Source organism: Ascaphus truei, chromosome 4 (genome assembly GCF_040206685.1).
Source record: "Ascaphus truei isolate aAscTru1 chromosome 4, aAscTru1.hap1, whole genome shotgun sequence".
In the NCBI taxonomy this organism is placed as follows: Eukaryota; Metazoa; Chordata; class Amphibia; order Anura; family Ascaphidae; genus Ascaphus; species Ascaphus truei.
This window is the reverse complement of record NC_134486.1, coordinates 108,276,130-108,348,218: the sequence shown is the minus strand read 5'-3', so window position 1 is coordinate 108,348,218 and position 72,089 is coordinate 108,276,130. Positions and strand designations below refer to the sequence as shown.

The 72,089-nt window shown below is 43.4% G+C and overlaps 1 protein-coding gene across 2 annotated transcripts; it reads right to left on the bottom strand.

Moving 5' to 3' along the window:
- Positions 1–13,797: 13,797 nt before the first annotated feature.
- On the bottom strand, positions 13,798–43,404 carry LOC142493009 (myelin and lymphocyte protein-like). 2 transcript variants are annotated; one of them, XR_012800964.1, is made up of 5 exons: positions 43,165–43,404; positions 34,402–34,575; positions 26,890–27,012; positions 18,927–19,049; positions 13,798–15,985 (listed from the first exon to the last, which is right to left on the bottom strand). XR_012800964.1 is itself a non-coding variant. In XM_075596374.1 (4 exons), exons 1-4 carry the CDS (start codon positions 43,267–43,269, stop codon positions 15,908–15,910), a joined length of 480 nt encoding a protein of 159 aa, XP_075452489.1. In that variant the 5' UTR covers positions 43,270–43,403; the 3' UTR covers positions 13,798–15,907. The 2 variants fall into 2 exon arrangements, 1 of the variants encoding a protein (XP_075452489.1); XM_075596374.1 differs by lacking the exon at positions 18,927–19,049 and having other exon boundaries at positions 43,165–43,403.
- Between the last annotated feature and the right edge of the window lie 28,685 nt (positions 43,405–72,089).

Here is a 72,089-nt window from a genome sequence, read left to right as displayed (position 1 = left end):
AAACTTCAATTTGTTCCGTCACAAAAGAAAATATTTACAAAATATTATTTCACTGGTACACTGGCGACACACTTTATTCGAGCTGGGCTAGTCCCACGAATTCGGGTAAACCCGGGTGTATTGAGGTTTGTGACTGTTTTCTGCCCGAGTGCATTGAGGTATTTTCCAAGCAGGGATTGAAGCATTTTATTCCCGCTGGCTGCAATACTGCACAGTATATATATATATACTGCATTACAATTCATGAATTTATGCCATCTGGTAGACACGCGAAGCATTGCAGCCAATTAAATCATAATCATTATCATTTAACAGATCAGCCGCCCGTCAGCCAGGCATGAACCCAGGCTGGGAAGGCAAACACAACGGGGCTTGTCAGAGGTGAGGAGCGGCGCATTCCAGGTATCTGCCAGGTACATACTGGGTATTTGCTCGAATAAAGTGTGTCGGTGCAGTACCTGACCCCGAGTAGACTGAGCCAAATCTACCCAGGCACCCCCGACAAATGCTGGAGGGGATGTGGTCAAAGGGGGGACATGTTCCACATTTGGTGGACATGCCCGGAGATCCAAAAATTCTGGACCCGGATCCAGGGCCTTCTGACCGAGACCCTGGATGTAGAGATACCCCTGGACCCCCTGACCTACGTGCTGGGAAAACCAGTCGACGACCTTCCCACCCCTATAGCTAGACTCACGGCAGCGATCCTAACGGCCGCCAGATGCTGCGTAGCAGCGGCTTGGAAGAAAATCAAAGCCCCTTCTAGAAGAACAGTAATCACTAGGATAGATGGAATTATGGGTATGGAAAGACTAACGGCAATGCTGAAACAAAAAATGCCGCAATTTTACTCAACCTGGGAACCCTGGCCCGGATCAGGCGCCCTGACTATCACATAAACTTTACCGCAGGACTAACCCCCAGACCTCCGAACCCCAAAGCTCCCCACCACCGCCCTCCCTCCCCCCCTCTCCCCTCTCTTCGTCCAAGTCGTTCCCAACTATCCACCCCTCCTTCGTCATCCCCTCTCTTTTTCACCACTGAAAATGGGAAAATAGACTATTGTGTGTCATCAACTCCTCCCATGCTATGTACATGTACCGCGCCGTATTCCTGTGTTAGCTCGTTTACCAATGTCAGTAACATGTACCAATGCGCTGTCTGACACCAATAAAGGAAAAATATTTACAAAAAAAATATATACCAACACCTATTGGCTATAAGCCATATATTAGTGAGAACAGATAGAAGAGAATCTGCGTAGATACAAGCATGGGCTGGAAAAACTCCAAAATCAGATGACAGCTGCTTTGCACATGATAATGTCTACATATTAGGGTGTAATGCCTCTATTATATCCTAGTCTAAACAATTCTCAGCTGATAATGAGTTCTATAGGGTGTAGTCATAGGAATAATGTGTCTATACCGATAGCATAAAGGCTAATACATAGTCATAAATTACATAACACATATATGGAAATACTGTGTACACATCAGGACACAAGTTTAAATGGCATACATAGATTATGTGTACATATGGATAACATCAATAGTATTGAATGTAATAAACACATGAACAAGATGTAGTAAATGTAATAGGTATATAATCCAAAAATCCCAAGCTTGTAGTAAATACCACCGTATTTGTAGCTGATCAGGCACACTCCAGCCATCTCACTCGTCAGTGCCACCGGCGTGACGTCACCACACCCCAACGAGCGTTTCTCGTGACAACGCACGCTTCTTTAGGGGGGGTGAGTTATTTATGTCTATTAGGATCGCCGATATAACCTCTAACATGGGTGCGACAAAAGATCTCGACCAATCCATGACACGGAGGCCAGCGGGAAAGACATCACTCAGGACTACTATATAGGTCAATCTGTGGTAATTAAACACATAGGGTAAGTATGTAAAGGAGTAATTGTATTGTGATCAAATGATCCCTAAATGAAGATACATATCAGTGGTAGAAACCACAGCAATGTGTAACAGTGTATTCATATAAATAAACCACTTTTCAATTGGACTAATTGTTTATACAGGACAAAAATGTGCTCATATATTAAGAAATTAATCATTAGTCCCTCAGAGGACATTGCTGTATGTGTATATATAATTATATATATATATATATATATATATATATATATATATATATATATATATATATAAAGAAAGAACATATTACCTTCCTTGCGTCCGGCAAATAAGAGACAGCACTCACTTCCAAATGGACAAAAAAAGTTTAGTGTTCAGGCATATTATAAACAGACAGCTGATCCCGACGTTTCGGCTCAGGAACGGAGCCTTTCTCAAGGGGAGTAAGCCTTGAGTAAGGCTCCGTTCCGGAGCCGAAACGTCGGGATCGGCTGTCTGTTTATAATATGCCTGAACACTAAACTTTTTTTGTCCATTTGGAAGTGAGTGCTGTCTCTTATTTGCCGGATGCAAGGAAGGTAATATGTTCTGTTTATTTTTATGGGACTAGCACCACTATTACTTTCTCTATACAGAGTGCCAGCTGCTTATATTTGTTATATATATAAATATATATATATATATAACAATAAAAAGAGAAAGAAAAGCGTCCCAACTCAGCACTCAAGTATACTCAGAACAAATATCAAAGAAAATTATGATTTATTTAACAGCACAAATAATCAAACATAAAATACAAAAATTATTAAATTATTAAAACAATCCCTGACATCCTCCTGTGATAGAATATGTATCAGACAAAGCGAGGTGAAACACGTGTTGGAGCATTTGTTTTTCCCTGACTCCCCTGCGGATGGACCCCTCAATTGGAAGATCTTTACCCTTTGGACATTTTACTATCACAGTGTGGCATGGATGGTCTCATGGACTATGGTAACTGATGTGTACTGTTAACCATTGTTGCACACCATACTAACAGTTTCTTTTTGGTACTGTGCCTGGTTTGCCTTGATTATACCAACTGCATTTACGGAGTATGTATATAATATATGTATTTGACATCAGCATGTATTAGGCAATTTGGTGCATGTGTTACCTATGCTTGCTGTGTGATTTTATATTTACTAAGGGTGAGGCCGGCCTTGTAGGTTCAAGGGGTTATTGTTAACCCCTTGTTCTACATATATTTTGTGCTTATAGGTTTTTTTCCCTTGCCTTGGGTATTAGGGGTCCATCAGTATCTTCATAGGGGATTCACCCTGTGTGATACATATTCTATCACAGGAGGATGTCAGGGTTTGTTTTAATAATTTTTGTATTTTATGTTTGATTATTTGTGCTGTTAAAAAAATCATAATTTTCTTTGATATTTGTTCTGAGTATACTTGAGTACTTAGTTGGGACGCTTTTCTTTCTCTTTTCATTGTTATATTACTTCTAGTCCCTAGCACCGTTAGTGGTTATTATATTACTAATTTAAGTACTCATTATTTGCTTAGTCTGTTGCAGGCAGTTTGTCTTGTTGTAATATATATATATATATATATTGTGACAAACGGCTTACTCCGGGGCTCCGCCGTCTGTCCGGGACTGTTAGAACATGGTCTTTTAGGGTAGGTTAAATGATGAGACGTCACGTACTGTTCCTTTAAACAAGCTATGCCTGGTTTATTTAGTCCCAGGCACTGAGACTGCCACAGTGAAAACAGTATAAACAAAGCCAAACAAAAAGCTGCTCATCTGAGCGATAACTTAAACTTAGATATTCCCTTGTCCACTTCCACCAACAAAATAAGTATCTTTGCAGTCTTAGATAAACGAATAGAATGATTGAACCTGTTTGGGGAAGAGGCTTCTTCCCCTCTGTAGTTCAGCAGCCTTCCAGCCTCCAGGCTCTTGGGGGAGGGGGAGAGGAAACAGGAAACAGGTCTTAAATACCTGATCTCTAATCAGCATGACAGGTGACAGAAAACAGGCAGCAGACAAACTGTGGAATGGAGTGCATGTACCACGAGGCTGCCCTTTTCAGCCTAGACAGGACAGAAACTGTTCAGAATCCTGGGAGCCCTGTATATGGAATTTATTACCATCCCCTGGTTTCTGTCACATATCCTCCCCCCCAGCTCAGACCTCGAGGGATGAGCGACCATGGATATTAGGGAGTGCATCCTTGACAACCCGTCGGCATTGCCATGTTTGTGCCCTGACCTGTGTTCCACAGAAAATTTAAAGGGTTGTAGGCTTAGGAACCACCTGGTCACTCTAGCATTCTTCTCTCTGTTTTGACACATCCATGTAAGGGGTGCATGATCTGTGACCAACCGGACTTTTCTCCCCAACAGATAGTATTTGAGCGTCTCTACAGCCCACTTTATTGCGAGACACTCTTTCTCGATTATGGAGTAATTTTTCTCCTGGGGATTTAGTTTCCTGCTTAAATAAAGGATGGGGTGCTCCTCCCCTTGAGACTCCTGGGAGAGTACCGCCCCCAGCCCTACCTCAGATGCGTCGGTTTGGACTACGAACTCTTTGGAGAAGTCAGGTGTGACCAACACTGGTTGGGCACAGAGAGCTTCTTTCAGGCTTCTAAAGGCCTGTTCGGTTTCGGGGGACCACTTTACCATTAGCGGTCCTCTTGCTTTTGTGAGGTCGGTTAGTGCAAAATTGGGAATAAACCTTCTATAGTAGCCAATTAACCCAAAAAAGGTCCTTACTTGTTTTTTTGTAACTGGCCTTGGCCAATTTTGTATCGCCTCTACTTTGAGTGTTTGGGGTTTGAGTAACCCTCTGCCAATAGAATACCCCAGATACTTGGCCTCCTCCAGACCAATAGTGCATTTAGCGGGGTTAGCAGTTAGTCCGGCAGACCGAACTGCGTTGAGCACAGCTTGGACCTTTGGAAGGTGGGATTGCCAATCTTCACTATGGATTACCACATCATCCAGGTAGGCGGCAGCATACCGAGCATGTGGCTTTAAAATTTTAGCCATCATTCTTTGGAATGTGGCGGGAGCTCCATGTAAGCCAAAAGGCAGCACCTTATACTGAAAGAGGCCGTCTGGGGTTGAGAAGGCTGTTTTTTCTTTTGCCCTTTCTGTGAGGGGAACCTGCCAGTACCCTTTTGTTAGGTTTAGGGTTGTGAGATATCAGGCTTTGCCCAGTCTCTCTACAAGTTCATCCACCCTGGGCATAGGATAAGTATCAAATTTTGACACCGCGTTTAGTTTCCGGTAGTCATTACAAAACCTTGTTGTACCGTCTGGCTTTGGGACTAAAACCATAGGGCTGTTCCACCCACTTTGGGATTCCTCAATTACGCCTAGTTTTAGCATTTTTTTAACCTCTAAACTTATAGCTTCTCTTTTGGCCTCTGGGATTCGGTACGGTTTAAGGTTAACTCGGACCCCCGGTTCAGAGACTAGGTCATGTTCAATTACGCTAGTTCTACCTGGCTGTGTAGAGAAGACTTCTTTGTTTCTTCTCACTAAATTCTGGACCTCTCGTTTCTGATGCACGGACAGGGTTTCAGCTATGCTAACCTCTGGGTCAGTTTCTTGATTCTCTGACGGACCTGGGGGTACTAGGGTTAACAAGACCTCTCTATCTTTCCAGGGCTTGAGTAGGTTTATATGGTAAATTTGCTCAGGTTTCCTCCTACCTGGCTGTCTTACCTTATAATTTACTTCTCCCACTCTTTCCAAGACCTCATATGGCCCATGCCATTTAGCAAGGAATTTACTCTCTACGGTGGGAACCAGAACAAGTACCCTATCACCTGGAAAAAAAATTCTGACCCTAGCACCCTTATTATGTGTATTCCTCTGTGCTTCTTGAGCTTTTTCCATGTGTTCCCTCACTATGGGTAGGACTGCAGCAATGCGGTCCTGCATCTGGGCAACATGCTCTATTACACTTCTGTAAAGGGTAACCTCGTGTTCCCAAGTCTCTTTGGCTATATCCAGTAAGCCCCTAGGGTGTCGGCCATACAATAGTTCAAACGGGGAGAAGCCTGTGGATGATTGGGGAACTTCCCTAATGGCAAATAACAGGTATGGTAACAAACAATCCCAGTTTTTCCCATCCTTATCGACCACCCGGCGTAACATGCTCTTTAAGGTTTTATTGAACCTTTCCACTAAACCATCTGTTTGTGGATGATAGACTGAGGTTCTGAGATGCTTGATTTTTAGGAGTTTACATAGCTCTTTTGTTACTTGGGACATAAATGGTGTTCCCTGGTCAGATAAGATCTCTTTAGGGATTCCGACCCGGGAAAACAGAACTACTAACTCTTTTGCTATGTTTTTAGCAGAGGTGCTACGTAGGGGAACTGCCTCCGGATATCGGGTGGCATAATCTAATATTACCAATATATGCTGATGTCCCTTAGCAGACTTTATTAGGGGTCCTACTAGATCCATAGCAATCCGGTCAAATGGTACATCTATTATGGGAAGGGGTACCAATGGGCTGCGGTACGCTTTGAACGGGGCGGTGATCTGACATTCTGGGCATGAGGAGCAATAGTTTGTAATTTCTGCCAGAACCCCAGGCCAATAGAAGCTTCGGAGAACCTTTTCTTTTGTCTTTTCCACCCCTAGGTCCCCCCCCAATGGATGACTATGTGCGAGGTGTAATACTACGTTACGGAATGTCCGTGGTACCAACAATTGTTTAGTTGTAGCTGATTTCCTTTTATCAACCCGATATACTAGGTCGTTCTCTACCTCGAAGTAGGGGTAGGTAAGTGACCTATCTGGTTGGCCAGGAGTACTATTCTGGTCCCGTATATTCCCCCTTGCTACCGCTAATGTGGGGTCCTCCCACTGGGCCTTCTTAAAACTCCCAGGACTGACCTCTAGGTCAGCGAGGGTCTTATCCGGTTCTGGGGTGGTAAGTGCCTGATCAACACCTTGATTTGGGGTATTCCCTACCAAAGTAGCGATGGGGAAGGGAATTTTACAGCACTCCTCCTTTTCCCCCTTCTTATTTGGGCCCTTGTCAACCTCTATTTCTGAAAAAGGGAAAGGATTTGTTTCTTCTGATACTTCGTTATGGTCCGCTATTGAACTCTGGGCGCTATTCTGAGCGGGGGACCACATTTTTAGAAAATGGGGAAAGTCGGTCCCTATTAACACATCATGTGCCAGTTTGGGTACAATACCCACCTTGAAATCTAAAGAACCAAATTCTGTTTAAAAAAAAACATCAACAGTGGAATATTCATGATTATCCCCATGTATACAACAAATTGCCACTCTTTGTGAACTGTTTACCTGTTTCTTCTTAATGGGCAACAGGTATTCGGACACTAGACCATGCTCCCAGAGTCAAGAAGTGCCCGAACCCTCTTACCATTAACCTTTACAAATGCCCACAGATGGTTATTCAAGGGGTCTTCTGGGCTAGGGCCCATACATTGGGACCACAGCGAATAAGGTTCCACGCTGTTGCATTGCATGGGTTCAGCATTTAGTGGGCAGATTTTTGCTGTGTGGCCCCTCTCATAACAATTTACACATTTAGGTACATAGTCTGTGTCCCACTTAGAGCCTTTTCCCGGCTCCCCATGTTGGCTATTGCCCTTAGTGTGTGAGCCACTGTTGCTGGTGCTGTGTGAAGGTGGTCATCGCTCTTCAGCCCCCCTTAACCCCGGTACCCTTTTACCGTCTCTGGAAGAGTCCTGGAACCTCGGGTAGTGGGGTTGCTCCATGACTGTGGGTTGCTGGTGCTCTTCTGCTGCATTGTACCTTTCTACAAGGGCCACAAGCTCATCCGCATTTTGGGGGTCAATCCGACTGACACAACGGCGTAAGGCAGAGGGAAGTTTCCTCAAGAACTGGTCCATGACCAACCGTTCCACGATGTGGCTTGCTGAGTTGATCTCAGGTTGTAGCCACTTCCGGGCGAGGTGGATGAGGTCATACATCTGGCTTCGGGTGGCTTTATCCATCGTGAAGGACCATGCGTGAAACCTTTGGGCACGAACAGCCGTGGTTATGCCGAGGCGGGTGAGGATCTCGAACTTCAATTTTACATAGACGTTAGCTTCGGCTGGCTCTAGATCAAAGTAAGCCTACTGGGGTTCGCCGCTTAGGAAGGGTGCGATTAGACCGGCCCACTCAGCTTCTGGCCATCCCTCTCTCTGTGCCGTGCGTTCAAACGTGAGAAGATAGGCTTCCACATCATCCGAGGGCCCCATCTTCTGAAGGTAGTGGCTTGCCCTGGCCATTTTCGGGACAGGGGCTGCCTCTGCCAGTGGAAGGTTACTGATAGTCTCCCTCAGGATCTCGAGTTCCTGCTGCAAGCCATGGGCGAACCGTTGTTGCTCCTCTCTCAGCAAGCGGTTTGTTTCTTGCTGGCTTGCATTAGTCTCTTGCTGGGCTATTAACAGCTGTTGGTGGTTTGCATTAGTCTCTTGCTGGATTTTATTCGCCTGTTGCAGGGCTTCATTCGCGTCTTTCTGGACAGCGACATTGCGTACCAGCGCACTCACCACGTCGTCCATCTTGTATGGAGAGGGTGAAAAAAAACTTTTTTTTTTCAAAGTTCTTTAACCCGCAGACCTTTTAGTGTTCTGCCCGCATTCTCCACCATATGTGACAAACGGCTTACTCCGGGGCTCTGCCGTCTGTCCGGGACTGTTAGAACACGGTCTTTTAGGGTAGGTTAAATGATGAGACGTTACGTACTGTTCCTTTAAACAGGCTATGCCTGGTTTATTTAGTCCCAGGCACTGAGACTGCCACAGTGCAAACAGTATAAACAAAGCCAAACAAAAAGCTGCTCACCTGAGCGATAACTTAAACTTAGATATTCCCTGACTCAGGGTTGGAAGTGGCTTGTCCACTTCCACCAACAAAATAAGTATCTTTGCAGTCTTAGATAAACGAAAAGAATGATTGAACCTGTTTGGGGAAGAGGCTTCCTCCCCTCTGTACTTCAGCAGCCTTCCAGCCTCCAGGCTCTTGGGGGAGGGGGAGAGGAAACAGGAAACAGGTCTTAAATACCTGATCTCTAATCAGCATGACAGGTGACAGAAAACAGGCAGGAGACAAACTGTGGAATGGAGTGCATGTACCACGAGGCTGCCCTTTTCAGCCTAGACAGGACAGAAACTGTTCAGAATCCTGGGAGCCCTGTATATGGAATTTATTACCATCCCCTGGTGGTTTCTGTCACAATATATATATATATATATATATCCAGTCCAAAATGAGGTAAATGACTCTGAATTATAGGGAATACATATAAGTATATGCAGGCATCTGCATGGACCAACACACACATGCAGGGCTGCCAACTGGGGGGGACAGAAGGGACAGGTGTCCTAGGCCCGGTGGCTGGGGGTGTGTGACCGGCATTGCATGTCGGCCCGACCTCTGTCTAGCCCTGGCTGTCGGTCCTCTCGCGGTCGGGCCCCGGCTCTCCCTCAGCTGCAGGCCTCTATCACTATATCCCACGTCGATGGCCTCTCAGTACACCAGAAGTAGGCTTAGCTCAGCTTCTGGCATGCGATGGCATGAGAGGGAGGCCCGTCGGAAGCTCAGCATGGGATAGAGGGATGGAGGCCTGCAGGCTGCAGCTGAGGGAGATCCGGGGCCCGGCTGTGAGAAGACCGGGCCCCCACAGCCACTAGACCCAGCCAGACCATCCACAATGTAAGCCTGTTTTTTATATGTTTTGGGGAGTGGGGGTCTTTTTTTATATGTGTTTGGGGGTGGGGGTATTTTTTTATTATGTATTGGGGGTGGGGGTCTTTTTAATATGCATTGGGGGTGTATTTTTTTAATATGCATTGGCGGTGGGTGTGTATTTTTTAATATGCATTGTGGGGTGGGGTTGTATTTTTTAATATGTATTGGGGGGTGTGGGTGTTTTTTTTAAAATATGTATTGTAGATAAGCACCTCTCAAAGATTATGTTATATCTAAAGCAAGAACATATCTAATTAGTTACATACCCATAGATGGCAAGAGTGTCATAATACTGACAGACTTAGGGACAATCTCTCCCAGACTTATGAATCAAGAATCCCATTATTTATTTATGATCCAGAAGATAAAACTCTGTTATCTACATTGTACCATAATGTTGAACAATTTTGACATCTTTCTTATGATTAAAGGTGACCAATTATAAAAAATAAACACTCAATAAATCCAGGTGTCAATAAAAAATCCTCAAAGGGTATAGAAATACCTCAATTACAATAAGATACCAGAAATAATTTCCAGCATTCAGTTGATTTTCAAAAATGGATAAAGGGGAATGTATCTCAAAATCTATAACAAAGCATATCTACAGTACAAGAAGATACTGCCAGGCCATCCACTGGACATCCTGATTGACAAGACACCAAGAGACATGACTCTACATGAGGCAGCAGGTAAGGAACAAGGAGAAAAAAACATCCTGGACAAGGGGGATTGACAGAGCAAAATGACGAATGTATATTCCTTCTTTAATGAGGATCAGAGAGAACAAATTAAGGTACGTGCCTAGAAACAGTTCCTGAATAAACTTCTGCCTATCCACAAATACTCTAAACAACTGCACTACCCCTCATAAGAAACAACTGAGGTCATATTCCTCATTTAACGCTTTGGGGGCAAGGGTCTGAAATGTATGGATTCAATGGAGTTCCCTTGGCTTGAGTCGGGTAAATCTATCGGCACCTCTCCTCAGTTGCGGGATATTCTCTATTATTTGGAAACATAATTGGCTTGGAAAAAAACGAAAGTGTTCTCAGCACTAAATAAAAAGAATAAATTCTCATGGGGATGCAAATAGACTTCTAGAAATAGGACAAAAAATTGCAATGAACAAGAAAAATATTTAATTAGCCAACGTATAAAAAAAATCACCATAGTGGAAAGTGCAACACATCCAGCAAAATGTTGTCTAAACAAACACTTAATGGTACAGTATAAGACAACCAAGCTGTAAATGATATAAAAATAAAACTTAAGGTACTTTATCTACTACTGGAACAGGCTTGGGTTATGTCCAGCCTCTGCGTAATGCCTAGATACTGGTAATAGCAAATTCTGTTTTATGCTTCATGATCCTCTTTTTGACTTCTCTGGTTGTCACCCAGTGTGAGGCTAACCAATGCTGATGAATGGATCACACATGCAGTACTGGTACCGCCTCCCCACCCCCATACAAACACAATAGTTAGCCAAGTAATATCTTTTAATTTATAATATACATGATGGAGGTTGAGGAGTTTGGTTGGAGGGTGTTTTTTTGTGTAATGCTTAAAAAGGAAATAAAAAATCAAGAACTGACACGCATGCGTAAACAACTTCAATCAGCTGTGACACGCATACATGCGATCCACATGGTAACACAATATGTAAAGTATGCAAAGAGCACATCTCCCAGGAACGGACAGACAGTAAAGTATGCGTTTCATATAAGAACAAGTGATATTTAAAACAAATAATTGTCATAGTAACATTGTTTCTAATTTTATTGTGTACAAAGGTTGTTACCATGTAACAGAATTTTTATTGATCTTGCTGTTGACCCTATAACAGACGCATAATGGAAATAATTGTGTGTACAAACATATTAATATGAAATTATTATTATTATTTGTACTGTAAAGTACTTGTGCCATTCAAAAGCCTCACTGCGGCCCTGGACAAAAATATTCACTATGACATCTGCCGGACACATACTGAAATTGTAATTAAAAGAAATAAAACCCACGTGTCATTTCAGTGGCTTGTTCACAATAAACAAAGTCTTCCCGCGGGAGTAATCTCACACCTTACTCTGGTACCATCAACAGCAAGTCTTGCAACATCTGTACTCTGACACAGGCTAATGTACTGCAATTGGCCGTAAAAAAATTATTTGAATGGGGAGTTAATCGATCGCAGTGCAATTAGCTGCTCTGGAGTATATTAAATTACCCCTAAAAACTATATTGGTAAAACTATAGTGTTTGCTTTGTTCAGTACTATTTATGACACACATTTAACCTATTTAAAGCAGCAATTTCGCCTACTTTTTTTTTCATTTTTACATTCTTTATCATACTACATTTATGTTAAACTTCTGTTTTCAACTTTCAGTAACCCACATCTTTGCAATAAAGCCACGTTTAGCTAGCAGTGAATTTCCTAACACATTCATGTTCTTAGTAAGTATGGGCCTTGATGCTTTATAGTCATCCCAGATCTGATTCATTTTATATGTCATCCTTTTGTAATGTTTTAAAATGTGAAGATTTGGGAAGAATGGCTGGACAAATGTCTGACATACCATACTGTAAATGTTCATTTTATAGATAACAAATCAATGACAGTGTTTTTTTTAACATTCTTTTCAAGGGTGCAACTATTTATTTTTCAAAATGATGAGACAGAGGCCCTTGCCAAGTACCTGCCAGGATTTTTACCTAATCTCTTTTGGAATAAGATGGTAAATCATGTATACAGACAAATTATTGATTCTCCCCCCCCCCCCCCCCTTATTTTGTGTGAAATAATTATGCTCCCAAAGCATACAGAGGAAGAGCAAACAGCTCGCGGTAAAAGTAGTGTTATGCGGAACTGAAGAAATTATTGCATTCTTATCACTGTGAGATTTGTCAGGGAGAGCTAAAGAGAAATATAAGATATTAGGCAATAGATAATATCAGTGTCAGTACATTTTAATATACTTATACTACAGTGTACGATAAGCAGACTAGGGGCCAAGGACTTTTTTGAATGAGTTTGACGGAAGATGGTTTGTTACACTTGAGGCAGGCCCATTCCAGGGGGGAGAGGTGTTGAAGAGCCCTGGAAGTTCAGGGACAACGCTGTTGGAAAGTCTCCTTCATCTACTGTCAGTGGCCCTGAGTATGTTTCAGCCGCTCAAACTCAAAGTGCATGATAACAAGCCTGACCTGCAAACATGACATACATAACAGATTTAATTATTGCATATCTAATATTCCTCTAGTAATAATTAAAATATATTATTTATTTTTTAAACATATTTTTATCTATTTATATTTTTGAAAAAGTTTATTATTTATTACCTACTTTATCTTTAACACTATGGAAACAATAAGTGCTCTACTTTTTCCATAAAGTGTATTTTTATCTAACAGGCTGGGTGGTAAATGTGTGAATTTCACTTTTTCTTGCATGCCAAAGTTATGGCACAACGAGCCATTTTTATAGTTTAGCTACTCGAGACACTGGACACATTTTAACAGGATTAACAACCTTATCAGGACTAGTCACCCTCAGGGTAACTTGCTTTAAGTACAAGGCTATAAAGTAGATTGCACATTAACAATATCTATTCTAATTACTGGGTTTGACTTTAATTAACTTAACTATGGTAGAAGGCGGTCAGTCTTCATACAACACAGCATGGAGCTGCTGAATCATATTTTACTAATACCGGTATATATTTGAAGACCCTCTTTACTTGCTATGACTATGCATGTAATGAGGAAATTGAAAGGTTCATATTGTACAGTATGAATAGGCTAAATTTCAAACATTAAACACCCCCGTAGGAAAATCAATGAGGAAGCCTAGATGCTTGCTTTCCTTGTACATAGGATGCACACTCCTGCTTTTTGCACTCTGGATAAAAAAAGCATCTACAGTTCTCTAATTACATTGCAAATGTGTAACTACTGAACGACTGTAAGTGAAGATAGTCACCACTAGAGGTCAGAGCACCTCTAATCAGAAAACTGGAGGAGACACATAGAGAAAAGTTCAATAACTCATTAAAGTAAAGTTATAGTAAGAAGTGAGCGCCATAATTGAATGAGGCCTGAGCGTAAAAGCTCAAACATTGATTTAAAAGTAAATAAAGATCATTACTGCAAAGGCATGTGGGGAAGTATTTATTTACTGAATTTACAGTGGTTCTTCATGGCAGATATGGTAAAGGTTAACACAGAAAATGCATGGAATAGACACAAGGGGATCAATTGGGGTCCGAGAACTTGCAGCAGGTAGGCAACTGGCAAACTAGCAAATACTGCAATAAAGTAACCTTAGGATCCCATAAATTCTCTCTGCACCTCCCTCTTAAAATCGGAATTCAGATCGCCATATTCAATAAATACTACAGCAGCAATGCACATTTTATATGGCAAGACAAAGCTCGTTTGCAAACAAAAATTTGCGAAGGGGGAAAAATTATACAGGAAAGTGCCAAAGGGCTCACGGTATTTTTTCCTCTTTCATTAAAGTGGTCGAAGTGTTTACCTTCAGTATAAAAGACGCATTGATATATAGATAAACAGTATGCAACTGACATAATAGATAGGGGAGGGATGTTGTGATGAATCCCTTAGTAACCGCGGTCCTCATAAAGCCTTGCCCCATGGATACATGAACTAGAAAGATGCCCTGCTCAACTTTATTCAATTCAAAATATATTTATAAAGGAGGGGTGCAAGTCAGGGAGTAATGAAGCAAGGAGAACAGAACCCTATGTAGTGCACTGCAAGGGGAGCCTCCAAAGTACTAACACAAAAATAATACATCTTCATTAAATCACAAACTTATTAAAACCAATTAAAAATGAACTGAGCGTGGACTCACTAATATGCCTAATGTCTATATAGCCCAGGTCTCTATAAAATAATTGCCCTTATTAGGAATATTAAATACTGTATTGTGTCTTAAAAAATGGCTTTTACATTAAATTATGAAGTATGTGCCATTGATTTAGTAATTCAGTCTTTTCATAGTAGATTGTTTTAAATATGAGTCTGAATCTCCAATAATTAACCATTGATTTCTTTATCTTTCCATTTTCAGTCTTATTTGTTCAGCGCAGTGAAAGCACAAACTTGGGGCAAATGAAAACAAAGGGATATGTCACATTAACATGTGACGAAAAACAGGAAAAGTGACCAGATATAGAAGTGAGAAAGGAGAGATACTCCCAATCAGTAGAATGATATAGTGAGAATATTGTGAGGGGTCCATGTATCAACCCAGAGAAAAGTGTTTTCATGCACTGCTCCTTTTTTTTTTTAGCAGAGTTGTATCATACTGTATGTAAGACCAGTTTCTTACTCTTACATCTAATGCAGCATGTTAGACTTACAGTGCATTACTCCAGATACTGTATGGCAAACTCCCCTTTAGGGCAAATGAAGGGGAAACGGATGATGCACAGACATTCAGCATGTGATACATCTCATAATCTGTGTGCTATTTAAATCCTGCCCAACTCCTCCTACTGACACTCCCCAAATCACAAGCTAGGGCAGACTGGGCAAAATTACAGCAAATAACTTTGATACAGGATGAAAATGCCCCATGTTTGTGCCAACATTGCCTGGATACATAGACCCATATGTCTTATCTGCGATTTCCATAATTTCATTATGGAGAAAAAATAAAATACGTCTTTCTCATATGATATGCGGGTTAATGACTTTGCTGCAAGACACACAGTGAAGGGGTTAAATACTAAACTAGAAAATATGCACTTCCCATTTTCAATGTGTGGCTTCAATTTAGCTTCTCAAAATAATAAACTTCTTTAACCTGTGTCAAATAAAACCAAAGATTTTGTAAGTTACTAAATGTTACAATGTGGCAGCAAAGAGCTCAGATTTGGATCATGTTTCAAATAATTAATTATATACATTTATTCATCTTTCCTTTTTTTGCCTAAAGTGTTTGATATATTGTACTAAATAAAGTACAGTATTTCAATACAAATATTAGCATTTTCACATATTGTAACTATGGTTTAACTATAAGTCTGGTGTCATTTTCAAAAATGTAGTAAAATGTATGGATCAACTAACTACAAAATAACATTAAGAAATCAATTTACCACTAACGTAATTATAATAACAAATATCTCAAATTTGTTTTGTAACAACTCTCTTAATATTTCCGTGAGTTGATACTGTACAGAACTCATTTGAAAAAGGTCTTCAAACTTCGGTGTGTCAGAGAGGTTTTTTGACATTAGGAAGATCTTTTCCATCTCAGTAGGGAGAACACTGCATGAATCACGTATGACACTGTGGTAAGATAAGCAAACACCTAAAAGAGACAAAATACAGACATTAAATACACCTATGAGACTCTCTCTCCTTATTATATAGTGGACTTGCATGAGGCAGCAGTTCTGAGGGGGTCCCCCAAACTTCTGCATCTATCCTAGACAAGGCCAGCCCTTCCTGGACTTTTTACTGCCCTGTGCTGCCAGAGTTCTACTCCAACCCAGCTGCACGTCATTTACCAAAGGGCATTTGCGGTTTGCTGTCGTTTGGCTGATCTTTGCTGTGGCCCATGCCATTGGATTGTGAACTATAACTCATGCTGAGCAAACCCCCTCACTACTTTTCGTGTCCACATTCATACAGCATTTGTTTTAGATTGTAAGCTTGTGAGGCAGGAATGTAATTTCCTATTGTGTCAGCTTACTTATATATACTATTTTTATTATTATGATATTATTGTCCTCTCTCTCACATTGTACTGTGCTAATGGAATATGTTGATATCATACAAATAAAAGATAATAATAATGAAATCAGTGCATTATTGTGTTATACAATCCTACCATTGCTGTGATATCTACTTGACTTCTTTCTTTTTAAGTAGTCTGCACTGTACTAAAAAAAACTCTACCCTAATGGCTTGGGAGAAATAGGTCATTAAAATGCTTTCCTGACGTGGAGGCTTCCAGAGTGAGCATGTTGTTAACATACATAAACATTTGAGATATTTATAAAATGTTTTACCAGGGAGTAATACATTGAGAGTTACCTCTCGTTTTGAAGTATGTCCTGGGCACAGAGTTATGATAACAATACATGGATAACAATTAAATGCACAAAGGTTATATATTGAAATTAGAGACATTTCATGGACAGTTAGAGGTATGATTATGGCATATATAACATTTGCAGACAAGATTCAATTGTGTTAGGAGAGGTAGGATAGGCTTGCAATGTGTTAGTAGAGGCCCTGCCTCAAGGAGCTTACAATCTACAGTATAAGGCCGGGTAAATTGAAACATTGGGTACAGGGGATAAAAGGGCTGGTGATTTTCAGATTTAAATAGAGCAGTTTAAACATTAACAAACATCAGCGAATGGCAGTAAATGGCTCACGCCCTTTGGCTGCCACCTTTGGGGTGAAGCTGATGTAGACTGAAGGGGTTCAGACTGATATCACAACTAACAGCTAAAAAGAGGCCTTTGTATTCTCCTTACTACAACAGCCTCTTTAAAGAACTGAAATGATGGTCCATTAAAAGGTACAGTATCACAGGTTAAAAAAAGTCTACTTTATTATTTAATGATAACCATTATTGATGTGAGCACTGTTTGTAGATTGTCAGCACAGTGAAAATGAATATGCGGAAGTGTTCAATTACTGTCCCTGCTGAATTATTGGTATGTTTAGGGAGAGGTGCGCCTTTATGAGAGAACCTGACAGTAGCAGGGTGTAGTCTGTTACCAACAGCTTGGACTGTTGAGCGTTGACCAGCAAGGTCAGGCAGGGAGGCAAGAGGGAGGCAAGAGATTTAAAGAGCTCAGCTAGGCTGCTAAAGTTTAAAAGACAGCATGCAGTGCTTTGTGTGGGTCTTCCTGGTTTGCAGAGGGAGACTATCGCTGAAGTGTGATATTCTGTATTATGGATATAGACTTTGCTTGCCAAAGCTGTGTTTTTTTGTTCCTCAACTTTGTAATTTTTGTTAATGAACTTTAACTGATAAATATGTTAATGTGGAGGGGAAAGAGGGGAAAACACTCTCGCTACTGTCTAATAAGAAAATTGGGGTGCTGGAGCTAAAATACGGAAGAGAAGAACCCACTTATGCAAATAGGTAGAAAAAGAAAGTCCCCTATTATAGCACTCCCAATGGTGTAATGGTGTATTGTTTAAAATAAAACTTTATTAGTATAGTAAATAAAATAAATGTGGACTAGTCGACCGCCCAAGTCTTGGGGTCAGCCTAGATCTTTGTTAGCAAAGGCCATAGACCTCAACAGCGTCGGCTTTAAGTAGTGGACTCTGCACCTTGGGCACATAGTGGCCCAGACAAGATCCCCGCCTGGGAAGTCACACTTGGGGCAAAGGCACTTCAGGTAGCGTTTCTCTTCCACCTTCACTACCAGGAGGCCTCCAGGCGGACGGTAGTGTGAGAAATCACAGGGACTTGCCATTGCAATGTTCGACTGATCGTGCAAAGACAAGAGGTAGCATGCTGTAGCTCTTCTCTCTTGCCAGACTAAAAGAAACTGAGGGTGTGGTCGGCAACATCCAGCTCCTCCCTTAGTTGAGACAGTCTTTCGGCATTGGCTGTCACAGTGCCCCCTCCCTGTGGTGGAGATTAGAGTAGGGGTTCTCTGGGACTGGGCGTGACTCTGACTCCTCTCCGCGCCATTCAAATCTCTTGGGCGCGGTTCTGGCTTTCACACCCTTGCAGAACCTTGCAACAATTGAGCAAACTGCAACAAAGTGCAAAGAATCGGCGCAGTGATAAAGGGCATATAATAGTGCCTTCAATTAGTGAATATAACATAAAACCTTAAACATAGGTGCAATAATAATAATCATATAGTGACTGAAAAAAGTGAAATATAAAATGAAGATTGCAGCTCTAAACCCTTTTAAATGGATGGTCTGTTGTATCCACTTCTAGCGTTGATTTCCTCAAAGTGTAAGGGAGCGCAGGTTCAATATGAAATAGAAAATAAATAGAACATAGTGCAAATAAAGTTTAGGGTGATGAAGTGTATTAAACACTAGGTCAAATGGAGACTCACGTGGTGTGAATCAAAATAAGGCGTTTCAGAGGTCAGTGGCAATGAGCATGACTATGGTGTGTGATGTGGGAACTTCAATCGAATATAGTGGTAGGCGATGTCACTCAGGGAGATTCATCAATCAGGGTAAAAAGAGAAAGAGCTTCCATAGCGTAATCCAGTAAAAATATATTGATATAAGCAGAATAAAAAATGAACACTTACATAGTGTCATAAGAATACAGACACATAAAATGTTGATGTCATCAGAAATGTTAACTCCCCGCTTCCTCCGTCACCGACCTCTCTGTCTCAGCACAACACTGCCAGAATTGATCGTCTGTGAGGCTGCAGGAGAATGTCCAGATGGTAAGAGGGTCGTTAGTGCAGGCTCTCGCATCTACAGAACAGCTCGGCGCCACATCAAGGGGGGACAGCCTGGAGTCCTCTGATGACGTCACGCAGGCGACTCTACGTGTTTCACTAGGCATGTAGCTTCGTCGGGAGTCATGCAGGAGTCATGGCAACCCTACAGAAGCTCAGCCTATTTATACCCTGAACACAAAGCTGATTGGCTAAACGGTTGACCAATGGTGAATCAGATACGGGAACATCGCGAATCTGCCAAATGCATGATAAATAAACAATAATACTGAGAATAACTGCGTAATCTCGGCGCATATTGAAAGACTATGGAGAGAAGAGAGGAGAAAGAAGACTAGTCACAGAATAAATATTATCACATATAATTCTTACAGAAACGGTATAATATCAATATCTGAATTGAGACCTTTTGGTATCATAGATTTGATTCTATGAATCCAAAAGGTCTCTCTTTTAGCAAGGTTCTGGAACCTATCTCTTCCTCTCCAATGGGGTGTGACATGTTCAATTCCCCTGAAAGTCAATAGTTTAGGGTCTGAATTATGGAACATTTCAAAATGTTTGGGAACGCTATGGGTTTGTAATTTGCGTCTAATATTACCCATATGTTTCATAATTCTCACCTTTAGGGGTCTTGTAGTTCTTCCAATGTACTGCAATTTGCATGGACATTCAATCATGTAAATTACATGATCTGTTTTACAATTGATAAAATGAGTCATATCAAACTTTTCCCCAGTGCTATTGGAGGAGAAGGTAAATTTTTCTTTGGAGCCTGAATTACATATTTTACAATTACCGCATTTAAAAAATCCTACTGGAGTTTTAAGCCAAGGATCTCTTTTTTCTTCTAAAACTTTAAAAGTACTAGGAGCAAGTTTACTTTTGAGATTATTTGCCTTTTTAAAGATGACATAAGCACGATCTGGAATTTCTTTAGCAAATATGGGGTCATTTTTTAATATGTGCCGGTGTTTATTGATTATTCTAGCTATCTTGGTGGCTTCACTGTTATATTGAGTGACAAATGTAGTCTGGTAATCTTTACCTTTAGGTACTCTATCAACTCTTTCTGGGTGCAATAATTCTGCCCTATCTAGAACATTTGTCTTTTCTACTGCTTCAGCAATGGTCTCGGGGTTATATTCTTTCTACTGAAATTTCTTAATTAAAAATTCTGACTGTTCTTTATATATAACTGAGTCCGTACAGTTTCTTCTAATTCGTCTCAATTGACCATAAGGGATATTCGAGACCCATTTTGGATGATGGCAGCTCTTTTTGTGAATAGAATTATTTCCATCCACATCTTTAAAAAAAAGTTTTTGTCTTAATGAGCCCTTTATCAATATACACTTCAAGGTCTAGAAATTCAATGTTAGTTCTACTATATTTCGAAGAAAATTTCAGATTCCGATCATTATTATTAATGTATGTAAAAAAGTTTGAAAGTTTATTTTCATCCCACTCCCAAATGAGAAACAGATCATCGATATATCTTTTATAGAGGACTAGATTTGCACCAAACTCATACTGCGACCACACATGGTCATTTTCCCAAATGCCCATGAATAGGTTCGCATAGCTTGGTGCAAATCTGGTCCCCATTGCAGTCCCACAGACTTGGAGAAAATATTAATTATCGTACCAGCGTGACTCTGACTCCTCTCTGAGCCATTCACATCTCTTGGGCGTGGTTCTGGCTTTCACACCCTTGCAAAACCTTGCAACAATTGAGCAAAAGATTATGTTCTATTCTGCTCTCCTATTCATATGATTAGTAGATTACGATCATGGTGCAATAGAGGTAAATAACATATATTAACAGATTGATCAGAAAGATCTAGAAAAGACCCTCCAAAGATGCACTCTATGATAATAGTGTACTGATATATGACTTATTCAGACAACTTTGTTCTCTCTAGAGTAGGATCCGTTTAAAATCACAAAACAATAAAATTTTATTACATCCAAAAATTATGTGACATTGTAAAAAAAAAAAAATCTTAAAATCCCCATAACGGATCAGTAGAGATTCTCTTAAATATAGAGATATTTTAACCATATATGTTTCTACTGTGACATCCAAATAGGTATTACATACATTGTATATGTTCTGTTAACTGTTTGTGACACTAGGTATATGACTCTTTGTCTGGAGTTATTAGTCCTTATGGCTAGACCCTAAATATTCAAATTAGACACAGATGGACTATTTTCACAGTCAAGGTATGTTAACACTTAAATTAGTGTCTTACTTGTGTGTCTGAATATATAGTGGCAATAAGGACTTATAGTACCTAGTGTCTCGGCTACTTATGCAAAGATTCTGCCACAATAGGTCAGGATAGTAAATCAAATACATATAAGCCTTTTAGCAATAATTTGCGTCTCCCATATCAACATTCTTGCTTATAAGTGACATGACATTGTTTATCATCTTAAATGGATATTCATCTGTGGCTCTTAATTTATCAAGAGCACAATGCATCACAGTATAAACATCCACATTCTAACTCCACAGTAAGGGGTTTTTGTTCTGCCTCGGTGGGTCAGAATCAACCGTGGCTGTTTATGTAATGTATTAGTCACTTATTCTATCTTAATCTCTCGATAGTTTATACATGCACTTCCTCACAGTAATCATAGTAAAAGCAAATGGTGACTACACACAATAAATAACATCTCAGATCAGTGTCTTAAGGAAATACCATAATAGGCTATAGCGATATTCACCCATAAAATGCTCTACTGTCAGTTTCTATGTAAGACACTTACAAAGCATATAGCTATGTGTCTGAATCTGAATTGTCTATTAAGTGCATGCTATGCGGGAACGTTATTAGAACAAACAGTTAAACAAGTCTGCCTCGGTGGGTCAGAGTATTCAGAGCTTCATGATACAAGCCGTGTTTCCGGGTAATGGTGTTGCCCTCCGATTACGTCACGATGCACGTTTCACGAGATCAACTCGCTTCTTCAGGTGGGGAGGAGTCTGGCATTCAGACCATACATAGGGGATATTTCTACTCCCTTGATTGGGGGCGTGACTATGTCTCCTATTAGAATGAATGACTCGATTTGTGCCTATCAGATCCTCTGCATAGCGGACTCAATGTACCAAGTTCTGCAGTGAGCTTTTGGAAGTTTGGATGATAGTGACCATATGACGATTCTCACTGAATCAATATATATGTAGGAGTAACAGAGAGTAATAAAACTGAGGATTTAATTTGGAACAGTATAGTTAATATATCAAACAGAGATAATAAATCAGAGGGTTTCATTACATTCGTGAAAGTATATATTATGAATAATGAATATCCACAATAGATAACTTGATAAGTGGTGTAGGATTGTGATAAAAACTTGTGATCTGCCCTTAATTGGTCAATACAGATCATTATAAATATTAAATTACTATATAAATAATAAGTGATACATTAAGTGACTAGTTTTTGTTAGATTAATTATTATAACAACCACTTGTGTATTAGTGTAGGAGTGTGACTAGTGAGCTAGGTGATCTGCCCTCTAATGGTCAATACAGATCGTTGTGTACAGTCAGTGTGTGTATGTGTGTGTGTCAGTCAGTGTGTGTGTGTGCGTGTGTGTCAGTCAGTGTGTGTATGTGTGTCAGTCAGTGTGTGTGTGTGTGTGTGTGTGTGTGTGTGTCAGTCAGTCAGTGTCTGTGTGTCAGTCAGTGTGTGTGTGTGTCAGTCAGTCAGTGTGTGTGTGTGTGTGTCAGTGTGTGTGTGTGTGTGTGTGTGTGTGTGTGTGTGTCAGTCAGTGTGTATGAGTGTGTCAGTCAGTCAGTGTGTGTGTGTGTGTCAGTCAGTCTGTGTGTTTCAGTCAGTGCGTGTCAGTCAGTGTGTGTGTGTGTCAGTCAGTGTGTCAGCCAGTGTGTGTGTGTGTGTGTGTGTGTGTGTGTCAATCAGTGTATGTGTCTCTGTGTGGGGTGTGTGCTATTCTCTGTGCCTTCTGCCAGCCCCCCAACTCTCCTCCCCCTCTGGCAGAGGAGTCTGGGCTGTCGCTGCTGGCAGAGGTTCAGAGACACGGGGAGGGGGAGGGGAGAATGTCTTAGCTGTCTGTCTGATTCCTCCAGCCCAGAACCAGCCCCCCTCTCTCCTACACCCCGGCAGAGGTACGGGGAGGGGATGTTCAGCAGAGAGTGTGTTTCTCCTGTACCCCCCCCCTCCGCACACTGCCTTCCCTTCCTTCTCTCCAGTGACTGCAAGTGTTGGAAGCTGACGTTGCTGATGGCCTCTTCTGCCAGCAGTGACGTCACTTCCGTCACCAGCTACTCTCCATTAACTCCATTCACTACCATGCAATTTTCTTCATGTGGTAGGTGCCGCTAAATAAGTTTCACTTCAAAAAATAAAAGCTATTTACAGTATATTAAAAAAAATGTATCTTTCCGTTATAAAAAAAGCTGTGTGTGCTGTGCACGCGCATAGTAAGTGAAACTTCTTTGACTTTTGTCACAGAAATTGTATTTGTATTGGTGATGTTTTCAATAAAAATCAAAATACAATTTCATTGACAAAACGCAAATACATTTGACTTATAATGCGCGTGCTCTGCACACATCCCCTGTATTAGCTATTTGCACTGAGTGTGAATATGTGTGTCAGTGTGTGTGTATGTCAGTAAGTGTGTGTATGTGTGTCAGTCAGTGTGTGTGTGTTTGTCAGTCAGTGTATGTGTAAGTCAGTCAGTCAGTGTGTGTCAGTCTGTGTATGTGAGTCATTGTGTGTGTATGTATGTGTGTCAGTCAGTGTGTGTATGTGTGTCAGTCAGTGTGTCAGTCAGTGTGTGTATGTGAGTCAGTGTGTGTGTGTGAGTCAGTGTGTGTATGTGAGTCAGTGTGTGTATGTGAGTCAGTGTGTGTATGTGAGTCAGTGTGTGTATGTGAGTCAGTGTGTGTATGTGAGTCAGTGTGGGGGTCAGTCAGTGTGTGTGTGTGGGGGTCAGTCAGTGTGTGTGTGTGTGTGTGGGGGTCAGTCAGTGTGTGTGGGGGTGTGTGTGGGGGTCAGCCAGTGTGTGTGTGGGGGTCCGTCAGTGTGTGTGTGGGGGTCTGTGTGGGGGTCAGTCAGTGTGTGTGTGGGGGTCTGTGTGGGGGTCAGTCAGTGTGTGTGTGGGGGTGTGTGTGGGGGTCAGTCAGTGTGTGTGTGGGGGTCAGTCAGTGTGTGTGTGGGGGTCAGTCAGTGTGTGTGTGTGGGGGTCAGTCAGTGTGTGTGTGTGGGGGTCAGTCAGTGTGTGTGTGGGGGTCAGTCAGTGTGTGTGTGGGGGTCAGTCAGTGTGTGTGTGTGGGGGTCAGTCAGTGTGTGTGGGGGTCTGTGTGGGGGTCAGTCAGTGTGTGTGTGGGGGGGTCTGTGTGGGGGTCAGTGTGTGTGTGGGGGTCAGTCAGTGTGTGTGGGGTCAGTCAGTGTGTGTGTGGGGGTGTGTGTGGGGGTCAGTCAGTGTGTGTGTGGGGGTCCGTCAGTGTGTGTGTGGGGGTCCGTCAGTGTGTGTGTGGGGGTCAGTCAGTGTGTGTGTGGGGGTCAGTCAGTGTGTGTGTGGGGGTCAGTCAGTGTGTGTGGGGGGCAGTCAGTGTGTGTGTGGGGGGCAGTCAGTGTGTGTGTGGGGGTCAGTCAGTGTGTGTGGGGGTCAGTCAGTGTGTGGGGGGGTCAGTCAAGGTCTGTGTGGGGGTCAGTCAAGGTCTGTGTGGGGGTCAGTCAAGGTCTGTGTGGGGGTCAGTCAGTGTGTGTGTGGGGGGGGGGGGCAGTCAGTGTGTGTGTGTGGGGGCCAGTCAGTGTGTGTGTGTGTCCTGCTGCAGCCAGGGGCGGGGTGTAAAATTGCGCACCACTTCTCCCCCTCCCCTTCTGCGCCCCCCCCTTCACAAATTCTGTGCACCCCCCGACCGACCCCCCGCGCCACAAGTTATCGCCGCCGCATATGTCACGGTGTGTGGGGGTGTGTGGGGTTCGGGGGGGGTGTGTGGGGCTCGGGGGGGGTGGGGGGTGGGGGGTGCGGCGGCGATTAGGAGCGGCACCGCCGGCTATCGCCGCCGCCGCCGCCACAACATGTGACAGGGGCGGTGTGAGCGGAGCGGCGTCCATTACGTGACGTCACTTCCGTTTCACATTTCGCCCCACATCTATCCAGTTTTATCCCATCAGAGGTGCCACTAAAGAAGTTTCACTTCAAAAATGCTTAAATGGTGGTTCACAGCCGTCCGTATGGGTATAGCAAAGGATCATGCGCAATCAATAAAATAGGTTGATTTAATGTGCACTAGACATGTACAGATATGCCACAAAGTAACTCTGACGCGTTTCGTCCTGCGACTAGGACTTTGTCAAAGTCCATTCACGCCATCGATGTGTCAAGTCTGTGAGTACTGACGCCCACAGGAGCTTGCTGTATGTGCATAGCCGGACATCCAAACGAAGGTGCATAGGATGCCAGGATTGGTGAGGGTAGTGGCGGAGTTTAGTGTTTGCTTTCCGTGGGGTGTTTTACACTCTGGGCACATGTTTCAAATTGCATCTCCTTACCACATTCTAGCCCCCTTCCTGATGCTAAGTCCATATTGCACGCAGTGAGCCTTCTAATACGTATTTCGTTACTTGGATTTGATCAGTGGCAGGACTTATATGATTATACTTCATTATGTTGCATTACCTTTTAGCATAACTTGGAGCACCAGTGTTTGGAGTTTGTTCTCCGCTCTATGCATCTTTCTGTTATAGTATACTTATAGTACTTCTAAAATTAGGTATTACCATTTGTTTCTTTAGTACTTGTAACAAAGAGGGTGATGTATTAAGGCAAATTTGGAGCAAAATTTACAGAAATTGCGTAATTTTCATATTGCCTCTTTACATCAATTTATTAAGGTCTATGCTCTATGTGCAATTTGGGGAGTGTCAATAGGAGATAGGGAGGAGTTACATGACACACAGTTTATAATGTGATATATCAAACTTTGCATTTCTGTGCACCAATCATTTTTTTGTGCCCAACAAATCTGCCAGATCTAAGGTGGCGTATATTTTTGGGCAAATATTTTGCTTCAAATGTAAGAAACACATTTGATGCAAACAGAAAATAGAGCAGTGTGTCAAAACACACACTTGTTCACATTTTCATAAATTGATACATCTGCCTGTGACAGGGTGAAATGAGGTACTGATAATTATGCCTGGGAAACATACATCTGAGTCCTTCATCCAGCACTCAGAAGGTTAACACAGTAAGAATACTTGGGCAATCAGGAAGTAAGCTGAGACAACTGACAACCAGCTTGATAAGGAGGCTACTGCTTGTAGAAGGTGGCTGACTCAGACTACAGAGCTGTCCTGTGCAAGCACCTATCCAGAAGGATTTCCTAAACTTTCTCTAGGGACAGAGATTCCCAAAAAGATACAGTTAGGACTTTAATATGGTTCCATAGATAGGGCATGGAATGTTTAGCAAGATCTCCCTATGGGGAGTAGGCGTTCTTTTTATGAGTTTTGTTTTGCTTTAAAGGGACAGTGTGCCCAAATGTTTATTTGAGTTATGGAGAAATAAAACCACTCAACATTTGGTTTACCTTGAAACTGCACGTGTGGCTATTGTCTGACCTCGCATACAGGCCATCCTACCCCACTGCCCCGTAGGTTTTATTGTACAAACAGTTTGTTTACAAACAATGTAAGGTCACACCTTAATGAAATCTTATTGATCTATGCTTAAGCAGTTATTTTAGAACAATTTAACACACCCAAAAAAGTATTATATTTCATTGACTTCAAATAATTGTTAGCATACTTACCACAGCTGCTATGTTTTCTTGGTAAGCCTTGACATATAAAAAAATAAAATTTATGACGAAATAAGCTTGTAGAACTGATGCACTCAAGTAGATTAGAGCAGCAGCAGAGTGATAAAAAGCATCCTAAAAAAACACAACAAGATGTAGGCATCATTTAGTAAATCTGTGTCTTAGTGTTCAGTTTTTCATGTTAATAAAAATGGTAAATAGCAAAGGAAATAATTTTGGTAATGATTTACAGCATGATAGATTTAACCACTTTTTCTAGGCATGTTAGGATATGGTACTATAAGATATTCTGCTCCAACATTGTCATTGAACCTTAGTGAAAACATATTCTGGGTTACTAAGAACAATATGAGAAAATAGTCCCGTGCAAACTATCACAGAAAAAATGGTAAAAAAATACCAGTCCCTCCTTAGCATTGGAGGGGGGAAAAATGGGTGAAATTCAAGATAGTTCTGATCTCACTGCTTCTTCTTTCCTCTCTGGAGTTTTCTTAGTACTTCGTGGTGGTTGCAGGGTCTGGGAAAATAGAATACAGAAAACCATTGCACAGTATCTTCTTCCTTACGGGCGCGCGCGGACCCAGGCTGCTATTTGCTGGTGCCGTGCACCTGACTCCTCCTCTTCTGTGGCTACGCGCGCAGTGCGTGCTTCTCTGCCCCTGCTCCCACAGCTCCACCCCCCAGGCACGTCTCCCCTATCAGATCCTTCCCCGGGCCGCTCCTCCGCTCCTCACCTTGCCCTGGTAGGTCCCAACCTCCCAGACACTTCTCCCATATTAGGTCCTCCCTCGGGCCACTCCTCCGCTCCTCCCCTCGCCCCAATAGGCCCCAGCCTCCCAGACACTTCTACACTTCCAGGCCCTCCCTCGGGCCGCTCCCCCGTTCCTCCCCTCACTCTAATAGGTCCCAGCCTCCCAGGCACTCCTCCCCTATCAGGTCCTCACTTGGGCCGCTCCTCCATTCCTCCCCTTCCTCTGATAGGTCCCAGCCCCTTATTTAGTCTTCCCTCACCACTACCTCCTTGCTCTGCATAGCTTCTGTACCTTGATGCTGTCTGCTGTTGCCTGGATCCCTTTGTCTTTCAGTTCCTGTTCCTGTCCTGGATTCCTGCTGACCTCCCTGGATTCTGATCCTTAGCTTTGGACTTCGTTTACACTGCTCTCTGGTACCCCTTGGTTTGGCTTTGGACATTACTACCCTGCTGTCTTCTATATCCCTCGGATACTGCTTACGGACATTCTACTACGCTGCTCTCTCCATCCCAAAACCACTGGCTTACTGACACTCTACTACGCTGCTCTCTCCATTCCATGACCACTGGCTTACTACGCTGCTCTCTCCATTCCATGACCACTGGCTTACGGACTTAACCTTTCTACGCTGGAGTTGGCAAGTACAGTAAAACTAGCTACCTTTGTTACCAGGACCATCTACGTTACTTCCACACTCCGGCCGTGCCCCCATTTACTGCTAGGTGTGTGGTATTACTCCTTTCCATCTCAGTCCCGGGGTCTCATCTGGCTTTTGGGCAGGCCGAGCGTTACACTCCCTCCTTCTCGCGGCCGCGACTCAACCTGGGTCCTCCCTCTGCTGACACACTGCTGTGGTGCTGGCTTCCTTCCACAAGCGTGGGGTCACGTTCACCAATAAGCTCCACCCTACGTGTTTCGCATATCAGTATTAGTTATCACAATTAGGTGTGGTGTACCCACCACCACTTATATTAGTATTAGGTTGAGCGCACTGTGTAGTTTAATTCTCATTTTTTTCATATTCTGAGTTACTGTATGAAGGGATAAGCTGTGTTCTCATTGAGTGGAATGTCACGCGATTCTGTTTATCTTGTGACAATTTGTATGATATCTCTGCACAGATGAACAGAGAGAGGCAAGCACATGGACTTAAGCAAAGGTAATTTAGTGTGCCAATGGAACCAACGTTTCGGCAGTATGATGCTGCCTTTATCAAGGTGGGGGCTCATGGAGGCAGCATCATACTGCCAAAACGTTGGTTCTATTGGCACATTAAATTACCTTTGCTTAAGTCGTGTGCCTGCCTATCTCTGTTCCTTAATTCTTCCCCTGGGACCCCTGGGACCCCTGGACTCCCATTGACACAGAGCACAGGCAGATAAGTATCCTCCTACTACCCTCATTATGGAGTGCCTGCATTTCTCCTTATATCCGTGTATGATATCTCTGCCTCATAAACACAAAATCTGTCTAGACCTGTGTGACGTCAACAAGGTCTAAACAGCATTAAAAATTAAGCTCAAGTGGGAAATCACTTATAACAGATGATCACAATGTGCCAACATTCACTTTGTCTATGTTTCACTTATACATGTACTATCGAAAGAAAATTTAAAAAAGTTGAAACTGTTTGCTGAACTTTTTCATCTAAATAGTTCAGGCAAAATTGACGAAGTCGGGGTAAAATTCAACAATGTTGATCAAACTTTCTCAAATAGAATTTCACTGAAAAAGAATCTACCCTGAATATGGGTTTTGCAGGAAAGGAAAGGACAACCCCCATAATTTGGGCTTTGGAGACTTTTACCTTGATACACCTTGATAAAGGGCATATATCCCGAAACGCGTAGGTGTGTTACCTGCTGCTGCTGTGGGGGGCCATGTCTGATCCACTAATGCATTAAAGTGCTTTTTATGCTACCGTGAGCCTCCTCCTGCTTCTTAGGCAGTGCACTGACTCTTCTCACCCATTCCTGCTGTTCTACCTGGTTGATTGCACGCTGCTGATTGCTGCTTTGGGATTGCTTCTATGGATCTTGGAAGTTCACAGTGAGTTGTATTTATGGGTTTATACCCTCATTTTTCACTGTATGGGACATTTTGTGTACTGTTCATTGGTGCTCAACAGCACTAGGTACTAGTCCCCTATCCCTATTAGGGTTACTGCAATATATACAAGCATATTTGGAGTGGTCCCAGTGCTGATCCTTATATATTTAAGGGACTGGTTTATTCTGAAGCACTGGTTTCCTACACATTTGGAGACTTTTACTTGGCGAACTGCTTGCAAACTTTTAGAAAGTTTGATTTTCAGTAAAAAAAAATATATATATATATATATATATAGATAAAGTTGAACAGCCGGCACTCCAATATAGCTCATTTAGGTAGGTGCATGTCCCATAATAAGTAGATAATAGTACAATACCGTTCGCATGGGAATCAGCAGACAGCACTCAGGTTTGTGAAAAATAAACATATATTGTAGAAAAAATGACACATCACCAACATTTCATACCCACAGGGAGGGCCCGTTTGTGGGTCCGAAACGTTGGTGATTTGTGTCATTTTTTCTACAATATATGTTTATTTTTCACAAACCTGGGTGCTGATTCTGTGCGAACAGTATCATATGTATATGTATATATATATATATATATATATATATATATATATATATATATATATATAACACAAAAAACTAAGACAATCCCCAAAAATAGCACTCTAAATATACCATAGAATAACAAATCAGACAAGACAAAAAAGACTTGGATACAAAGTCAAAGTAGAAAAAAGGAATAGATTTTAATAACGAGCAATAGGACTCACTAATATTAAAAACATAAACATCAGTGTTAGTAAATGTATCGGTCTGTAACATACATTTACAGGCCGAACAATTGCTACATTTGGTAAAGCCTTTTCTTCTAATAGTAAGGAATGTCTCACTAATATGAGGGGTATAATGACTGTGTACCAGTCGATCTTTTAAATTCGGTGAACGTCTACTTGTTAAATTCACCTAATGTATCTTTAAGTTCACCATCGGTGCAGAGGACGGGCCAATGTTTTTGGAGAATTGATCTAAGTTCTCGCCATCTGTCATTATAAGTACCGAGTAAGCATAAGTGATCACACTAAAACATACAATATTGGCTACACTTTAAACTGTAAGTCAAAAGGTGTTATTTACTGTCTAACTTGTCCCTGAAAAACTAAAGTATATAGGCATGACGACCCGTGAACTTAGGTTCAGAATTGTAGAGCATACGAGAAATATTAGATCAACAGGACTTGGACGCTTTAAAAAAAATCACCTCTGTAGCACGGCACTTTTTAAAGTATCATGCTGCAGATAGTACGCACATTTCTGCATTTGCTTTTGACAAAGTGTCCTTGGGCATTAGAGGAGGGGATTTGGAAAAAAGCCTTATTTAAGAAAGAATGCAGATGGATTGTTCTTTTAAATACTGTACTATGCAACCTAGGGGACTAAATGATTCCCTAGGTTTTGCTATGTTCCTATAGTCTCTCTTCGCTTTATCATCTATGTCACTTGTTTGACATTATTGCTTGGAGAGAGTGTGGTAACCCCTTTTTTTATACTTACTTTTATTATTAGTATGGCTTTTTCTCCCATCCTTCTTCTTTCTTTGCACCCTTTATTATTATTATTTTTTCCTCCCTCTTCTGTTTTACTATTTATTGTTTTAACATAATTTGTTATCATTTCTATCTGTTCCTAATGTGATTGGTATTTGTTCCTTTATTAGATTTGCCATATTTCATATTTGCCATCATATACCTTTCATTCATGTTTAAAACTTATGTTTCTTTATTCTTTAATCTCTATTAGGCATAAAGAATCAATGAATGCTGTTTCTGTGTTTATCTGTGTACTGATGACGTCACAGAGACTTGTGTATCCAGACGCTCCAGCCTGCTCTCTATGAGCATGTGCATCAGGGCCATTGCGATTATCAGCTGGGATTACCTCCTCTCGGGACGCATCAGCAACTTTTGCTTCACTTCGGGCACTTGTTCATATGACGCCGCCTTCCCCTAACATCCCAGCTATTGGTTGCGGTTTGGAGGAGGTAGCGCCGATATTTACCAGTTCTGGTATAAAGCCTAGCACACCCCCACTACACTTTTACCACTCCGGTATGAAGCCACCCACGGGCGAAATGCGTAGAGTGTTCACCACTGGCAGCTATTATTGATCTCTTCAGAGTGACTTGAACTTCATGGTGCTATTCCTGTGGACTTGATGAAACTTGTCTATATATGCTATAATATGATTCCTGTGGATTGACTCGCGTGCATTCATCATTGCCAGCTGAGTATCACTTTCTCTGCTGTTCAGAGTCCTTCCTCCCTTCAGGATTGATACAATTGTATTACAGACTTAATACATGGCACTGGCTTTTATTTACTTTGTTTCTAGCCCAGAGAGGTATATTTTTTATCTTGCCTCTCATTTAGTGCCCTGTCTTTGACATAGTCCACGGGTATTTTTTGCACTCATGTTTTTTGGTATATTTCTTTATTTTTGTTGCTGCTATACAGGGTTTGAGTATTTTTTCTTTTTTCTTTTCCCCTGTGTCTCCTCCTTGGTTTAAGACTTTTTCTTATGTGTACTTTTGTATATATAAGTTAATTCATCTTATATTTTGTTTTTTTTGCCTTTAGGTTAGCTATATGTTTAGTAGTTAGGACCTTGAGGGGGTATTTGTATTAGTTAGCTTATCGTTATTAGGTTTATTATGTTATTTTGATAAATTTTTTGCTTTCTAGTATAGTTTTCAGTAACATTTTTCTTATATATATTTTTTCTTGTCATATGCTTACTATATTGTTTAGCTGCCTTTAGTGTGTTTATGTTTTTAATATTAGTGAGTCCTATTGCTCGTTATTAAAATCTATTCCTTTTTTCTACTTTGACTTTGTATCCAAGCCTTTTTTGTCTTATTTGATTTATTATTCTATGGTATATTTGGAGTGCTATTTTTGGGGATTGTCACTCTTTTGTGTGTTCTATATTATCTTTATCCCGCAGCATCACCAGTTTCCCTTAGCTATCACATTATAGATTATTCTTTTTATTTCTATTAGGATATTCTTATTTATTTATGGGTCTGTAGTAGCCATCTGTGTATATATAGTGTGAGCAACTACCTTTTTGTGTGTGTCTGATATATATATTAAGAATAATATCGCAACTAGACTAACACGGCTATTTCCGTTTTATATATATTAATACGTTTTAAAGCTATGCAAAATTTGGTCCAAAAATCAATCCCCAAACAGTGCAATAACAAACACCATATAAAATTCAATAAATGCTGCTTTTGTTTGGAGTTTTTAACAATTTGAGGAAACGCTGCCTCAGAATTATGGAGTCTACAGAAATCTTAATTTACATGATTGATCCAAAATTGAAAATAAACGGAAAATATAGCAATATTTAGTAAACTAGTTAACTTATTCACATAACGTTGCTCTTTCACTTCCCCCAAAATAGCAAATGCAGGGCTGCATACATGAATGCTAAGGTAAAAACAGTTTCTTTAAAGGAGGGATGGCATGGATTTGCTAAAGTAGAAGGGAGGAAGATGCACTCACAAAATCAACAGTATGCTGCCATGGGTGCTCAGAGATCCCCAACAGGGTGAGGCATAACATGGACAGATTCAAAAGAAGACAACGGCACTCCAGTCGACTTTGCACATATATTTAAAAGGTGATAGGGAGCATGATTCGACATTTCAGCTCTATCTAGGACAAAGGTCCAAGATGAGACCGAAACGTCGATCCGTGTTCCCTATCTCCTTTTAAACATATTTGTAAAGTCCACTGGTGTTCCGTTGTCTTCTTTTGAATCTGTACATGTATCTATCTGTTAAAGGTAACCAGCTTGCATGCATATCTCATATTTACTGGCAGGGAGAATCACAACTGCGATTATTTAGATTTGCTTTAGGCAGAGAGCTGGATAATCAGGACTGAAATAGCTACTCCCATACGTGAAATTCAGGCTCTAGCCTATCAGAAATAGTACCGACCCTGAACATGCAGAGCTTAAAACATTTCTCTTGAGTGCCCCTAAGGCACAACAATCCTTCTTTTAGCGCATTATCTCCCTTTTCACAATAAGTTTTAGGGAGTTTTTCCATTCAACCTAATCAGAAAAGTATATACACACACACACGTATGATTATCTCATAGTGTTTATGAAAAGGATGAATTATTATATAAGGACATATGGAGTTGGGGACAAGCATAAAGATGAAGGTAGTATGTAATTCTATTGAACTTGCTGGGGAAATGTGGCGGAGGAGAAACCCAAAGTTGAGAGCAATTTGGCATTAAGGCCCCTTATTCAGTATACTATAAAGACATATTCCCCATGCTTGATTAAATATCAACCCTATTCAAATAAATTAGACTAAAATCTTCTCCAGCTCAAGAAGCAGCTTCACAGCATATTAGATAGGACACATTGTTCCCTATTCAATTTAGTGAGAAGTGGCGCAATCCACAGTTACTTAAATTCAGTATCCATTCCTTGAGCAAGTCTGAATGATCATAACTGTGTCTTCCCTCAGTTGATAAATGTTGCATCTATCAGCATTGTATATTGCTCCAGCTGCTTTCAATATTTTTGCTGTAATATAAAGACACAAGCCTCTCTTGTTGAAAGTGTCACTGTACAAGCAAAGGAAATTCTGTTCGAAAATGTACTTACATTTGTTGTCCAAGAAGACTTCCCTCCATGGACTCCGGTACAGTACAGTATGAAGAGTAAAGATGTTGCCAGAAAGCATGTTACTGAGACAAACATAACCCATCCTTGTATGTTTGGTGTAAATTCGAGCCTATCAGTAGAAGCTACCAAAATCCACACAAGGCCACCAAAAATCTGTAAGAAAACAAAGAGTAGTATTAAATCAACCTAACATAACTTAATGCAGAAGATATTTACTGTATTTAGCATATTGTATCCTACAAGGGCATTTTCCCACTAGGCTGGACTCCACATCAAAAGCAGAGAGGGATGCAAACAAAACTTACTGTAAATGTCATGTGGATACATTTTCATACTGGCGCTCTAAGCAGCCACATTACACTTCTAAGTGAACACAAATTGGGATACTATCTGGTAACATTAACATTATTTAAGTAATAATCCCAGAAGAACTGGGCATTACTGACCAGTAATGCCCTATTCTGATTATTATTATTATAGGCTAAATGTAGGCTTTTTTCATAAAATAGACACTTTTGTATAGATATATAAATCGTAACTACGCTAATGCATCTTTGTAGGAAAAAGAAGTAAAGTAGCAAATGAGAGGGGAGATAGGTGAGGGGTGGAGAAGAGAGAGAGGTGAGGGGGGGAAGAGAGAGAAGAGAGAGATGGTGGAGAAGAGAGAGGTGAGTGGGTGGGATGATGGGGTGAGAGGAGAGGAGGAGGAGAGAGAGGTGAGGGGGGGAGGAGAAATGTGGGGTGGGAGGAGGAGAGAGAGGTGAGATTGGGGGAGAAGAGATGGGTGAGGGGGGATTGAGAGAGTGGGAGTGAGGTGGAGGACGGGAGAGAGGCGAGAGGGTGGGAGGGGAGAGGAGCGGATGTGGGGGGGAGAGAGGTGAGGGGGGGAGGAGAGAGAGAGTTGAGGGGGGAAGATAGGTGAGGGGGGAGAAGAGGGAGGTGAAGGTGGAGAAGAGGGGGGAGATAGAGGTGGAGGATGGGAGAAAAAGAGGTGGAGGAAGGGAGAAGAGAGAGAGAGGTGAGGGTGGAAGAGAGGGGTGAGGGTAGGGGGGGAGGATGGGGGAAAGGGATGGGGGGAAGTGGGTGTATGGGGGGGGGAGAAGATTTGGAGAAGTGGGTGTAGGGGAAATGGGGTAGAGAAGGGGGAGGGAGTGCTGCACTTGAGTGACAGCAGGGGGTGGTACATACTGTTGTAGTTGGGACAACTGGGTTCCCGCCTTCTGGCTGTACTGCCCAAAAGTTAGCGTCTTTGTTTCTTCCCTCTGAGGCAGGCAGGTCACACCACTGGGAGCCTGAGATTGGGGCCTTCCCATGTGCTCTTCTCTCTGGGGAGGAGTGAGTGTGACTATACCTCTGCCTCCGCTAGGGAGGTGGGGAAGAGCTACGATGGCTAAGGGTGCCCTTGGCCTGTAGTGGCGGTCAAGGGACCATCTCCAGTGAGAGCTGATCTGAGAGATTGTATCTGGCAGAAGACTGCTGAGTACCTGTTGTGTTACTGCAAACTGTGTAGTAATAAACCGTTCCTGTTTGCAATATACCTCCGGCCTGGTGTTTGATCTAACTGGGGGGGATGTAAGGAATCGGGGAACACGTCCCCTGTGGCGTGTTCCCTCCTTATCTGCCACTGCTGCACCTTCCGCTCCAGTCTCTAGCCATGCGCGCAACCCCGCTCTGTTTACAGAGCGCGCGCACTCGCAGCTCTTCAAGGTGTACCACGGAGCATAGCTCCGCCCTTCGGACGCACCGCGCCTCCCGCACGGCACGCACACGTGATGTTGTGCGCCGCTCCCCAGCTGTGTGTCAAGTATCTCTAATACCCAGTTGTCACCTGCAGCCTATCCCTGCCTCCGCCGAGGCCGCACCTCCGCTCCACCCCCAGCCTCTTTGGTTCCTGTTTACATAAAATACTTTCACTTTCACCTTGCTGAGCATAAACCTCTGTAGCCTTGTGTTCCTGCGTTTGCTGTGCCTTGCCTTGTGCCTTGTTGCTGTCTCTCTGTTGCTTTCTTGTGTACTGACCTGGTTTGATTATAGGACCCCCTCTGGATAAAGACCCCGGATTGACAATTTGACCCGCTCTGGATAACGACCCCGGCTTGCCTCTGACTTCCCGCACCTCTCCATCCCTGATCACAGCTTACGGACACTCTACCAATCTTCTGGATCAAACCCCCGATCGCGGCACAACAGACTCCAACCATCCCACTGGTTCCGCCCCCGGACTCAGGCAAGTATCTGAACTAACCCGATCTCTCCAATCCAGACCTGGCTACACTGACAACACACTCTCCAGGTGTGCCCCCGCTGCTGTGGGTGCGCAGTTTCATACTTTCCCACCTCAGTACCGGGCTCCCGCCTTGTTCGTGGTGAGCGCAAGCATTACATGGGAGAGGTACAAGTTCTGCCGTGGGAGATCATCTCCATTTCTCTTGAGCCTACGGCAGATGGAGGTGCTGCACTGCTAAGTATTATGTGGGTCTGAACCACAGAAGCCTGTTTCTGTGTCCCCAAGTCATCGCGGACGACTTAGCTCTTTTGTTGCCAGTAGGTATATGCACCACACACTCTGTAATGGCCCCTATCTGCGATTTTTGGAAACACCGGTACACAAGTAGCAAAGTTACTATTTGGGACCCCAAAATAGGGCCTGTATCTCGCGGAGCATGGGGGCTACTACCCCTTCATCCACCCCCTCTACCCCCAATAAAGAAAAGTAAATACAACAACCATGCTACCCACCTCCTCTACCTCCAACTATTCCAGATATGAATAATAGCTCATTTGCCCATTCTAAATCAAACATTAGCCAGCCAGCAAAAATAAAGTAAATAAAACATCTACTTACCCCTGCCATGATGAAGGGCATCCTCATCCCCTTACTCCAGGTCCATGTCCTCTGTTGGCAGCAAGAGTATAATAAAAAATACAAATCTAATGGCCCCTAACCCCTTAATCACTTTAGCAATTAGTAACCACTATAGTAATTAAGCAGTTAACCCACCCTCACCTAAATGCCATGTTGATTTGTAGCACTTCTCAGGAGAAACTCACAATCCTGAGCAGAGCTGGATCAGAAAATTTGCCAGCAGGGCCGCAGACAGATTTCCCAGGGCCCAGGACTAGAGTTACATCACCCCCCCTCCCATTTCACACCTGACGAGCCCCAACTATTTCCCACCCTCATCCCATGTATTTCTCTCCCCTCTGTCTCACTCCCTCTTCCTCACACCCCCTCCGACCTCGCATGACCCCTGCATCTCACTCTTACTCCCTTTTTTCTCACTCCCTCCCCCCTCTCTCCTCTCACTCGCACCCACCTTCCATCAACTACCCCACTCTCACTCAACCCCCCTACACAAAATACATACCAATAAAAACCACCCCTAAATACATAGAACCCCACCCCCAATACATAATAAAAATACACCCACCCCCACACATAATAGAAATACACTCCCCACCCCCAATACATATTAAAAAATACACCCCACCCCAATACATATAAAAACGACCCCACCCCCAATGGATATAAAAAAAGACCATGACCCCCCAAATATATATAAATACCCCACCCCCAATACATATAAAAAAGAACCCCACCCCCAAATACCATAACACAAAGACCCCGCAATACATATTAAAGACCCCACACCCCCAATACATATAAAAAAAGAGCCCCAACCCCCAAATACATATAAAAAATTCCCCCACCCCCCAATACATATTAAAAAAGACTCCAATCCCCAAAACGTATACAAAAAGACCCCCCCAATACATTTAAAAAAACTGACTTACTTGATGGATGGTCAGGCCGGGTCCAGTAGTGTTGGGGGCCCGGACAGCCTGCACTGCTTGTTTGGCCCGACACCTGCCCAGGCCCGGCTGCCGGTTCTGGCTCTCCCTCAACTGCGGGCCTCTATCCATCTGTCCGACGCCGAGATTCCGATGCCAGCATGTGCGTGCCGGAAGCTGGGCCACACTTACTTCCTGTGCACTGATGCCAGAGAGACCCATTGTGTAGCAGCGTTGGAAGCTCGGCGTGGGACAAAGGGATAGAGGCCTCAGCTGATGGAGAGCTGGGGTAGGACCGCTAGAGGACCGGCAGCCGGGCCTGGCAGAGGTCGGGCCTGACTTGCAGCGCCAGCTGGCTGGGTCCCCCCAGCCACAGGGCCCGGGTGGCTGTTCCCCCCTGTCGGCAGCCCTGTTGGCCAGCAGCCAGTTATTGCTGATTTGCTTACAGTGGCTGGCAGGAGAACTGATTTAGGCAAAGTTTATTAAAGGGGGTTGCAGGATTTATTTGGGACATGTTTAAATCGTTAGATGTTGAGTTAGCAAACACTGCGCTTACTCATCAGATGTTAAAGTGAAAGTATAGCTACATTACTGTTGGGAATTATTGCTTAGCTTTTTCAATACGAATGTTCTGGAAATGGGCAGATACTACTACTGAAAATTATTACTTAGTACCTTAGGTGTGATAAGTTCCAGGCTAAATATTTACTTTAGTGGGATACTGTTTATAGCGAGATAAAATAAATGGTGGCATTTCCTAAGCACGTGCCTTCTCTACATCTGAAACATAATGATAGGGAGCTGATAGTCACCTAGTGATATGGATTATACTAGGCCAGTGTTAATAGTGCTATGGGTAGCATCTATTAGTACATATGTACAAAGCTGATATAATGTATATAGTATACCTGGTGTATCACTCTAGTGGATAAAAGGGGTGAACATAAATCCCTCATTTAAAGCATTCGGAATCAGTGTGTGGATATGGTAAATCCACCGTGATGCCCGAATTAGGAGTTTGTTGTCCCAATCACCTCTCCTGATGTTTGGTTCAATGTGATAAATGCCTTGAAATGTAAGGGCTTTTGCAGCACCCCCATGCTAATCCCTAATGTGGCGGGAGATGGGGGTATGCAGATTGTTTCTGATGGAACCTACAGTATGTGTTCTAAGATGTGTTGTCGTAGCTGCCTGCGAGTCTTGCCTACATATTTGAGGCCACACACACATGAGGCCAGATATATCGCTGCAACAATTTTGCAATTGATGAAACTTTTTATTTCGAAGGATTTGCTTTTGTCGAATTTGCTAAATCTCTTGTTCCGTATCATAAAATCACAAGCTTTGCATGTATAGCACTTATATGATCCCTGTGTTTTTTTTTTGGAAAACCACTTGGTGTTAGCTTTGACTATGACTATGGACAAGTGAATCTTTTACATTCCTGGCTTCCTTCCACATAATACTTGGTGTTGATTCAAGAACCTGATTTAGATCTGCATCATCCAACAGGGTGTGCCAGTGTTTTTGCGTGATGTCATTTATCTTTTGCCATTGCTGATTAAAGGTATTGATGTATCTGATTACATTCTTTTCTTGGACCACAATCTCCTTGTTTTTAAGTAGATCTTCCGTTGGAGTTCCAAGTTACTGTTTTTTTTATTTAGGTTACCGTTTCCCGAGATAATTGGATGTCCCTGTGGTTTTGTGGCATTTTTTTTTATACTTTAGGGATGGTGTAGAATGTGGCAATAGTGGGATTCTTTACTGACAAAGTCTAGTTCTTTTTTGTAATCAATTTGGCCTCAAAGCCCTCTTTGAGAATTCTATTGGGTTTTTGTGAGAACGCTACTGGGGGGGTCTTTTGGTACTAGAGAACACGCATACAGGCATACTAGTGTACAGGCATACAGGCATACTAGTGTACAGGCGGTTTAAGGACACTCACTTTAAGTACACTCACGAGTAAGGACATATCGCCCAATAGGCAAATGGCATCTCGCGCATGCGTCTGACAGCACGTCCTGAACAGCAACTCCGGCTCCCTACCTGTTCCGAAGCTGTGCACAAGCGGGGAGACTATAGAGCCTGTTACAAATGCGTTATTTACATCAGTTATGCACGTACATGATGATTGCAGTACAGTACATGCATCGATAAATGAGAAAAAGATAGTGCTTCACTTTAAGTACATTTTCGCTTTACATACATGCTCTGGACCCATTGCGTATGTTCATGCAGGACATGCCTGTATAGCATTTTTTGTCTCCAAGCAATCTTTAATTCTCCTTGAGATAGTTATCTGTCTCTTGGATGACTATATTCCCACCCTTGTCAGAGGGTTTTGTGGTAATTGCTTTCTTGTCTTTTAGTCGGTTTAGAACTAGCCCATCTTGTTTATTGAAGTTTGGGTGTGACTTTATCTCAGTATGTTGAAATTGTTCCAGCTCTTTAGTGATTAGGCTTACAAAAGTCACAACATTGCAGCAAACCTCCATGAGTGGTGTGAAATGGTTGTTAGGTAAACTGCTCATTACCATGTGATTTGCATATTAGTAAGTCAAAGGTTCGTTAAAATTTATCGATCCGCTATTTTTCAGGTAAATAAGGGCATCATAATACAATAGACCTTTGGGGATACACATTACCAATATGTACTATGTAGATCTACCCATATGAGTGACTGCTCCTAGCACCAGGTTTATATCAATGTCGTTCCAAAAAATAAACATCCTTTTATATTGACATTTTGTTTTCAGGCAGACGCTGAACACAGGGTGCAAAAACCAGTTGGGATGGTGAAAAAGTGGATACTATAGGTGGAATTGGCAACTCTAGCTTCACCCCTCACAGGACTATGTCTGAACCTCATCTGAGATTCTTTATAAATGTAAAATAATTACAATTCTCATTTTCACATTGAAGACTCTCCAAGGTTCAGCTGCCCTCTTTATTATTGATTTAATATTCACATCATGGATACATGGAAAACCCATTTTAAGAAAGACTTCCTTGTTACCTGGGCTCAATCCCACCCCAATGCTGCACCCATGAAACTCTCTTTACTTCCCTGACAAAGTGGCTATTTCATCACACACCTTATCTTCCCCATTTTCTTCCTTCCCTCTTGCAAAACTCGACATTCCATTTCTCAGAATATCAGACGCCCTTGTTTAGAATATGAATGATGCTTCTCACAAAAACAGGTATTATAATTACAGTATAAGCACTTCTGTTTTGGCTATAACCCAATAACACCCAATTCTGTATTAGCTATAACCATGATTATATTTTGAGCTTTGTTTAAGAGCCAATGTGTAACTCAAGTGAAGAAAGGGTGGACAAACAACCAGAATCATGAAACCACTGCAGAGAAAAAAATGTTATAGACATTTCTCAATATACTGTACTGTAGGTAATTCTACTCCAGGACTGTAAAATGATACTTATATAGAAAATTCCTATGACAGAACTCAAGCGCCAATACCAAATTTGTATAAACTTCGGAGCTGCAACAATTTGTTAAATCAGTAAAATTCATGGTAAAGTGTTTCTTTTTTTCGTACAGGGGGCTTTTATTTCCCCCTTTTCATTATAATTACACATTTCCTCATCAACATTTTTTCAAGTTTTCTTTTCTGGAGAATAGTGACATAAAATACATAAAACGTAGCCCTAGTCATTGCAATTTATGTCGAATTACTGTATCATGCATTCCTCTGTTAAGTATGAGTGCTATTACTTCTTAGTGATAGATAGATAGATAGATAGATAGATAGATAGATAGATAGATAGATAGATAGATAGATAGATAGATAGTGTGGTATTTCTTGTAATAATGTTGCATTTTTGTCTCTAAGTTAATGAAAAAATAGTAAGTTTAATGCAAGTTTAATGTTTATGCACTAGAATAACAGAGCATTTTTTACATTCTGATAATTAAATAATAGCTAATATCAAGTAAATATTAATCTGGAATTGTAGACAACTCATTGCTATGGTATTCTCTTAAACTATTTTTTGGCAAAATAAATGTATATGCTTAACCCCATTTGTGCCCTCCTCTACATAACCTTACTTCTGTTATTTTTTATTCGACCGACCCAGAAGGTCCATCTTGAGATATGAGCACAGACAACTAGAATATTTATTACATTATAAAAAGGAGTACCTGAGAATCTTCATGTTATTCTCCTATATTAAGCACTACATGGAACCGCCCTTTCAGCAGGAGTTGGTGCAAATGCTGCAACAGGATTTAAAAATGCTTGGACTAGGAACAAAAGGGCACTGTCCGAATAACGTCCAGTCTAGGTAATTTAGAAATATGAAAGCACCATTTTGTATTGGCCTCTTCTATAATGTATTGTTGTTTAAAGTCCAAAGAGTAACACAAACAAGAACAAGACAGACTGCATAAAGGTAGTTAGCACACAACATCAAAAATCAAGTAGGTACAGGGGATAAGTACTGGCTTGTGGGTATAGAGCAAACCCAGAGCCTTGCATGTAGGAAATATAAGGATTTGTTGTAGTTTGTGATACCCTTTCATAGACTGACAATAGGCTTATTCATAGATAAAGTTATAGTATACAGCGCTCCCAAAACTTTTCCTCATATGTATATAGACGTTTTGAAAGCTTAGTATATTACAATTTGTTCTATGCGGAAATATCCAGTTGTTCCATCAAAAGATAACGCAGCTTAAAATAAATGTCGCTAGAACAAATACAGCTAATAAAACTTTTAAAGTTTATAGTAAGTAACCAAAATAAAAAAAACTACGTCAGACAAGTGGTACTTATCTGCAGTCAACTTCTATGTTTCAACTTCAGTTACTTTGCACTGTTAATATTAAACTTAAGCATTCTTCATCCAACATTTCTCAGACTACATTTCGCACCACTTTAAATACTGCTGTTCTGAAACATCAATAATGGTCATACTTACAATCTCAGCTATCATGAGCGCATCTGGAAAACTTGAAACAACTTTTAACCCAGATGGTAATGCAGAAACATCTCCATAAACTGGTGCTGCAGTGTTAGCTTCCATTCTTGCTGTTTTAGGGTTATTGTTTTACCAGTAGATGCAAAAGCCTTTTTCTGTGAAACTGAACATGGACAGGTACTCTGTATCAGTAGTATAAGCCTTGCTGAAAAACCTGTTTGCTATGATGATGCTCATGAACCTAGTTACACCTTGCATTTGTGACATGATCTCAAATTGTTAGATTAGCAGGAAGACACAACACACCCATAGGCAGATGAAGTTGACCATTAACCATGATGTATATATTCTGGTACAAAGGAATGTTAATAAGCCCCATAATGATAAGAAGAATAAACATGCACTCATGTATCTGCATTATTGGATTGAAAAAAATCTACATATACTTTTTCCATGTGCAGCACAAAATTTGGTTCTGAGGTTTGTATCCACTTATTACATTGATTAAAGAAATATGAATAATACTGTATGGGTTAATATTGCTACTATTACATGCACACTTGCATATACTGTAGTATAAGACTGCAGGGGGAAAAGGTGCCTGACTCAAGAAGAGTTACAACGTAGTCAGTGGTGGAACAACCATACTGTATGTGAGGCCGGTTCAGCTGCACAAGGACCCCGACTGGCTAGGGGCCCAGCTTCCTGGCTGTTCCATAGTGTCAGCTGTACGCACTCTGCCTCGGTGCCTCCCCCTACCACTCCAGGCACTCTATTCCCTTCATTAGAGGGTCTCCCCGACGGTCCAACAATGTAAGTTAGGCCTGACCGGAAGTCGGACTCAAGGTCCTCCTGATCTTCAGGTAGGACCCTGGGGGGTGGGGAAAGAGCATGGTGAGGGAGGGGGCAGTGAGAGTGAATAGAGTGGAGTGGAGAGAATAGTGAAAAGGTAGTATGTGGGGAGAGCATGGGGAGGAGGGAGCATATGTAGAGAGCATGTGAGATGAGGATGGGGAGGAGGGAGCATGTGGGAGAGAGCATGGGGAGGAGGAAGCGTGGGGGAGAGGATGGGGCGGAGGGAGCATGTGGCGGAGAGAATTGTGAGGAGTAGGGGTTAAACCATAATTGTCCAATCTTGAAGATCCGGAAATGCTTCAGATGAACCTCATCGATGTTCTCAGGACATGTGGGGATAGAAGCAAAACAAAGAGAACTCATAGTGTAAAATGCTAGCAGTTGAGAATTAACTAACCAAAATAACTCACAAAATAATTACTGACAAGACTGATTAACTAACCGGAATACACTGAAACATACATACAATACACACAACTAGTAAATGCTGAGATCGCTACAATAAGTGGATTTAATAAATTAAAATAAAAGGACAAATGTGTCCAGATCACACAGGATCTGCGACGCTGCTGACAGTAGTTACCTACCTACTTACAGAAGGTAGGAAATGCTCATGCACATAAAGGTATCTTTAGCTAGTGCCATTGGGTGTAGATGGCTGATGGAAACTTGCTTCCAGGCAGCTGGAGCAAACTCCATCTGTGTCTTTGCTCCAATGCCGTCTGTGCCCTCTCCGCAGTTAGCCCAGCATGGTAGTGCAATGCGGAAGTGCTCTCACTCGAGTTGCTCTGCCTAGCTCAGTCGCGTCATGTCACCAGGGATTAACTGAGGTGAATCTCTTCACCTCTAACCGTACGCATTTTGTGTAAACGTTACTTCCTCAGGGGTGTATGGTATAATAAAATATGTCTGAATATGTCTGAAAATAGGCTCCTGATAGGTGATGGTTAACCCTGTTGGTTGTTTTAACCCTAGCTTAATATCCATAGCTCTTCTTCTGAGAACCTCCATTGTCTCTTCTGCAGAGAACTCCCCTTCCTTCCACCATTGATCTGCAATGTCCCCACTAAATAGAAAGAACCGTGTCCAGTCCATATGATGGACATACCCTTGAAACATGGGGTCCCACCACAACAATACAGTACCTTCCCCACATTTGCACTGATTGTGGACACAGTAGATTCAGAAGCCGTCCTAGAGGGTGCTCCCAATGTCTCTGATTTTTCTGACCCTCCTCTGGAGAATGCCAGGTACTCATCCATCCCTCCCCTAGCAGGATCATTGTCAAACCCAGCCCAGTTTATCCAGTACTGGGAAGCTCTAGCTACCCTCTGATTGTCTTGGGCACGGTAGGTAGAAGCCTTAGGCTCCTCAATGTCTCTGTGGGTGTCAGTCTCGGTAGGCCTACCACGGCCTGTTACCACCAGCACCTTGTGCTCATCAGGGTTCATAGGGGCCTTGCCCTATCTGCCCTTCACTCGATCATGGTGCTGCTGCAACAAAGGGTCAATTGGAGCTTTACTCACTGGAGCAGGTATAGTAGCATCCTCCTTTGCCCCGTTGGTAGCCTCCAGGATGTCGATATCCGGTTGCACCGGAATGGTGTTTCTGTCCGTGGTGTAGGAAGAAGTACCGGCCGGTACCTCTACGCTATATCCCTCCGCTGGAAGGAAGAAGTATCCTCACCGCTCCGTTGACTCCAGCCAGTGACGTGGTTCTCCCGGCCGGGAGCAGGCACGTCCGCCGCCGCCTCTCGAGGAACCTGCCGTCATGGCATTCCTCCGCTTAGGATGCACTGTCGCTCTCGCTGACGTCATCAGTACTGGTCCCCGCTCCCGTTCAGTCTTGGATATAGCCGTCTCCTTGGCAGCCGCACTTGAGTGATACTCTGGCCGTAGGATCACCACGGAGCGCCTCCCATTGCTGTCGTCCGACGTGGCTTGGGACTGGCCCCCAAGGGAACGGGACTGGGTTACCTCGCTGTCGCTGGCGGCAGCTTGCAGGTAGCTGTCCCGCTCCTGTGCCACCAGCAGAAGTGCCCCAGCCTCCTCCCGGGCAGTCACCTTACTGGGCAAGTCTCTTTCAGGATCTGTGTAAGGGATCGGTGGACACGCGCCTCTCAGTGGGTCCCCGACACCCCGGCTCCCAGTGCGGCTGCTCGTTCCAGACCCCCTCCCCGTCGGGTCCTTACCTCTCCCGGTCAGACGCCATGCCGCTCCTCCGCGGCGCACGCCGCATCCTCCCACACGAGGCCTGGGCGCGCACACGGGAATCTTACAGGGCGCGCGCGCACCCGATCCTCTTGGTCATCCTCCCGCACCGCTGGCTCCGCCCCCCCATCGGCTGCAGGCTATCTCCACCACTCACCTGGCTGACTCCCACTCTGTGCAGCTGAACCTATCCCTGGGCTTACTCAGACAGGCCTCTGCTCCACCTCTTGCTACCATTGATCCTTCCACATATATAACCCCAGTGTGCCCTCTCCTTCCTCGCTCTGCATAGTTCTTCTGTGACTCCTGTAGTGCGGTTGTCTATGCCTGGCTCCCTTCTGTGTTACAGCTCATGTTCCTGTTCCTGCCCCTGTTAGATACCTTTGGATTTGATCTCGGCTTTCGTTTGACTTCGTGTATCTCGCTACCCCTGGACTCGGCTTTGGACCTCACTACGCTGCTCTCTCCTGCCCCTGACCTACGGCTCTTGGATATTGACCCTCGGACTTCTGGCACCCCGGATGCAGCAAGTATCAGGCTAACCCTTTCCCACCAGGCCCGACAACGCGTCATACCACACTCCGGGCACGCCCTCACTGCTGTGGGTGCGTGTTATACCCTTACCCACCTCAGTATTGGGTACTGGCCAGGTCTGCGGGCATTCAGGCGTTACATTATGCAGAGCCCAACAAATGCAGACCCCCCTGAGGTGGGCCAAGGTGTGTCTATGGATCACTGGCAATTTTTGAGCGATCAAGTCACGGCCGTGGCACAGCAGCTTTCTAAACTCTCCCTGCGGGAATCGCCAGCTGCACCATCCCCTCCTGCTCCAGTACCTATGGGCATCTCAGAGCCACGTATTCCTCCTCCCAACCGGTATGCCGGAGACCCTCTTACTTGCCGGGGATTCTAGAACTGATGTGACGTCCAGTTTGAGATGTCCCCATCTCGGTTTCCCACAGGTCGCTCTAAAGTGGCCTATGTCTATGCCCTGCTGACGGGCGACGCTCTCGATTGGGCTTCACCTCTCTGGGAGCACAGATCTGAGATAACACAAGACTATCCCAAATTTCGGCGAGAGTTCCAGCAGGTCTTTGACACGCCAGCGTGTAGGGAGACTGCCGCTTCTTCCTTGTTTCATCTCTCCCAGGGTCGCAGGTCGGCTGCAAGATACGCAGTGGAGTTCTGCACCATCGCTGCAGAGACTCGGTGGAATGATGAAGCCCTTTCCGCGGCATACTGGCAGGGATTGTCCGAATCCCTCAAGGATGACCTGGCAGCTCACGCTCGTCCCTCATCTCTAGAGGATCTCATTCCCTCAGCATTCGGATGGACCAGCGCATTCAAGAGCGACGCCAGGAGCACCAGCGTCCCAGTTTTATGCTGCCCTTGCCTGCTTCTCCTAGGTCTCCTCCCTTGGCTCTTCCTGCGTTGGACGCTCCAAAACCGATGCAAATTGGTAGCCAACAGCTTCGCACCACTGAGAGAACATGCCACCGAAATGAGGGTCTCTGCTTCTACTGTGGCTCCCCGGAACACCAACTACGTCACTGTTGCCTGAAACCGAGAAATGAGAACGCCCAGTAAAGGTAGAGGGGCTTTTACTGGGCACCATCTCTCCTTGCCTCTCTTTCCCCAAAGAGCTACCGAAGAGAATTCTTCTCCCCATAACTCTCGAGGGTCCCAATGTCTGGGTAAAAGTTGAAGCCTTCATCGACTCTGAGTCTGGTGGTAACTTCTTGGATCACGACTATGCCTGCAACAACCAAATTCCGTTAGTCATGAAGAAGTCACCCATCGGCCTTGAGGCTATCGGCGGTCGACCACTCCAACCAGCGTTCATTATTTGGGAATCTATTCCTCTCATCCTGACCACCGCAGATGGTCATACTGAGGTCATCATCTTCGATGTCTTCCACTCACCTACGGTCCAGGTCATTTTGGGATTGCCATGGCTCCAGCTTCACAACCCGCGTGTCGATTGGACAGATGAACTACCGATCCAGTGGGCTCCTACCTTGAAGAAAGCGGTCATTCCTCCCGTTACCATGCTCGCTGGTCTCGACACTTCTTCACATCCTCTCTCTACCCTGCCTGAGGTATACCATGATTTTTTAGATGTCTTTAACAAGACTCAGGCTGAAGTCTTACCACCTCATCATTCGTACGACTGTCCCATCGAATTAATTCCTGGAGCCACACTCCCCAAGTCTAAGTCATATCCCCTTTCCGTGCCCAAGACTGAGGCTATGGCGACGTACATCCAGGAGAATCCAGGCGACTTACATCCAGGAGGGTTTATTCGAAATTCCACTTCCCTGGCGGGTGCGGGTTTCTTCTTCGTGAAAAAGAAGGATGGCTCCTTAAGACCCTGTATCGACTTTCGTGGGCTTAACAAAATTACAGTTAAAAAACGGTACCCTCTTCCTCTAATTTTGGAACTCTTTGACCGGCTCGAAGGAGCCTCTATATTTTCCAAACTCGACCTGAGAGGAGCTTACAATCTAATCCGAATACACGACGGTGACGAGTGGAAAACTGCATTCAACATATGTACGGGTCATTATGAATATCTAGTGATGCCGTTTGGCCTCTGCAATGCCCCAGCCATCTTCCAAGAATTTATGAATGACATCTTCCGGGACATTTTGGGTATTTTCGTCATAGTATACCTAGATGATATCCTCATTTTCTCTAAAAACCTGGAAGAGCACATTCGTTACACCAGTATGGTTCTCGCTTGACTTCGTGCTAATAGCCTCTACGCGAAGATGGAGAAATGTCTCTTCCACCAATCATCCACAGCCTTCCTTGGCTATATAATTTCCGATAAAGGCTTCACCATGGATCCTGAGAAATTGAAGGCTGTTCTAGATTGGCCTTTGCCGAATTCCTTAAAAGCAGTCCAGCGTTTCCTTGGGTTTTCAAACTACTATCGGAAATTCATCCTTAATTTCTCCACTATCGCTCTACCCATTACCGCTCTTACCAAAAAAGGGGCTGATCCAACAACATGGTCCCAGAGGCCATCAAAGCCTTCGAGTTTCTCAAAAGAGCTTTAGTCTCCGCCCCCATCCTTCGGCACCCGGACACATCTCTTCCTTTTACCCTTGAGGTTGACGCTTCTGATGTTGGAGCTGGGGCAGTACTTTCGCAAAGGTCTTCTCCCCAAGAAAGACTCTATCCTTGTGGATTCTTTTCTAGGAAATTCTCTTCAGCCGAGAGAAATTATGATGTCGGGAACTGTGAACTTTTGGCTATCAAGTTAGCTTTGCAAGAATGGAGACACCTCCTCAAGGGTACCAAAGAGCCAGTAGCAATTCTCACCGATCACAAAAACTTATTGTACATTGAGGGGGCTCGTCGTCTGGGATCCCATCAAGCACATTGGGCACTTTTTTTCTCGTTTCAATTACACGATTTCTTATATTCCGGGTACCAAGAATATCAAGGCTGATGCACTTTCTCGCCAGTTTTCTATGGAGGAAGGATCTAACGAATCTTCGGAGACTATTCTTCCTGCAAAATACATTATTTCTGCCAATAATTTTGATATCCTGGGTGAGCTCACTAAAGCCCAGGCTCATATCCCTTTAAGGTGCCAGAAGGACGTCTGTACGCTGCTCCACGGTTTCGCCACAAGATCTTGGCGTGGGGGCATTCTTCCAGATCTGCTGGTCATCCAGGCTTCAAGAGGACAGTGGATCTTATTTAACGGACCTTTTGGTGGCCTAAGATGAGCAAAGACATTTTTTATTTCACCAGAGCTTGTCCGGTCTGTGCTCAGAGCAAGTCCGCCCGACACAAACCATCCGGTCTTCTCCTGCCCCTTCCTATTCCGGAACAGCCTTGGAAGCATATTTCCATGGACTTTATTGTGGAACTTCAACCTTCTAAGGGGATGAATACGATCCTTGTAGTAGTGGACAGATTTTCCAAGCACACGCACTTTATACCCCTCAAGGGTCTCCCCAACTCAGCTACCTTGACTGACATATTTTCTAAAGAAATTTTCAGGCTACACGGCATGCCACTCACCATTGTCTCGGACAGGGGTACGCAATTCATTTCTAAGTTTTGGCGAGCTTTCTCTCAGAGACTTGGCATTTCCCTTCTCTTCTCCTCGGGTTACCACCCACAGACCAACGGCCAGATGGAGAGAATGAATCAGACCTTGGAGCAGTATCTCAGATGCTTTGTGTCAGAATCTCAAGACAACTTGGTGGACATATTACCCTGGGCAGAGTTTGCAATTAATTCACTGAAGAATGAGTCCCCGCAAGAGTCGCCTTTCTTCATTCATTATGGGTTCCACCCCAGCAGCCTTCCTCTCTCTTCCCTGCCCTCTGGCGTACCTGCAGCAGATATCCAAGTTTCTAATTTACAAGTCTCCTGGAAAAGGATCCAAAAAGCCTTGCAAGGGGCCGTCCAAAAACAGAAAGCTCAAGCAGATCGGCGACATCAGGTGGCACCGGAGTATAAACCTGGAGACAAAGTCTGGCTTTCTTCAAAAAATATCAAGCTTAAAACTCCTTCCCAGAAGCTGGCACCCAGATTCTTGGGTCCCTTCAAGGTCCTCGAACGGATCAATCCAGTAGCGTATCGATTTTCGCTACCTCCCACCATGAGGATACCCTCTGTTTTCCACGTTTCCCTTCTGAAACCCTTCGTTCAAAATGTACATTTTCCGGACCGTTCTCAGAGACCCAACCCTGTCGTAATACAAGGGCAACAAGAATTTGAGGTCCAGTCCATTCTCGATTCACGTTTTTCCAGGGACAAGATTCAGTTCCTCATTCATTGGAAGGGATATGGCCCGGAGGAACGCTCCTGGGTACCTTGTCATCACATTCATGCTCCAGCTCTTCTTAAACAATTTCGTCGTAAATTTCCTCACAAACCTTGGGAGGATCGTCCGAAGTCTGATCCTCAAGGGAGGGTACTGTAAGGGATCGGGGGACACGCGCCTCTCAGCGGGTCCCCGACTCCCAGTGCGGCTGCTCGTTCCAGACTCCCTCCCCATCGGCTCCTTACCTCTCCCGGTCAGACGCCATGCTGCTCCTCCGCGTCGCACGCCGCATCCTCCCACACGCGGCCGGGGCACGCGCACGGGAATCTTACAGGGCGCGCGCGCACCCGATCCTCTTGGTCGTCCTCCTGCACCTCTGGCTCCACCCCCCATTGGCTGAAGGCTATCTCCACCACTCACCTGGCTGACTCCCACTCTGTGCAGCTGAACCTATCCCTGGGCTTACTCAGACAGGCCTCTGCTCCACCTCTTGCTACCATTGATCCTTCCACATATATAACCCCAGTGTGCCCTCTCCTTCCTCGCTCTGCATAGTTCTTCTGTGACTCCTGTAGTGCAGTTGTCGATGCCTGGCTCCCTTCTGTGTTACAGCTCACGTTCCTGTTCCTGCCCCTGTTAGATACCTTTGGATTTGATCTCGGCTTTCGTTTGACTTCGTGTACCTCGCTACCCCTGGACTCGGCTTTGGACCTCACTACGCTGCTCTCTCCTGCCCCTGACCTACGGCTCTTGGATATTGACCCTCGGACTTCTGGCACCCCGGACGCAGCAAGTATCAGGCTAACCCTTTCTCACCAGGCCCGGCAACGCATCATACCACACTCCGGGCACGCCCTCACTGCTGTGGGTGCGTGTTATACCCTTACCCACCTCAGTATTGGGGACTGGCCAGGTCGGCGGGCATTCAGGCGTTACAATCTGGAACAGGGACGCAGGGTCCCTTGGAGCGTCCGCTCCTGAGGCTGCGGTCCAGTCCGCACCTCTCTGCAGGTGGGTCGCGTCTTTCCTCTGGGCTGGTAGAGATGGCAGCGACACATTAGGCTTTAGGTGTGGAGTCCCACACCGCACGTATATAATAACTTAGACATTTGGGGTATGATATTATTCTCCCACCTTATACCTGGTGGGAGACACACACAGACACTTACAATACAATTACAGTATCTCTGCCATTACTGGGCTGCAGAGCTGACACTCTATATTTTCCCAATATGGCTCAGGGGCACCCAGACGGGCATAATACCTTTATTTATTGGCCTGGGCACCCCCTCACCATCACAAATAACCACTCTCACAAATATATATATTTGAGTAACTTTACCGACATGGCATAAACATTACACAATTAGAACAACAGTAATAATAATAACACCATACAATAGTAATGGTAACCCCCATTGTCAAACCCTTCTGTTACTTCCAATCCTATCCCGGGAAGCTTGGGATAACCCGTGTCACTCACGCGGGGCAATAGTGTGTGAAAAGTAGTGCTACCCCACTCAGTGTTGCTGGTGCATAGTTGGGTACCTTCACTCTGATGCTCGTGCAACGTAGGCCTCACTCCATGGATGGAGGCAAACGCAGTGTCCCACAATGCGGGGCCTCCGACACAACTCTCCTCTCTCCTTACCACCAGCAGCCACACACATGGTTTCTGAAGAGTCATCACTGGACTCCATCCCGCTCCGCAAGGTCACCGTAGCCCTTAATAATAGGAAGGGTCCCTGGTTATGGGCTGCCCTACAATACTCCACTTCAGGGATTGTGGCCTATGGGGAAATCTGTCCTAGTCCCAGGCAGCTTGCACTTCGCCTGCTCCCCAGCACTGTGGTGCCACAGTTCAAGTGTATTAATAGTCTCTTACTCTGCCTCAACCAACATGGCCACCACAGTCCCCTCAGGGTACGGCTGAGGATTTTATGAACGCCCCCAGTAGCCAGGAGGTAAACCCTGCTACACTCTCTCCCTGGTAAAAATCCTCGCTGTCCCCGTGCGTGGCAGCCATAGATAGTACATAACATAATATAACAGGTTTTTACTATAAACATCTCAAATAGAATGAAACACTTCAGCCAAAACAGAAAATATGCTGGGCCCTCTCATGGGGAAGGAGTAAAATTGTTAGAAGGAGGACTAGGCCCTTCTTCGGGTGATAACCCCCATTCCTCATTATCAAATGGCAGACTCCCCTCTTCATCAGAAGTTTGGCTTTTATCGGATGAGCTGGCCTGATCTACTTTGGGGTATTCCATTTCCACCTGTGACATATCGTTGGGAAGGTCAGTCCCATCATTCTCATCCACTTGAGGAATAGGTAATAAGTGATTTCTATGCCAGACTTTTACCCTACCCTTTGAATCTTTGATACTGTATACAGGGATCCCAGGCAGCTGGGATTCCACTTCGAAAGGGATATTCTTCCCTGGTATTCTCAGACTTCACAATATTAGCTTGTCTCCAGGGCGAAGTTCCCTTTAGCATACCTTGCAATCGTATCGCCTCTTGTTATTTTGATTCAGCTTGGCGGTGGATACTCCCACGTGAATATCCATGGGCAATCTAGCTTCTCTAATGACCATCATGAAGTAGGGGGAGAAGCCTGTGGACTCATGTCGGGTACATTGGTAGGTATGTACCAGATGTTCTATATGTTTGCTACAACTTATTTTTTTCAGAGTCTTGTAACGTACCCAGCATATCAAACAGAGTCCTATTGAACATTCGGTTAAAGCATCTCCCTCAGGATCATAAGGTGTCTGTCACGCCTGTATGCCCGCAGACCAAGTTAGACCCCAGTACTGAGGTGGGAACGGTATGATACCACACACCCACAGCAGTGGGAGCAAGCCCGGAGTGTGGTATGGCATTGCTGGGCCTGTTGGAAGAGTTGTTAAAGTATACTTGCAACGCTGGGGAAATGTCCGTGAGAATAGTCGTGTCCGTTTGCCAATGTTCAGGGATCCAGAGGGTAGCGTCGTCAGAGGGCAAGCCAGGTCCTAGGAAACCAGAGGTCAGCGAAGTCGTATGTGTAGCAGGGTTCGAAGGGATACCAGAGAGCAGAGTAGTCCAGGGTAAGCAGGGGTCAAAGCCAGGGAAATCCAAAGTAACACAGGAGCACAGAGGGAGCACAGCATAGGTCAGGTACACACAGGGAAACAGGAACTATGCAGAGCGAAGAAGAGGTGGACAGACAGGGATTATAAAGGAAGGTGCACCAATGACAGAGAGGGGAGGAGTAGAGAGAGAAGTGGGAGAAGCTGGAGATAGGTCAGGGGAAGAAGAGGAGGAGACAGAAGGGGCAGTCAGGGGAATGGCCTGTACAGCTTGGGAGGCGGAGACAGGGGGAACCTGATATGAAGCGTCTGTGTGCGTGCCCCCTGTAAGCTGGGGATGCGCGCGCACAGGCTGCAACACAGGTGCGGCCCGCACGGAGCAGGGGAAGACCGCAGGAGGGGGACGGAGCCAAGAGGAGGGGAACGCACGCAAGGCCTGTGCCCGCGCGATGGCCAGCAAAGGCAGGGAAGAGCATGCACGCGCGTCCTCCATGGGCTGAGGGGGTGCACGTACCGGACGCGTCACCAGACGCGCAGAATGCCGCGCCATGGGCACCACGCGAGGAGGAGGCAACGGGACGGATGGCACCACAGGGGAAGGTAAAGGAGCTACCGCGGGGGAGAGGGAGCGGGGAGGATCAAGGCAGGTGTTAAGGGAGCGCGTGGGTATGCGGGATCTGCGGGGAACGCGCTGCAGCAAAGGGAGAGAGGTAGAAGGTGAAGGAGAGGAGTGGGAAGGAGTAGAAAGGGTGACAGGAGATGGGAGAGAGGGACAAGGAGAGGAAGGAATCTCCAGAGTCGTCACAGTGTCGTACGAGATTTCTCAATCTTGAATAGTTTCAATAATTCTTTTATGAGTCTTTTTTTAATGAACCTTCAGGAGGCATTCCTCATGCTCCTCCAGCATTTGCCCGAAGATTATAATATCATTAAGGGATACTAGACATTCTCTTGGATTCATGTCACTGATGGTCTTCCCATAAAGCGCTGAAAGGTGGCAGGTGCCCTGTGGCATCCGGGTGAACTGATAGAACCTCAAAGGACAGAAGAACGCCATTTTTTCTTGGTCATCTGGACTCGTGGGAACCTGGTAGTACCCAGAATGCAAATCCAGTACACTGAACCATCGACTACCTGATAATGCGTTAAGAAACTCTTCATTTCGGGGTAGGATGTATTGATCCGGCATAGTTCAGTGTACTATAGTCCTAGGTTATTTACCGTCTACTATTTACCAAAGATACATAAAAATAAGACACTGCCATCTGGAAGGCCGATTGTGTCAGGGATGGGCAATCTGACAGAGAGGGTTAGCCAATATTTGGATCACATATTAAGGCCGTTTGTTATGGCTTTGCCCTCATATCTCAAAGATAGCATAGATGTATTACGAAAACTGGATGGAATCACCAAATACAATGCAACACTCCTTGTATCTCTCAATGTTGAAAGCCTTTATTCAAATATATTTAATGAAATTGGCATTCAAGCTATTCAATACTTCCTGGATAGTAGAGGCATATCTTTTCAGAAACACAATGAGCTAGTCATCAAGCTCGGGAGAAATGAGGTGAACAATCACCACAGTGACGTGTGCTGCAGAGTGTAGGTATTCCCACAATGTAAAATTTTCAACACTATCAGCATATGTCCGGAATATATGAAGCAATGAACGGAGTGATTAAAGTCCAATGACTAAACCCCTAGTGTGGGGGACGGGTTAACGGTGATGATAAGAGAGGGATGACCGGGGGGGATCTCTCGACCGGCACCGGACCCCTTCAGTATGACTAATCACACATAAGACCAATCCTCCTGAGGCACTCCGTGTAAAATAAATCCACTTACTGCATCTGGTGAATCTCTTTGACAAAGCTCCATCGGGGCGAAACGCGTTAGAGGTACTACGGGGGACCTTCCCTTTTTATTCATGTTTGCAAATGGCTAAATAAATAACTTTTTAACTCAGCGCAGTCCAGCCTTTACTATCAGCCGAGCAGTGCCCACTGTCCCTTCTCTCCTCCCAGTGAGAAGTATTCCCCTAGTCATCAAGCTCTTATGCTTTGTACTTACCAGGAATTTATTCTTATTTGACAGGGAGCTATACCACCAGACCCAGGGTATAGCGATGGGGACCACGTGTGCCCCATCCTATGCCAACCTGTACCTGGGCTGGTGGGAAGCTGATACAGTCTTCTCAGAAGGTCTAGAAATGTATACAACACATATCATCATGTGGATTACATACATCGATGATGTGCTGCTTATATGGCACAGAGATGCTTTATCCCTCCAGGAATGTGTTGATACTTTAAACAACAATCAGATAAACCTTAAACTTACCTTCAAATACAACCCTAATGAGATCAACTTCTTGGATCTACATATCATGAGAGGCCCTCATGATGAACTAGAAACAACGATCCACAGAATGGAGACTGCAACAAACAGTCTCCTTTTGGCCACCAGTCATCACCCTCAGAACCTTACCCGTGGCATACCAGTGGGGTAGTTCCTGCTATTACGCAGGAACTGCTCCACAAATGAGCTAGAAGCTAAGAAAATTAAAGAAAGGTTCCTCGAAAGAGGTTACTCAAACAAGGTGATTAGACGTGCCTATAAACGGCTAAATCAACTTCGAGACATCTGTTACTCCAGGACAAAAGTCGTCCTGAAGAAACTAAGTTGATTCGCTGTATAGGCACCTTTAACAACCAGTGGTGGGATATCCAATCAATCTTTAGGAAACATTGGCATATCCTGCTGGCAGATCCTGACTTGGAAAAAGTATTGAAACCATACCCCGCCATCACCAGTAGACGCCCAATGAATCTCAAGGACATACTTACTCATAGCCACTATGAACAGTATGTCCGACCATCATGGCTTCCAATAAGACTGTCCGGCTCCTTCAAATGTTCTCAATGCCATGCCTGCGAACACATAAAGACCACCAAAACTTTCAAAAATTGGAATAACACCAAAACCTATACAATTAGAAATGTTATCAACTGCCAAACTACTAGCATGATCTATCAAATAGAGTGTGTATGCTCCAAAAAATACATCAGCGACATTCGAGGGGTCTACCGTTTCCTCCAATAGGAAACTCTGTAGGTGTACATAAGGACCAATAGGGTTTCACATGCCCACTAGCCAAATAGTCTTGACAAAGTGCATAGCGTGAAACCATCGTCGACTGAGGCTTTATGAGAATGGCAGTATCACTCTGAACCCCTCACATTATATTTAGTAGTAGCTACTGTACATGTTGCGATATTGAGGACAGTGCTTCTGAAAGCCACAGATATAGTTTATCTAGTCCCAGCAGCGCTTGTATTTACAGACTTAGGGCAGGAGCACACATGGCGCTTCGCAGCACCGCGTGCACGCGCCTCTGTCGGCTGGGCGATGTGTGAACATCCCCAGCAGACGGAATGATCCGCGAGCAGGCGGGGAGCGAGCGGGCGGGGGGAGCGAGCGGGCAAGGGAGCGGGCGGCGGATAAATAAATAATGTAATAATATAATAATGTGAGAAAAAATAAATAAAATAATAAACCCCATCCCCGTCCCCCCTGTCACCCGTCCACGAGCAATTTCAGCAGCCAATCAATGAAAACGTCTGGACATTATTGGCTGCTGAAACTGACGTCGCGCTGCTGTAGCCTGGAATCACACTTTTGAAAGACTCTAGCAACAGCAGCGGCGATGACGCCATGCTTCGCAGCCAATGGTAGTTTCAACAATGAACACTACCATTGGCCGCCAGGGGTCGGTGATGAACGCGCGCAGGAAAGCGTGCGAACATCGTGTAGTGCTGTGTGTGCTCCAGCCCTAAGGCTTGTTATACAGTGACCGTGTGAGCGGCACTTTTAATTGGCTGAGGTTAGTCAGCCCTTCTATACAAGGGCCATGCACGCACACGGCAGTGAGCGTGCATCCGGCCAACAGCTGGGAAGACGGGGTGTATATATATGTGTGTGTGTGTATATATGTATGCATGTGTATGTATGTATATGTGTGTGTATGTATGTGTGTGTCTGCACAATGTTAATAAATATTTTATTTTTACCAATGTGTTTTTTTTTAAATAAATAATAAATTTACACATACATACACACACACATACACACATATACATACACATACATACACACATACACACATACAGTCATACACTCGCGCACAGTATACACATATATCTCTTTTTATGTCCTGATTTATCCTAACACAGATTCAGGGTTATCATACAACTGGTTGGATCACTGCTCCTTTTTGTCTGCTCTATTGTGAGTAGGCATTTGTTGGGTTTCTTTGAATTTATGTTCTTTATTGTGTAGCATTATTGCACTATATATATTTTTTATTATTCTATGGCTTCCTGCATCGCTCCCCTGGGATTGGAGGAAGATATGTACTAAGAGGTTGAGTGAAGACGGTTTTTGCCTCTTTACTATGGCACGTACATCACTGGTTTTGTGTGTGAGCATTTTATCACACACCTTGGTTTGCACTGTTTATCACTTAATTTTTGGGATAATTAGTTTAATCACATACTATTATTAATTATTTACTGTCACATTTATCACTTTGGGAGTGTTACAGCGCCATCTAGTGCTTTTTTTGGTATATAGTTTCAGTAACTACCTGTAACTAAGCTGCAACAAATGGACTATTTACCTTCACCTTGACCACATCTTACGTGGATATAGTTTTATGGGGGACTTTATCATATACATTGATCTAGTCCCAATAGCTTGTCTTACTAAAGGGGCTCATGGTCAAAGATACATGAATACCACTCCCAAGAAGGCTGTAAGAGACCCATTTTGGGATTAACTATACTATAAAATACCCAGGAGTTCTCTTTTCACAGCAACTTACTTAAGATTCATTCTGAGTCTTTTTTTAACATAGGACTTTATCTGAGCCACAAGAGGTACATAAGTTCATCTAATAAATAACACATGAGGCTAAACCTAAACATATATAATTGTATATATGTTAATTATAGTTAACTATAGCATTCTTTACTGACACCTCCTGATGGAATTGAACATATATGAAAGGGGGTTGTCAAGCTTGTATTTAACGAGCACCGGTTTGGTTCAGATATATTAGGAATTTAGTTTAGTCGACCATCCCACCTGTCACATTAATTTGTATCTTAGCCATCAGTATTACCTCTTATTTAGCTCACATCAGTCCTTTATAACACAGTTATATTTTGGTACATTTATGCACACCGTATTTTAATCACGTATTACATAAGAGATATTTTTAACTTCAATTAATTTACCTTTAGGTAATTGAGTGCTATTCAATTATATTTCTCAGTACAGCACCTTACCTCATACTGTATATACTGCCTTTCATCTATTGAATTAGCTGAGCAGGGGTTCTGATTTCCATCCCTTCCCATCCTCCAACACCCTTCCCTACTAGGTATATCTACTATAGTCTACACATAGACGCACAGATCAATTTTTCTTCCGCACCACCACAATGTGATACATAAGGACTATGGGATTCAGCTACAATGACTGAGGCCTTCATTTCTTTCAGGATGTCCCTAACATCCTCCATGTCTCGGGGAGCTATTCACCTAGATCTCTCATGGAAGGGAGTGGCGTCACTCAGCCAAATGGAGTGTTGGGCGCTTTTAGTATAACTCACGTCCATCTCACAGGTAAAGAACACTCCGTTCAGCCAGTTTGTCGCTAAGGCGATTCTTCTACTCCGGCGGTAAGGATGATTCTTCGAAATCAAATTGTAATTCAGAAGAAGCTTCCTGCACTGAAGCAGTGTTCACATGGGCCAGAGGTTTCACTTCAGTCACGGGGTATATGTTGCCCAGTTCTTGACTGAAGTAAAGCTGAACAGGGGGAAGAGAAATATTCTGGATGGACAAGGCAAATCGAGGAGGAAATGTAGATTTCCATTCCTTTACTTCTGGCTCCACCTTCCAGCCTCTTTTCTCATCCTCTTCGGGTGAGAAGTACCAATCACGTCCGTCATCACTAGGATAGCTGGCCTCTGCCATCAGATGCTGCACTCCCCCTGGTAGAATCTCGGTCATCCCCTTATCCTGATTGAAGAACCGTTCAAATTGCTCTTGGCAGAAATCCAGTGGCACTCTTCCATGAAGACTGGATGAATCTTCAGAGAAGACAAGGGCAGTTCCCTGCTTCTTTAAGGAAAGTCCTAAGCTGCGATAGCACCACATGTGCATTGGTTCCCAATATGATGGGGGAATTCGGGTGTTCCCTTGGTTCGGGACACACCAACGCTTCTACCTCCATAGGGTGAGTCATATTAGTGTTTAGTTGCGGTATTTCCATTCGTACTCTGATCACTCCATACATAGCTGCTGAGACCCCATAATGTAAGTTTCTCCACTGACTGCAGAGGCAGATGTTATAGGTGAAGGTCATAGAAAGACCGATAAACTATGGTTATCTGAGAGCCGGTGTCCAGCAAGGCTGAGGCATATAGTAGATACCCTCAATTAGCTCCTGCACTAAAGAGGTGGGGGAGACTCCACTATAGATCTCTTGCAGATGTGCCTTTTCTGGACTAGTCAAGGGATACTCTTCCTAGAGGCTGACGGCTGATTCATAGGGTGAGTGGCAAACGTCAAGGTGGAAAATTTTGAATTAGTCGGCTGAGTGCAATTCCTCATGTTGTGACCTCTTCTCCACATCCAAAGCAGCGACTGGTTCGGGCCGATTCTGGGCTGAATTGAGGAGCCAGGCTTCGGGAGTATAGCGGGGAGGATCCCGGGGAATACTTTCCTTCTCACTGGGCTTTTTGGAAGAACTTACCAGCTTGGGAGTACAGTGTATGAAAATGCAATTGAACCTATAACAATATACCACAAAAAAGAAAAATGAAAAAATATAATCAAAATGCCTGATAATGAAAAATAACATACATTCAATGTTTTTTTTTTACCTTTTTGATGTCTTCACCCTCCGATTCCGAATGCATTTCTTCTTTCTTCAGTCTTCTCTTCTATATTTGTAACCCAATTCATTGGCGGATGTGGTACCGTCGTCTTCTTGAGGTCAAATGTGACGTCACAGGCCTTATATAAGGCTTGTCCTGTCTCATTTGACTTCAAGAAGACAATGGGACCACATCCGCCAATGGATTGGATTACAAATACAGAAGAGAAGACTGAAGAAAGAAGAAAAGAAAAGTTAACTGAAGTTGAGGAGCATTGCATTGCGGATCAAGCGCTTCCTGCTGTATTCGGAATTCATAGGCGAGGACATCAAAAGGTAAGAAAAACTGAATGTACAGAATTACATTTTTGTTTTTCAGGTATTTTGATTGTATTTTGTAATTTTGAATTTTTTGGGCTGTCCATTGACTGCCAATGTGTTTATCTATTATCTGTGCCCTTTAGGACTATAGATAAATACAGTGACAAGCAATGCATTTTTTGGCAAATGCTTGTTTTTATTTCTTTTGTATGTATTTTTGTTGATTGGTTTGTTTATTGTGTTATTTTGTTGATGTTTTTTAATTCTCGTTTTTTTTTTGGTGTTTGCTTATTTGGTTTCTTGTGTTTTTTTGGTGTTTGCTTTTTTAAATTCTGTTTTTTTGGTGTTTGCTTTTTTAATTGTTGTTTATTCTTGGTGTTTGTTTTTTTATTGTTGTTTATTTTTTGTGTTTGGTTTGATTTTATTGTTATGTCTTTTTGGTGCTGTTTTTTTGTAGGTTTCCCATTGAATGCCATAGTGGCGAATCATGCCCATATTATATTGGCATGGTTTAACACAGTGCCAATCAATTGGTTTATTGGCATTGGTAATGTTTCTTTTTCATGTAATGTGTTTTATTTTGTGCATGTTTTATTTTTTGCTTGCCCATTTATTGCTATAGTGGAAAAGCATGCCCACATTATATGGGCATGCTTTAATACTGTGCCAATCAATGGGTAGCAGGGGTGGAGGGTGGGGTAGTTGCCTTGGGGAGGGTGGTTAAGCCTCCTGAGTGGATAGCGGGGGAGGGGGAGTTAACCCCTTAATTACTATAGCGGTTACTAGCAGCCATTCGTTTGTATTTTTTATTGTTATGTTCCTGCCAATGGAGGACAGGAGGACAGACTTCATTCTGGCAGGGGTAAGTGCAAGTTTTATTTACTTTATGCGTGCTGGTTTTATTTGTAATGGGAAAATGCACTATTTTCAATATCTGGATAATAGTAATTTTGCCCATTACTGTACTGTATGTGTTAAGGGAGGGGGGTTGTTGTGGATACAGGGAGTGGCTTATGTATTGGTAGGTAGTAGGTAGTAGGTATTTTAATATATATTGGGGGTAGGGAGATTTGGTAAAGGTGGTACTTGGCCCAGGGTGGGTTTAGGCCTACCGGGTGGGTAAAATAGGATTTGTACGGCGGTTCACTGCTGCCGCTGGGGTATAAAAGTGGATGTCCCACACGCAAAGATAATAAAAAGGTTTATTTAGTGCATATACACAAAAAGAACTGCTATAGAGTGAACTCTTGACACGTTTCGTCCCGTCAAGGACTTTGTCAAAAATGGACAGTGTCAGGTTTGCTTCTTAGGGGGTAGACTACACTTAGTTACAAGGCTGCGATTATTGAGGTGAATGGTTCAGAACGCCATCTACTTAATCTGATTACAGGCATACTATCCAGGAAAGTACTCTGTGCACACAAAGGTTCATGCTTCCATCTGACAATTAGCCAGCAGGGATACTTACCCCAGCATCTGTGGAACTCTGAATTTACTCTCCACAGTAACTGTTTGCATGGGGGTTGAATACAAGGGTCCACTGTAAGCAAGACAGAGCTGCACACTCCTTACATGGGCTAGGCAAAATACCTGCAGCTGACTCACCCCAGCATCAGTGGAACTCTGAGTCTACTGCTCACAGCAACTGTCAGCATGGGGGTTTAATACAAGGATCCACTGTAAGAAAGACCGAGCTGTACACTCCTAACAGGGGTTAGGTAGAACAGTTACAGCTGACTTGCCAATTAGCAGAGTCTTCCAACAAAGTCACAGACCATCACCCTCCTACTATGCAGCAAACTCTGCTGCTCTAGGCTATATCAAATAGCAATTGAAACTAATCCGCCTCTGTGTACACTACGTTCCTCTTTTGGCCTGGGGGAATGCAACTACTCATCTATTATCACATCTGACACTGTCATCTCTAGACTGCTAACAGTGGTCTAATCAATGGTAGCGACCTGCTACAGCTGGCACTGTTTCAGCTATTAGACACAAGTTGTCATCACTATATGTGAAACACTCTGAGTCATCAGACAGAGTGTCCATTGATCTTTTTATTCCACTCCATGCACCAATATTGTAACATTTAATTCAATAAAGATATATTTTTAAATCAACCACACTATCCTACTACAGATAATAGAGTGCTACTGTAAACTGAGTTCTTTCTCTTCTGGTTCATTAATCAATACATTCTCAGTCTAGCACCTTATCTACCCTATACTTTAATTCAGCTTGAGCAGAGGTTCCTTTACCTTTCCTACCCCTCCCCCTCCTTTCCCACGGTATAAATGGGATGGTTACCAGATTTCTTGGATTGAAAGAATGATCTCGATTAAAATGAATATACACTGGCGACACACTTTATTCGAGCTCGGCTAGTCCCACGAATTCGGGTATACCCGGGTGTATTGAGGTTTGTGACTGTTTTCTGCCCGAGTGCATTGGGTTATTTTCCAAGCAGGGATTTAAGCATTTTATTCCCGCTGGCTGCAATACTGCACAGTATATATATATATACTGCATTACAATTCATGAATTTATGCCATCTGGTAGACACGCGAAGCATTGCAGCCTATTAAATCCTAATCATTATCATTTAACAGATCAGCCGCCCGTCAGCCAGGCATGAACCCAGGCTGGGAAGGCAAACGCAACGGGGCTTGTCAGAGGTGAGGAGCGGCGCATTCCAGGTATCTGCCAGGTACATACTGGGTATTTGCTCGAATAAAGTGTGTCGGTGCAGTACTCCTTAGATTACTATATTTCTTTCAAACACTTCCAGTCCACGTTCCTAGTTCTGAACTAAAAAATATCCAAAATAGACTATTTAATTTCATTTGGCGGAGCAAAAGACCCAGAGTCGCAAGATCGGTACTGATGGCATCAAGAGCAAGGGGAGGTATGGGTGTCCCAGATATTTGTAAATATTATCAGGCAGCCCAGCTAAAACAAACGGCCATGTGGAACGCAGACCCAGACCAACGTTGCTGGCTCGAAATAGAATCGCAATATGCTAAAATGCCTTCTCTGCCAGCATGCCTTTGGAGCCTAGATAGAGGAGATATGCACCTGCACAAATTTAAGCTGGGAGCGATGAAACACACATGGGAGGTCTGGTTGAAAGCTAAGACTAGATTCGGACTTGCTTCCACCAGCTCGCAACTCACGCCAATCTTTAATAATCCTAAATTTCCTCCCGGATGTGCGACTAAGTTATATGATCAATTTAAATTGAAGGGGATCAAGACGATCGGAGACATTCTGAGCCTATGGAAACTCTTGAGCTACCAAAATGTACGTGCTAAACATGATATACTACATTTGGAAACATTCAAATACCTCCAAATTAGACATTTCACCCAAACAATATCCCCTAATCCAGAATTTCCCCCTCTCACTAAGTTCAAGAGACTATGCAAAGATAGCTCTCACCAAAAAGGTCTAATATCAAAAATCTACACGGAATTGGAGACAGCAGCGGACCCTCCAACTCATGACTATATGCTGAAATGGGCCGCGGACCTGAATATAAATATCAACAGAGTGGATTGGGACGATATTTGGGAAGCAGCCTCAGGAACTTCCATTTGCACCACAACCAAATAAAATATTTATAAAACACTGTTTTACTGGTATCTCACTCCAGTGAGACTAAAGCAAATCTATCCTCTGGCATCTGATCTCTGTTGGAGAGGCTGTGGACAAAAGGGGGGCCTGGCCCACATCTGGTGGTCATGTCCAGAAATTAAGAAATATTGGGACATGGTTCAAATTTTATTAAAAGAGTTTACCAACCTCGATTTACCTATTGATCCACTGACCTTCCTACTGGCTAGGCCAATGAAAGAAATTGACCACCCAGTAAGGAAATTAATCTCCTTTATTCTCACAGCGGCGAGGTGTGAGGTAGCAGCCTCCTGGAAGAAAGTAGCTCCCACCTCCAAAGGAATGTTGAAAAAAAGAATAAACGAGGTGATGCTTATGGAAAAACTAACTGCGCTCCTTAAGCAAAACACAGCAGCTTTCTATAGAATCTGGGAACCATGGATAACTTTATAGAACGAGTCTAATTCGCCAAGGTATAGCCCAGAAGATAGAATGCCGGGAAAAGGAAGCTTAGGACAATCAGTGCTTAGTAAGAGTCCGCCCAAGGTGGACACTTAGTGACCAGGGTAGACACCCCCCCCACCACCTCCCCCTCTTTCTCCCCCCTCTTCCTATTTCCCTGGCCTCTCCTTTTTCGGAAGGCCACCACCTTTTGGCAACAGGTTTTGCCACTCTTCTCCTCCAAAAAATACAAAAATGTTTCTGTATTAGGCTGTGTATATTGACCTCTGTATGTATATTTTATATCTGCCTAATAAAAATGGCTTTGGCGCACTATCAAGTGCATAAACCTGATAAATTAGTCCTGTTTGTTGAAGAACTAGTTGGAAAGTGTCCACAGTCTGACTTCCTGGTTTTCTTCTGAAGTTTGTTGATCTGCAATCAAAGAGAACAGGAAACCATTGCGCAGTATCTCATGTGTATTGAAGCCTCATTCACACAGCTGCTAGATACTTACATCTAGATGGGTGAATGCAGGCCTTGAAAGGTATCTTTAAACCGGAGATTGATATCTGTCACCGGGTTCCCCACTGGTGTTGCTCCCGCTCCATAGATGGCCGGTCCGCAAAATGGTACACAAAAGATAAAAGGCCCAATAGTGTGGTACAGTACAATTTAATAAAACAATAAAAAGACCAACATTTAATGCACTCACATGCTAGATGATCTAACTGCACGATTTACAATGTGCCGTCCGCAAGCATGAGGGGCTGAACCGTGATGTGTGTGGAGGCTGGATCCTGCGTGTATCTCCTCCTCGCGGCCGCAAATCGGAGCGCCAGGTCCACCTCAGATGTCGTCACCTCAAACAGCAACCTCCTCAGCTGGTACTAGCACATAGCAATGCGTGCAGCTACGCTCCACCCTACGCGCGTTTCGTGACCTCTGACGTCACTTCCTCAGGGGTAATGGAGCATGGATGTTGTATGGTGCTATTTAAGCACAGCTAATTGGCCCTAAACTCGCCCTGATAGGATAATTATTCCCAGAGGGATATTGGGCTGATTGATGTTATAAGGTGCTACTTAAGCACAACTAAATAGCCCTAGACTTGCCCTGATAGGATATTTATTCCTAGAGAGATGTTGGGCTGATTGACTGGAGTACTGATGTTTTAATTACAAACTCCTGTCATATATGATAACTGTATCACAAACTTGCTATAATAAGACTGTAACACAACATTTCTAAAATACAATTCACACACAGTATTACATATGATATCAAAAAAACAACAACAAATAATACAATTGATATTTCTAATGCATGAAAATAAATATATATAAACATTCATGTCTGGATTCATTTAATACAGTGCTAATTGATTATGTACTTAAAATGAGCTTATATAAAAATGGAACTTCAAATAGTATCCATATAGTGTATATGGGACAGATTGAGCAGAGGACTCATAGGAATTTAATGATGCTGGCTGACAGATTTTGCGTGTTTGATATTAATCAACTATCAATTTGATATCAATTAGCTATCTCTCAAAAAGGATGCCAGGTCAAACTCTATGTTTAGACCTTTTGGGGTTAATGTTTTTAGGGTGTATATCCAATAGCTTTCACGCCGCGATATTAGATTGATTTTATCTCCCCCTCTCCAGTTTTGTTTGGGGCAATCTATACCCTTGCAGACCAATCCCTCGGGGTTTTGGTTATGTTTTATTTTGAAGTGATTCGAGACACTATGTGTCTCGAGACCCCTTTTAATATTATAGATGTGTTCCGCAAAGCGTCTCTTTAATGGTCTACCTGTTCGCCCTACAGTACCGACACGTTTTATTCGAGTGGGGCTGGTTCCGCAAGCCGGGGGATGCCCCGGCTTGCTAGCCCCACTCCCTCGGCGTGCCGCGCGTCACCGATGCGCGGTCACGCGTCATCGGGTGTCAGCGCCCCCTGCACGCGCGTCCAGGGCTCCCCGAGGCGGTAGGGGGTTCCGGGGGACCCGGCGGACCCGGCAGCGGTAGGGAGAGCGCCCCGATCGGAGGGCGCTCTACCGCTGCTTCGGCGCGCGCCCGGCACCCTCCGGCGCGCGCCAGGTTACTGCTGCGGCAGAGAACGGGCAAATGCTCGAATAAACTCTGCCGCAGCAGTACATATTGTAGCCCACAGGGGCATTCTAACAGGTAGACCGTAAAGGAGCTTTTACAATTTATGAAGGATTTAATTGGAAATACAACACCTGTTGTGTTGGATTTAAATTCCCTACATTTGGTACTGTATTTACAGCCAATGCATTTCCCACATGTGAAGAACCCATTGAGTTCCCTAAGCCATGTGGTGTTAGATTTTTTTGCCACATCAAATGGACAGCTTGGGGAGAGTTGTAGTTTAAGATTATCTGCCCTTTTAAACACTATTTGGGGAATTTTTGGTAAAATGGTGTTTAATGTTTGGTCTCCCTGTAAGATGCCCCAATGTTTTTTGATTATTTGGGTAATTTTCAGGGCCATGGCATTATATTTGGTAATGAATGGAATAAATTCCCCTTCTTTAGATTTCTTTTTATTTGGATTCATTACTATTAGATCTTCCCTTGGGATATTTTTTTACCGATTCTAATGCCCTTATTACCTTAGTGTGATTGTATTCCCTATCCATAAATTTATTCGTTAGTTCTTCTGCCTGTATATCGAATATCTCAGTTCTGGAACAATTTCTTTTTGTTCTTAGAAATTGCCCCTTGGGTATATTGTTTATCCATCTTGGATTATGATGACTTGATGCCAACAGGTAAGTGTTGGCATCCACCTTTTTATAGAAGGTTTTTGTCTCGATGGACCCTTCTTCTATATATAGAGTTAGATCTAAGAAATCTATGGTTTGGGGACTATTACTAAAGGTAAATTTTAAATTTTATTTATTTTGATTAAGGTACTCTTGGAATTTAAGTAGATCCTCGTCACTTCCCCCCCAGATACACAGCACATCATCAATGTAGCGTTTCCATAGCACCAGGTCCTCCCCATATGGGTTGTGGGATAGGATATTGTCCTCTTCCCACATACCCATAAATATGTTGGCATAACTGGGGGCGAACCTGGTGCCCATTGCGGTGCCGCATATCTGGAGGTAGAAGCTGTCGTCATGATGGAAGAAGTTGTGTGTTAGAATGAATTTTATTCCATCTATTATGAAGTTTTTAAATTTTATCTCCAAGCTGTCATCACGATCCAGAACTCTTCTAATCGCCGCGACACCTAACTCATGGTCAATGACAGTGTACAGTGAGGTCACGTCACACGTGACCCATGTATAGTGACTAGCCCACTGTATATCCTTTAAGATGTTCAGAACATGAGTGGTGTCGCGGAGATAGGAGGGCATGTTCAGGACATATTTTTGGAGTACTGAGTCTATGAACTGGGAAAGGTTGGACGACATGGATTTTATGCCCGATATTATTGGGCGGCCTGGCGGATTCCAAAGATCCTTATGGATCTTGGGAATGAAGTAGAAAACTGGAACTCTTGGCTGTGTGATGTCCAAGAATTCCAATTCTCCCTTTGAGATAACTCCATCATTAAAACCTTTTTGTATGTAGTCCTTTATTGTTTCTTTAAAACTACTGATGGATTGTGATCTAGTTTGATATATGTATCCTGGTCGCTTAGAATCCTCATGGACTCCTTCCTATAATAGGATGAATCCATGATAACGATTCCCCCGCCCTTATCCGCGGCCTTAATCACTATGTTAGGGTTACTTTCTAACCCCTTGATGGCTTGCTTTTCCACTAAGCCAAGATTGTGATTTTTAATGGTAAATTCATTAGCTGCCTTCTCCATATCCTTAATTACCAACTCAGTAAAAGTATCCAAGAAATTGCCCTTTATATGTCTTGGATAAAAGACTGATGGGTTTTTAAATTGCTTTCTTATAATGGGTTCTGTTACAGTTGGAGAGCTCTCTGCATGTGTAATGCTTCTAGTTACAGCATCCTTTAAAAAATATTTTTTCAAAGTCAGCCTTCTCACAAATTTGTGAGTGTCAACATAGAGGTTGAACATATTAGGTCCCTGTGATGGAGCAAAATTTAGACCCTTTGATAGGACCCTGTCCTCAACCGCAGTGGTCTGGTGTCCACTGATGTTGAACACATTTGTGGCTCCTACCTTAGGTTCCCGAGTTCTTGTTTTTTTCCTTTTTCCTCCCTCCTCTTTTTCCTCTGAGTCCTCTGTTCTTTTCCGCCTTGTGGAGCGAGGAGTGTCTTGTCTCCCCACTAGATTGTTTGTTTCGCTGTCCCTCCTTGTAGGGAAGTCCTGCTCCCTGTCGTGATCTAAAAAAGACACCGGGGATTGGTTAGGTACAAAATCCCTTCGTGGTACATCATAGGGTCTAAATGTATTGTTGGGTCTATATGCATTGAAGTCGTGGTCCCTATGTCTATCATGATAATAGTCACGATGACCATAGTTCTCACGATCATCATGATAACCCCTATATGGTGGGCCCTGATATCTTTGGTAACCATCTTTGAATGGTACTTGTGGTCTAGTGCCAAAGAAAGGGCGTGATTGACCCGGTGGTTTTTTATTTTTACCAGACATTTTAGTTCCTTTCTGTATGTCTTTTTTGTCTATTTTGGGTGTCTCTTTGGGGACAGGTGTTTCCTCCGAACATGGAGGTTCTTCAGAGATTAGGACTTTTTTCTCTGTCTTCCAGTCCCTCTGTCTATTTTGTTCATAATCCTTTCTGTCCCTAATAAACTTTTTTTGTTTGGTATTAATCACTTCCTTTTCTAGTTTTTCAATTCTTTTGGTTATTTTCTCATCCAAAGTTTTATATTCTTTGGACTCTGAGAAAACCTCCAATTTTTCTTGAGTCTCAGCGATTTCCTTATCCAGAACATCGAGAGACTTAGTTCTATACTGAATTCATAATCTCATCAGATCATATGAGCATGTATCCAGAATGTGATTCCATTCTTTCAAAAACACCTCATTATCAGTTTCTAGTGTGGGTGGCTTGAGAACCCTCAATCCCCGTGGTATCCTATGATACTCCATGTATTTCTTTAGTGTTACTACTTCCCAAATTTGTCTCATTTCTAATGTGAGTGATTTCTCTACTTTATTAAATAATGTGTCCAAATTTTCAGTGTCTATATCTATATTCTCCACCCCTGACTCATCAGCAAAAATGGTGTCAATATGACTACTCCGTAGTGCACGATTAGAAAACAGTGACATTCTAAATTTTGAAATGGTTGGCTGCTAGTGTAGAAAAATGGAACCAACTGCAGTGAAAAGAGAAACTAAACTACAACCAAGCGCTCAACCTATTGTGAATTGTGTGTTTAGTGAAATGGTATATACAACAAGTGAAACAAAAATAAAAATAAAAATAATGTGACAATAATAAGTGTGTTAAACGTATTGAGGATAACCACTATATGATATAGAACCCACACCATCAGATTAGGGGAGGGTATGGGAATGGGCTGCCCAGGACTATAAACAAGCTATTCCATATAGCTGTAAACCGAAATGTTAGTACAGAGAGCAAAGTCCTTGGCGCACTATCAAGTGCATAAACCTGATAAATTAGTCCTGTTTGTTGAAGAACTAGTTGGAAAGTGTCCACAGTCTGACTTCCTGGTTTTCTTCTGAAGTTTGTTGATCTGCAATCAAAGAGAACAGGAAACCATTGCGCAGTATCTCATGTGTATTGAAGCCTCATTCACACAGCTGCTAGATACTTACATCTAGATGGGTGAATGCAGGCCTTGAAAGGTATCTTTAAACCGGAGATTGATATCTGTCACCGGGTTCCCCACTGGTGTTGCTCCCGCTCCATAGATGGCCGGTCCACCCAATGGTACACAAAAGATAAAAGGCCCAATAGTGTGGTACAGTACAATTTAATAAAACAATAAAAAGACCAACATTTAATGCACTCACATGCTAGATGATCTAACTGCACGATTTACAATGTGTCGTCCGCAAGCATGAGGGGCTGAACCGTGATGTGTGTGGAGGCTGGATCCTGCGTGTATCTCCTCCTCGCGGCCGCAAATCGAAGCGCCAGGTCCACCTCAGATGTCGTCACCTCAAACAGCAACCTCCTCAGCTGGTACTAGCACGTAGCAATGCGTGCAGCTACGCTCCACCCTACGCGCGTTTCGTGACCTCTAACGTCACTTCCTCAGGGGTAATGGAGCATGGATGTTGTATGGTGCGCCAAGGACTTTGCTCTCTGTACTAACATTTCGGTTTACAGCTATATGGAATAGCTTGTTTATAGTCCTGGGCAGCCCATTCCCATACCCTCCCCTAATCTGATGGTGTGGGGTCTATATCATATAGTGGTTATCCTCAATACGTTTAACACACTTATTATTGTCACATTATTTTTATTTTTATTTTTGTTTCACTTGTATATACCATTTCACTATACACACAATTCACAATAGGTTGAGCGCTTGGTTGTAGTTTAGTTTCTCTTTTCACTGCAGTTGGTTCCTTTTTTCTACACTAGCAGCCAACCATTTCAAAATTTAGAATGTCACTGTTTTCTAATCGTGCACTACGGAGTAGTCATATTGACACCATTTTTGCTGATGAGTCAGGGGTGGAGAATATAGATATAGACACTGAAAATTTGG

Excerpts from the sequence above, each read along its gene's own strand:
- LOC142493009 (XM_075596374.1), bottom strand. The coding sequence starts at position 43,269 with ATGGAAGCTAACACTGCAGCACCAGTTTATGGAGATGTTTCTGCATTA. Across the intron at positions 34,576-43,164 it reads CGCTCATGATAGCTGAGATT|ATTTTTGGTGGCCTTGTGTG; the intron begins GTAAGTATGACC and ends GTTTTCTTACAG. Across the intron at positions 15,986-26,889 it reads AAGAAAACATAGCAGCTGTG|GTGTTTGCTTATCTTACCAC; the intron begins GTAAGTATGCTA and ends TGTCTCTTTTAG.